The sequence below is a fragment of the Fistularia commersonii genome, chromosome 10 (genome assembly GCF_037954325.1).
Source record: "Fistularia commersonii isolate RoL2024-O1a breed Wild chromosome 10, RoL_Fcom_v1.0, whole genome shotgun sequence".
In the NCBI taxonomy this organism is placed as follows: domain Eukaryota; kingdom Metazoa; phylum Chordata; class Actinopteri; order Syngnathiformes; family Fistulariidae; genus Fistularia; species Fistularia commersonii.
The window spans coordinates 13,777,709-13,847,862 of NC_141293.1; the positions used below are offsets into that span (position 1 = coordinate 13,777,709).

The following is a 70,154-nucleotide window of genomic DNA, read 5'->3' on the forward strand; positions in this document are numbered from 1 at the left end:
CGGCGGCGGCCACAGATGGAGGAGGAAGAGCCATGTAATTATCGTGCGGCGGATGAGCTCATCGGAAAGAGAAAAAAGGGGAACAACGACACACTCGTCCATTGAGGGCAGCGCCGGGGGCAGCCATGTGACCCGCAGAGGCATGACTCCATGTTTGGCGTGGCGAAAGGATAATCGGTCATATGAACGATGCACAGCCGCTGAGCTTCAACCAGACAACAGCACTGATGGACAGCCGTGTGTGTGTATGTGTGTTCAGACACAAATGCGTGGTTGCCCTGGATCTTTCAGACAAACCACCGGCTGGTTAGCACAAACACCCACCAAACAAAAGGTCAGGTATGTATTGACCGTAACCCCCCCTCCCCCATTACACACACCTGATGAGTTTACAGACATAACGTCGGCGTGGCGACAGGCCCAGACCTGTTTGAACCCGGTGACAGCAGACGTCAATGGCCGCCGCCAAGGTAGCATTGTAGCAAAACACGCAGATGGAGGGGAATTGGGTCACCTACTTCTCGGATGTTGTATAACCCAGTTTTGGTTACCTAGCGATGGTAACGGCAAGGGGTCACCAGAGCGTGAACCCCGACCAGGTTCACTGGCTGCCTCCAAATTTTTCCAGCAAGACGTCCATCTTTTTTTTTCAAGACGCGCCTGACCAAAGCGGTGACACAGTGCCGTGCGCACACAAGAGAAGTGGGTTTTGTTGCTCAATCCGACAAGACGCCTTCACTAACTCGCGCCGATTGGTCAACATCGGCTGACCTGCTTCCTTCGGAAAACACCTGTTCAAGTCTCCATGCCGACAGCAGCGTTCACGCACGTCCGAGAGCCTTTAACACTCGGAGGAAGTGGGAGCGGGACAAGGCCGAGTTTCTGATGTCTGAAGGACACACACACACACACAGCGCTTCAGATTCATCTGTGACCAAGTAACTGGAAGTTTTCTCTGGGAACAGGGTGTCCCCTGACAAACACAAACAAACACACGCACGCACGCACGCACACACACACACACACACACGATGACCCAGTGTCCTGCCTTGGAGAACAGCATGTACTCCAGCTAAAATAAATGGCACGTATATCTACACAAATGCAAACAGACACACACAGCCAGACGAGTAGGTCACATAAAGAAAGTCACCTCCAATAGTGTCATCGATCTGGTTGAGTTGGCTAGTTAGCTTAGCACAGCAAAATGATTGACAGTGCCGTGGATAAGTGGTTGCCTTGCCCACCTGTCTCCTCCAGGTGGGAGTTAAGTGACGATGACCCCCCAAAGATGACCCCCGGCGTCCTGAAACCAATGACATCGTACTGTTTTCAGAGGTGTGAGCTTCAAGAGTCCCGACAGCTGAGGTTCAGAACGGACCGCCGCGGCGGTATTTATACCCTGCCGCCACCGCCACCATGAATAGAGCTTCAGAAACGAACGTGAGTGGCTAGCTTGCAGGGGGATTAGCACCCAAACATGCTGCAATGCTAACGGCCCATATGCCGACAGGCACTGCACTCAAAACACCTGGCGAGAGCGTCGACTTTGGCCTGGATTGGGCAAACATCAAACTTTGGGCAGACTTCATACAGGAAAGGGCAAAGGGGAGGCGGAGCCTAAGGTCGCCGTCGGGGGAGGTCATTGAAGATTGAGTTATTTAGTCTGGAGTCAGACATCGGATTGATTAAACATATCAAATTAAAATGTTAGTTCAAATCAGTTGACCTAACCTGCAGTTCCACATGTGGCCACTAGTCTGTCTGTTCACACACTTTGAACAACTGTTTTTTGATGAATAAATGATGATTTGATGATTGGAGTTATAAAACCTGATGTCTCTGACATTTACCATCCGGCTCGCAGTGGTTATGAAATTATGTGGTTATGAAAGTGGGACGTTTGGTTTTTCATTAAAGATGATATTTGAATATCCTTCACTGCATCTTTGAAGAAAGAAAAAATGAAAGCTGAAGTGGGAAATTCTGGGAAATTACAAGAGCAGCTTATCGCCTTGGAAATGCGCCAACACATGTTCATTTTCTGCTTTCACCATCTGATGTATGTGTGTGTGTGTGTGTGTGTGTGTGTGTGTGTGTGTGTGTAAGACATGTCCAGTAACTTCCCGTCAACCATGAAACCAATGCCAGTCAATTATTTTCTGTTACACGCCCCTAGGAAAAAGAAAACATATCTCACAACCACTCTCACCGCAATGATAAATAGTATCATTTGTCTGTAAATTTTTTGATGTACACCTCTGCATAACATAGTATCCTTATAACATTTAAGAAAAAAAACAAAGAAATATAGATCAACTTGCAACAAAGAATAACTTTATTAACATTTTTTAACACAGCAGTGCTCGCTGGTTTACTGAAGTAGCTTTCACAAACCAGGATGATCGTTGCAAAAAATTCAGCACGTTACCAATGAAAAAAAACCACAAGCAGCTTGTGAGCGTAATAGGGGTGTAATGTCTTTAGGTGTGGCCTTAATTGATTTGGCTTCATGCTGTCCGATGCCAGCATTTTTAGACACAGTAAACACACCGGTCTTTCCTCGTCTCCCAGCAAAGTCACAGCGAAGCCAAGCGCTACACACTCATCATCATATTTCCCCTTCTCAGCTTTCAGATGATTTCATGTGTTTCATTATCTCCATCTCTCACTGACTTTCTTATCATTGCTGTTAAATTTTTTTTCCATGGTGTCTCTTGAGGGTTTGTTCACGGCACTTCATATTTCTTGCTTGGTGCCGTTGGTGGACAAACTCGGTGAAAACAAAAACAAAAAAAACTCAAACCATAGGGCTTATACTACACCATAAGCCCCTCTGGCATCAAAGTGCACCCCCCTGGCCTGTGCTCTAAACACACACACACACACACCGAGAAGGAACACTGCACTCCAGTCTGCTTCCACAACATGACTGCTCTGTGTATTGTACTTAATGAAAGTACCTCAAGTATTTGCTTTTTAAACCACCAGTTTTACATAGCATTTTTTTACCATCCATTTGACACAGAATATAGTTTTCTGCACACCCCCCACCCCAGTCTTCTCCTGGGCCACTATCTCCTCGCATCAGACCCCGACTTCTAGGTACTGGCGTCCAAACTGCAGCAGCAGTCTCCGCTTTAGATAAAACGCCTACGTCAGACCCGCTTCCAAGAAACGGCGACCTTGTTTTTTTCCAAAAAGGCGGGGGCGCCGCTTCTGCTCAGGGGGGAAGTTCATCTCTCCACCAATGACTTGGGCTCTGCGAGGAGGCCGTTCCTTCACTCAGAGCTCAAGTTACTCAAAAGTGCAAATTAATAAAAGCTGTTCAGGGCCATTGTGTGTGTGTGTGTGTGTGTGTGCGCAGATAAGTTGCCAGAACAGGTTTAACCTAGGAGGGAATGGGGGGGAGGGGGAGCGTCTAAGAAACCGGAATGTCAGGAATGCACAGCTCACAATTGGCTGCACCTCCTTTTCTTCCTCCTTCCACCCTTGTCCTCTTCACCTGGGCCTGTGTGTCTGACAAAGTGAGGGCTTCTGAGCGTGCTCAGAACACACCATCTACCTTTAGTCTCCCCTTCCTCACCTCACGACCTCATTATAAGTTTCACTTTGACTCCGAGACACCACTTCAGCATACTGCAACCATGTGAACACACACGGCTTGAAATGTGGAGAAATCTCCAGTGGGTTCAGCCACCGTATGATGCAAAGCTTGGCAGCCTGTTGCGAAAGACGCCGATTCCCAGCAGTGCTTTTCACAATGAGCGTGGGCGGAGGGGGAGGGGTGACTGCGCTTGAGACAGCTCCCAGGAAGGTCTTCGGTGGATCGTTGCCATTGAGATGCCAGACAAGCGCTTCCTCCCAAGCCCTGGCGTTGTTTGTACCGTAACCCCGGACGACAAGCAGACTTGTAAACACCCCCCAACTCCCACGTAAAGGATTCAAACTGTCCTCTGCGAAAATGTCATGAAGCCACAGACACAGCTCAGGAAAGTAATCCAATTTCTGATGAAGTAATCACATTCAGAGGGGGGTGTGCAAAAGCTGCAGGGTTTATTTCCCCCCGGTTTTTGCAGATTACACCGCGGCTGCTGCATTGCTCTGCAGAGGTGTGTGTGTGTGCGTGTGGGGTTTCACAACATCTAACTTCTAGGAAATGGGTTCCTGTTATAGCACTTCGGGTTTCAGTGTGAAAGAAAGAAAAAAAGAAAAAAGGCAAGGGTGACAGCTCTCTCGTCCTCACAACCCATAGAAAAACATTACTTCTCATTAATATTTTGTTTTATTTAATGGTTTCACAGGAGCCCTGCAATTAAAGATTGTTCATACAATCAGTCAGTTTCTATCCAACTGGTTGGGAACTTTGGTGCCATGTATATGCTTGCATTTCTGGCCCTATTGCACCTATTACACCTCTTCCAAGCGTTCCTGCAGACTCAGACTTTCTGCAGAGCTCAAAGTTCCACATGAAGTTGTTTTCCTGTGCCGATGACCTCACCAACCGCTGGGACGTCCACACAAGTCAGCCCTAAGTGGGGGGGGGGGGGGATCTGTGGAGTCGGGCTTCATCTTCAGGCACACGTCTAACCCAAACAGTACTCCCTGCTCTAGCCATGGTCTTTGTGTCGATTTGGAAATTAACAGACTCGCATGTAAGAGCAAAACAAAAAAAAAAGAAACTTAAACTTCAGATCATCACCCACAGCCCGTTTTACATATTTTACTATAAAAATATAGCTTTCAAACTTAAATAAAAAGTGGAAATTGTTGCAGGGCGTGACAGTGCAGCTGGAGGCTGAAGGGGGATAGGTGTGGTCTTTGGAGCGTGTCTTAATTCCTGCCTTCCATCTGAAGTGGAACTTCAGATGTTCTCAGAAAAAGGCGTGTCCATGGATACACAACGCTCAGATACAAAAATAAAATGGGGACAAAAATCTGTGTGTCACACCAGTCACCTGATCAGCATGACAAGCGTTGCCCCGATGCTCGCAAATGCAGCGACAGTCACAAGAACGTTCCTCATTGTGGACTCCGGATCAGCTGTTGCAAAGAACTCAACGAATCCATCCTGCAAAAGTAATAAAAACACTTGGGCTCAGGAGGAGTGACGGGCCCTTTGACACGTAAGCCTTCTCGCAAAACTAGTGCAGTTATGCAATCTACCCCCTCCCCCTTTCCTGCCATTGAACGATTCCTCACCCAGGCGTTGTTCTTCACCAGCCAGTCTCTCTGGTCTGAAAGCAGATACGAGGAGATCTCCTGTGAAACCAGCTCCACACACTTCTCGCCGTCTGTCTTCATCAGCCGCCGGCACACCACAACCCCGAAGGAGACCAGGCTGGCTATGCGGCCCCAGTTGGCAACCCCGTCGGCAAAGAGGCTCTTGGCCACCTCCTTGACGAACGTCAGGTCGCGGCCATGTTCATGCAGAGACAGTTTGTTGATCATACCTGTGGAAGATGCATGGTCCGAGAAACAGTGGTCAGTGGTCATATCTGTTTGTGTTGGTTGTCAATGTCCAAAAAATGGACGCCGGCTGTCTTAAAACTTCCGGTTGTGACTGTTCAAACGTTTGAGTGTTAATAAACACCAATTAAAACAGTCAAGAGAAAATCGCAAACGAACAAGGTGTCTGATACATATCATGAAATAAACACGCCCTAAATACACGACAATTAAGAACATCTATTGAAGAAAACGGTCGCTAGCTTGACGGTTAATGGCTAGACAGGCAGGCAAGCACACTGCGCAGACGCAGACGGGGGCGCTTCGACCCACCATTGTAAACGTATTTGTGCTTCTCCAGCAGCTCGCCGACGACCCGCCGCATCGTCTCCACCGCCTTGCTGTCGTCGCATTTCGGACTGCCGATTCCCAGTGCGTGGGCGAGTGTGTTGTAGATTATTCGTAACGTCTCGGAGTGGAGACATTCCTCCCGGGTCGGGCAGTCGCGACGCTCCGCCGTCCGCCCGTCTCCCATGTTGCCGTCGACGTCGCTCCCGGCTCGATGCGGTTTAGACGCGTAGCCGTTAATGGCGTTTAGCCCCGCGGTGGTGGTCCGCTCCGAGCCCCCGGAGACCAAGTGAAATGTTCCGTCCACGACTCCATTTTGAGGAACACAGAAGTTCATTAGTCCCTGGCCGATGTTGAGCTTGGCGCTTTTCGACATGTTCCTTTTTACACGAAGAGACATTTATTTGAAGAGAGGAAGTATCCGAGTCGATTCTGTTTTCGGAGAAGGAAAAGGTGAAAAAAACGGCGCTAGCTAGTTTTTAAAACAAAGAGCTAGCGATGAGCCGGTCTTCCGCTGCTACCCATCGTGGTCGGAAGTGAACGACCGTATGTGCACCAGCGATAAAGTAACCATTCACGTTCTTACGTCACAGCATACGTCAAAAACGGGGCGGGCCCAAATTAAAGATTTAAAGAAAAACAAATTTATATTCACCAAAACAAAAATAACCGCATTATCTCAACATTTTTTTTTTTTTAAAAAGGGGGGGGGGGGCAAGATGACCGGAATAGATCGTTTTTTTTGGTGTGTGTTGATTCCCCCCCCCGAGTGAAAAATCATATTTAAAAAAAGAATTGTAAAATAAGACTCAACCATAAACCATTTACCTTAATTGAATTATATTTCATTGAGCCGGTCTTCCTCGGGACTTATAAAACTCATGAAACTCATTATGACTCCTCATTCACTATTCACTCCTTCACTGACTCTTTGCTATGTTCCAGTCCAAAGCGAAGGCTTAAGAGGATATGAATCACCTAAATGTCATGTTTGTCTCACAAAGGTAAACATTAAGCTGATAAGTAAATTAATGATTTCCTTAGTTGTGACTGTCACATAGCACCTATGCTTAGTTAGAATTTGGTGATTCAAATGTTGCACTGTAATTTCCTGTTTTTTGGTTTGGTGTATTTGCACAATTGCATTTAAATTTACTTTTTGGGGGGGAGTTAGAAAATAAGTATATGTAGCTGTAATTTACACAAATTCACCCTGCACATTGTTGTTTTATTGAAATGTTGCACCATGACTTCTTGGTTTATTTACTATTTTTGCAAAGTGGCATTTAAATTGACATTTAATTTTGGAAAGGAAAAAAAGGATGATTAGTTACAATTTGCACAACTACATCCTGTACATTGTTTTATTCAAGTGTTATAATGCAATTCGTTGCTTTGTTTGGCACATTTGCACAGTTACATTCTAATTGATATTTATATTGGAGGGGGAAAGAAAAGCTTTGTTAAAATTTGCAGAACTGCATCCTGCGTGTTGTTCTATTCAAATGTTGCACTATTACCTCTTGGAAAATTAGGTATTTTTGCACAGCTGCATTTAGGTTGGAGAGAAAAAGAATGCTCTCGGTGACTAGCTCAGTAACACAAATAGTGAGATGTAAAGAAAAAAAATGTAAAAATAAATTGACTTCCTCATCGCTCTCCTTCGGGGGCAGGGCGAGGGTGAAACGCGGTGCGTTGCTGCCCCCCAGTGGCCAGAGGGACGCGAATATCACAGATCCAATCACACCGGTCTTATTAATGTAAAAGTTTATTTCAAATACTGGCGAAAATCCTCTCACCTTCTCCCACTGAACTGAAACATTCCTTGTACTCCTGCACTTTCTGAAGACTTAAAATCATTCATGTGTTCTCAGTTACTTTTATCATGTAAACCCTTGTGTTTGATTTTTTTATTTTTTATTTTTTTTTTTTTGTGTTTTTTCCTTGGAAGCATGGGCGCCTCGAATTTCCCTGCAGTTATCTCAGGCCAGGATGAAATATATTCATTTTGCGATTGGAGAACACAAGAAGGAAGAAGAACAAAAAAGAAAGATCTACTTGCAAAAAAAAATTAAAAAAAAAATCAAAAGAACAGGTTAGGGTAAAAAGCAGCACAGAAGTACTTCAGAGTGCACAGCCTGGTTTCTCTATACATTCTGGCACGTGTTCCAACATAGCTGAGCGAGAGACACCCTGTGCACAACGGGTCTGCAAGCACGCCCCGCTATATTTTCCTCTCGTCCAACCGCTCCGTGCAAAAGCCCCACGCACACACGCACACACACACGTCAAGTCGCATTCAGAGAACCCCTGTCCGCCACTGTCTGACTCCCTTTTCTGCAGCTCGCTTGCCACAATCCAACAGCTGAATCTGCGTCGACAGGGAGACCGGGGATGAAGAGGGGACAGGCGTTCTTTACAGGGCCTTGCCTCTTGTAAGATTTGTCTTGGAAATCAGCAGCATTTACACATATTTTCATATGATACAGAAACACGCGGCTCGGGGCCGCCGACACAGGAGGGGGTAGTGTTACTGGGAGGGGGGGACCATTGACAGAAAAAAATAAATCCCTTCCTGTTGTAGTCTATGTACAATGGCTGGCTGGCACACGCGCACACACATACACATACATAGACACACACACACACACCTCTTCCACTCATTTTAAAGACAGATCGTGAGCGCAGCGGTGGTGGCATGCACGTTTCCTGAAGCAATTTCATGCGAGGACCAACGGCAACACACACACACATTGAGAGATTAGAGCAGGCGAGACACTCAGCCAGCCCCCATCGGAACAGGTGGTGCATTCTACCCCCCCAAAAGAGTCATCAAATCCCCCTCGGCCGAGCCAAGGACTGCAGTGAGGGCATCCTGCAGGCACGCTGAGACATGTGGCCATCTAAGGGTGGAAGGGGTAAACGCAACACCACCTTTGGTAACATAGAAGGACATAGGGGCAGGTAGAGGTGTGTGCGTGTGTGTGCCTGGACTGGACGCATTGATGTAAAACGCGCCTTTTGGGCATAAAGCCCTTAGAGAGCTGAGACCCAGGAAACCCAAGCGCTCCAGTTTAGAGATAATGTATTCAATTTCAGGTTTTGCCTGGCTGGCAGGCTCTCCTCGGTGTTTCTACGCCAGCTCGGCTCGCTCGCCAGTAAATGGTGACCGCGTGGACGCCGATTGTCACACCAGCGATACCAAAAGGAACAGGAAGGACTCCCATTATAGCTCATGTTCGCCCGCTGCTTCCAGTCACTGAGCGGACGCCCACCTCCCGCTATTTTTGTGTTTTTGTTTTCCTACAATCATGCAGCATATTCAGAGAGCACGGGAGGAGAGGCGAGAAAGAAGAGATGCAGGACGGAGAAGAAACGGAGAGAGAAGTCCGCTATCGTCCAACTCAACGTTCGCAAGATCTGCTAAATTGGTTAGCAAGATGGAGCAGAAGGAGAACACGCACGCACACGCACCCCATTTTGGTGTCATTCATGAAGCAAAGAGAGGAAGAGAGGAAAAAAACCCAAAACATACTATACAAGAATACAAAGTGCATTGACTCACCCCGTCGACCCCCCCGCCAAGACAACACAAACACACACACACACACACACACACACACACACACACACACACACACACACACACACACACACACACACACACACACACACACACACACACACACACACAGACCTATTTTGATGTATCTGGGAACACCAGAAAAACAAAAAAATAATAAAGACAGGAGGGAGGTGCTAGGCAGAGTGCACGGAGGAGTGCAGGGTAGGGAGAGGGGGGCGTCCCACCGTGCCCCGCCCACTTACAAGCAAATGGAGTCTTTGACTTATACAACTCTGCCCGATATGTTAAAGCCAGTGGGGGAGGGAGGGGGTGAGGGTGCTTCGGGGGGGCGGGGGGAGTGGGGCTAGCCGGCCAGCTTGCTGGTCACCAGGGAGGACTTCCTCTGAGGCAGGTCCTGCGGCGTGGGGATGTGGTCGCCTGTCACCAGGTTCTTGTCGGGTCCGGCCACCGGCAGCTGCTTGTTCTTCATTTTGGCTTTGGCCATGTTGTAGTCACCAGAGTCGAAGTACTTTTGCTGCAGGGGGGGGAGAAGATGGAGGAGGAGCAGGTCAGAACGCAGGACATCAGACTGACCAAGAGGAGACGAAACCACACTCGGAATAAGAGATTAGAGCTGAAGTCCTCCCACACAGACGTGCACCTTCTCATTTGATAACACAGTGAGATGTTTACATGGTTCTTCAGGATCTTCACTGGCTTTAAAAACACTTGCATTCACATTCTGCATTGTGTGTGTGAGTGTGTGTCTCCAGTGGAAATAATAAATGGCCTAACACAGCCGCAGGTTCACCTCCAGCCCAGATCTTCTTCCTCCTCAACATCATCAGTCATTCTGGGAATTATCCGGGACTGAAGCACCGCAATCCTTTCCTCCTCCTCCTGCAACACCTACTCCCCACCAGTGATTTCCCAGAATGCCTTTCAGGGGCTCTCCAGCGGCCCGTGTTCTCTGCGGTGCTCAGGGAGCTTGTAGGTGGAGAGCAACGTGTTCCCCAGCGGCGGAAGAGAAGGAGGGGGAGGTTGATTTGTGTTCTCCGAGCCGCTCCTCAAATTACAAGTGAGATGATTCCAACAAAGACGCTGCCGTATATTTCACGGTCAGCGGGGGATGTAAGGGTCATTTGAACGGGGGTGTTGGCGAACACCGCTTGCCAACACCCCCCAGGGACAGTTTCAGGCGGTACGGCGCCAAGGACCGGGAAAATTGTGTGGTAATTGGAAAAAATGGCACAGAGGAAGATAAATTCTAAGGAAAAAAGGTTGTATTTTAAAGATGCCATCACAACGGAGAAACCATTGACCTGGAAACACGTGTGTGTGTGTGTGTGTGTGTGTGTGTGTGAACCAGGTGTTGTGCAGGTGGCTCTCACCCCTTTCTGTAGCCTCTTCATGAGGAAGTCTGAGCCCCCGGGCCTCTGGCCCAGGCCAGGGTACTTGGCCTTCAGCTTGGCCTCCTCTGCCTTCACCGGGTTAGCGTTCTTCTCCTGAGAGTCCTGAGAAGACAGATGGACAGACGTCAACACTTTTCCCCAAAGCTGACCAGAAACACTTCTCAGCAACAGGTGGAGCGGGAGGGGAGCTGCAGAGAGGCATTGATGGCGTCAATGCCAGGGAATCCAGAGAAACTGATTATGAAATTATTAATTGTTCTGCTTTGTCTTTTGATGCCAGTCCTTCATTTAAGATCAGCGTGTATCTTTCCTCCTCTACCTGCTGACACAGTTGAAACCACACCACGTTGAGTGTTTACAGTAAATCTTGAATACCCCCAGCCATCTAGCAACGACAACAGCGAAGAGGCAGTTTGTTGCTTGAGATCACTTTCCTATTCTCCACCCGCAACAGGAAGGATTTTTGTGAAGTTGTGATGTTCGTCTGTGTTGCGAACCCAAAGGTTTCCTGTTGTCGGCAAAACGCACCCTGCGAGTTCCCATCAGGTGAATCGCCAGGTCTGTAATCTGGGCTAGTGGGACACGTTCTCACTGTGTACAAAGCGTGAACACTGAGGGTTCTCTCAGGTTCCTGTAGAGGACGGGCAAACTCCAAAGGCCGCTTGGGAGAGCAGCTTTGGTTAAGCGGAGCAGGTAGCAGGCCACTCAAGCTGCAGAGCTTGCTGGGGCAGGATAAGATGTGACTCAGACTTGGGACACAGAAGCTGATGAACCGATTCCCTGAAGGAGTATGTGTGTGTGTGTGTGTGTGTGTGTGTGTGTGTGTGTGTGTGTGTGTTAGTGCTCGTCCGACAAATTTACGGCACTGTGACATCCCGGACAGGCAGGACAGTTGTTTGTAAAGCGGTGCCGCCCTACGCCAAAGTGTCTCCAAAGTTTGGTTTGCCAGTGTCCTCACCCACACTGGTGCTGAATCCGCTCGCCTCAGATTAAATCAACACCCAGGGGACAGTGAACACATCATAGTGTCATACACTTTCAAAAACGACCAAGCAATCCTCAGGGTTTAGGCTTCACTTCCTGTTTGAGACGCAGCAATCAAGGTCACAGGACAGGCACTGCCATTGGTGAAACAGTTTCTAGGACAACACAGGATTTTCTAGGTATTTGGACATTTCTCTACTTCTAAGTCTGGAAAATTGGGTCAATTCTTTTCCACGTTTTCCCAAACCCCCAAATCAGACCAGCTGACGACTGAAGCAGCCCCCCAAATATAAGTGTAGGGCGCTGCATCACAACTATTCAGATAAACAAACATAACATAACCAGAGTGACTAGAGAATTAAATAATTACTGCATGTTTCTATTAACATTATCAAATGTGTAAGGGGATGAGGGGCGAGACCCGTGCCTCCAACAACTCAGGTAGTTATGTTGGTTTGATAATGTGATATTTACCTTTAAACAACTGTTTATAATTAACCCCCACCCCCAAAAAAAGAAAATATAGAACGTGAAGCTATCAGTGCATCATCCAGGTTTACCTGTTCGATTACAGGTGACCCTGTGCAGGGGTATCAGTGTTACCGTGTTACGCCTAAAAGTGCGCACAACAATTACTGTTGTTATGGCAGCGCGTGGAAAATGCGGAAGCAATGTCACACTGCAGTTGTTGTCAGGACAGGACCGGGAGAAGGGTTGGGGGGAGTCGAGCAATCTCATTTTCCAACTAGACTAGCGCATTTGTGGATTTATGACAATTTATACGGTCTTTATGTGGAGTGTAGCTGCGTCGTTAGCCGGCGGCTATCGACCCTCGGGGGACTCTTTGAGGCTAGGGGGGGGCAGACCAATGAGGCCTGGGCTGCTGGGGGTTCGTCACAGCCAGTGACACCAGCCACGGGAACAAAACATGGGACCGGTAGTTGCGATTACAGCGAATAATAGCCTGTTGAGTCGCCCTTAAGCGACAAGCTAACCCGCCTTGTTGCATCGCTGAGCTCGTTAGCAACACTTTACGCTAGCCGCCTCCTAGCTAGCTTGCGCGGCGGTTAAGTTAGCCAACATCGGGATAGCAGCCGCGGGAACAACCCACCTGTTTTTCGTCCTCGTACTCCACCTGGGTGTCCGAGTCCGGGTTTTCTGACGACATGGCGCGGTGGACGCGGAGAGACACGCACACGGGGTGGTGCGGTGGCCGGAAAACTCGCAAGCGATGGGGAGGGGGGTTACCGCGGGGCGTACCTGTGCGGCTTCTAATCCTCTCTTTCTCGACACCGACGGCTCCTCAACAAAAAAAATGGCGTGAAAAGATTTGACGTCAGCGTCGAGGAGGTCTCAACCCCCTGCCCGGGCGCGATTGACACATACAGTAGACAATGGCGGAGCGGCGAGGGATTGCATGTCAGCCAATAGACTGGCGGTCTCATGTGATTGACAGCGTGCTGTCCAATCAGATTACGAAGTGAGGCTCGGGGGCGATGCGGGGGCGTACTGCAATCGACGCAACTCACTCGATCAACACAAAACATATAAATCTATAATTTTACGGATACACGTTCAGAAACCTAAGTCAGTAATTATCAGTTTGTTCAAACAAGTAGGTTACGAGGTAGGTGTAGGATATATTACTATTTTTCCATCCGTGGGCAATTCTTAATGTCCTCTGTCTGATTGGCTGCTCGCAGGTGAGCGTGCGGGTCGTCCGTCAATCAGGAGGCAGCAGAAAGATTGCTAGCTTCCATAGCTACACTTTTCTAAACTTTGAGTTAACTGTAAGTTTTCTATTCTCTCTTTTTTCAAATACAGTTTTCGTCCAATGAATACATGGCACCACAATGTGTTGAATGGCCATCATCAACATTTATCAAAATTAACAATGTGGCAGAATCCTTTAAGAAAGTGGCTCTATGAATGCTTTTTAATTAGCCGCTAGTCGAACAACATGCTAGGCTAGGTGGTAGCTCTAGCTAAATATCCAGAAGTTTTCCATGTTGTACATAAACGTCTGTGTTATTTGCAGGCTTTTTGCACATTTTCTTCTCACAGGAGAGATGGCATGCAAGCAGCAAGTGAGAACCGCAAAGGTATATTCACTTTACGCTACATTTTATGCCAGCAAGCTAGTGTGGATTCTCACTGTGTGATGGAAGTTCAGCAGTAACATAAACATAAAAAGCATTTGTTTTTGTCTGTCAACAGAAATTGATTCAATCTTTAACATTTTATATATACTGGTCTCCGAGGTTTTCAGCCGACTGAACATCCGGTACTGTCTGATTTTGCTGGAATAGCGACAGTCACACAGAACAGTTCTGTCAAGCTCCAAGTTGGTTCGAGGAACTCGTCTCCTCCGGGGAGCGTTTTAGTTTAGCATTCCCACAGACAGTAAGAGGCCGTGGGAGAGATTGTGATGTGCACCTTAATATCTAGACCCAAAATGAACTACCGAGGTAAAATAAGAGGAAGATGACGCAGACAACATGGAGGTGGAAGCTGCCACCACATTCATGTTCCGAATGGCGCTAATAATAACCTTGGACTAACAGATGGCCTGAAGGGTTTTTATCTTCTCTCTGTGCTGCTTTACTGTGTAAAGAACCTCGTTAGCCGTCAGCTAACGCCGTACTTATTTTTGCCAAAAAATATGAATGTTCCTCTGTCATGAATCTCATTTCCCGTCCGTTTTTAGCAAGAAAACGCTCAGCATGTGAGTTTCTCTCTGTCTCTCACCCTCATCCAGGATTCTCTACAGCTTCCAAATCAGGTGCTCACAGAGCAGGAGTCCTTGGTGGTGGTCAAGAAGCTCCTGGCCATCGCTGTCTCGGGAATCACATACCTCAGGGGTCTTTTCCCAGAAAAAGCCTATGGGAGCAAACACGTGGAAGGTCAGTATGAAAGGACATTTTTACATGCTTGCAATGTGCTAGAGGAGATTCCTACGTCTGTGTTTGTTATCTCCAAAGATCAGAGAGTGATGATCCTGAGGGAGGAGAGAAGTTGTCCTGGCGCTAGTCAGATCGTCCAGTGGTAAGAAATGGAGAACAAATAAAGAGCAAATAAAATTTCAATAAAACAAATATTACAATGTGTTCACACGACCTGCATTGTGATGTCGAGGGATGAACTGGTTGTTTTGTTTTTCCTCCCGAAGGATGCAGGGGTGCTTTGAGGCCATCCAGAAGAAATACGTAAGTCCTTCAGTTGCACATTAGATCACAAGCTGCCCTCGAGGTCCGAAAGCACCACCAACATCCACCTGCATCTAATTCCCAGGGCTTGCTAGCTCCCCTCATGGGCCCCAGCAGAATTATACCGAGGCGCTTTCAATCAATCGATCAATCAATCAAAAGCATAATATCTTATTCTTGATCCACCCAGATAAGTTGATCACGTGTTTTGTTTTGTCCCCAGCTGCGGACGGTCATCATGTCGGTAAGCATGTCTCTTGTTTGGAATGAGTGCAAACCCTGAGAACAGAGGGGATTGTTAAACCGCTGTGGACTCTGATTGCAGATTTATACGGATCCAGAGATCCCTGAGGTAAGAAGCTTCCACCCCTGAGATCACACACAACGCTGGTATGTGTGATCAAGTGTGTGTGAAGGCTGCTCTGTCCTCCTCCTCCTCCTTCTCTTTTCTCAGAAAGTCACAGAGTTTTACCAGTTCCGGATTCAGTATACGTCCCATGGAGCGCAGATGGACTTCGAGAGGTAGGAGATAGAGATGTTTTTCTGAAGGTTTAGGATTGTCCGCTCATAGCTTAGCAGCAGCTTACCAGAATTTCAATCCGATTGTTTAACTGTTGCCTGCCGCTCTGGTTCCCCCCTCCTGCATTATCATCTTCATCTCCTTCCTCAGCAGCAGCAGCTGCAGCAGCAGGATGTCATCCATGTCCTGTGGTAACACCAAGAAGGCCTGCATCCTTCTGGTGAGGAAGCTCTATATGCTGATGCAGAACCTGGGCCCACTGCCCGAGAGCGTGTGCCTCAATATGAAGCTGGCCTACTATGAGGATGGTACGCCCTGTGGTTTGGACTCTTGGACGGTCTGTCATGGTCACAGAGAGTCTCACCATTTATGTGTGTGTGTGTCAGTCACCCCTCAAGACTACCAGCCGCCCGGCTTCAAGGCAGCGAGTGGCGACACCATGGAGTTCCAGCGGGAGCCGGTGAAGCTGGCAATGGGCCAGGTGCAGACGCCCTTCCATGGCGTGAAGATGGACATGGGAACGGAGAGGCAGCGGGTAGAGGAGGTGCAGAACTTGGCTCCACCCCTCTGTGCCATATTAGGACTTCTAATGCTGTGACGGGCAGCTTGCTGACCTCTGACATCTGACGCTCTGGCACCCTCAGGTGGAGGAGAGCCTGCACATCACAGAGAAGTGGGTTTTGAAGATGGGGGGCACCCTGTCGCAGGTTAGTGTGTGTGTGTGTGTGTGTGTGTGTGTGTATGAGTGTGTGTGTGTGTGCTGACACCAGACGTTCCGACCTTCAGTTCCAGGTGACCGGAGACCCGGAGAAGCCAGGCGACCAGAACGTGGAGAACTCAGGTAAAACTTAACACTCCAGCATATCATCACACTTCATTGCCACGGTAGTGCCTGAGAGGAGGAAATGGGGGGGCAAAGACAAGAAAAACTGTTGTGGCCCTGTGTGTGTGTGTGTGTGTGTGTGTGTGTGTGTGTGTGTGTGTGTGTGTGTGTGTGTGTGTGTGTTTTGAAGTAGCTCTTTTTTGAAACCAGCTGCAAATCAAGATGTCTCTATGAACATTCAGCATTTTTTCCCCTTCTGTGGGCTCCAGAGGTGGTGATGATGTGTGACGAGAAGATGGAGGAGGAGGCTGAGGAGGACAGGAAGGTCAGTGAGACCTCCAGATGCCCTGCAGGCCCATAAAGTCATGGAAAAGCCTTGAATTAGCAAACCATTATTTGAGCTGGACTTTACAAAAGGCTTCCTTTGAAATACAAGTGACACATCCACAGGTGGTTTGTACAAGCTAGGGTGGGGTGGTGGTGGTGGAGGGGTTGGAGGTCTGACAATCTGAGATTTTGCAGATAACTGTCCTTGAAGGCATGAAGGTTTGGCGTGGCTCAGTTTGAAGGCAAACCGACAGAAAGCGTGAGGCAGAAAAGGCAGGAAGTGAAATGTGACTTTCAAGGAAACGAAACAAAAGTCTGTTAGATTGAAATTGATCGAGGCCCCGCTTATAACCCCCCCCCCCCCCCAGAAAGCAGCTGTGACTGGGTGGCGGGGCAATCATCACTGACCTTCTGTCCCCATCAGATGGAGGCCGAGGAGGAGGAGGGGAGGAACCCCAACGAGGAGGCACCCCTGAAGAGGACCAGGAGCCGGAACACCTTCAGGTCCACCACGGTGCGTTTATCACACACACACATCAAGGTTTCCACAGGTCAATAAAAAACATCCAGTCATTAAATAGATTTTTTGAAAAATGAAGGCCTTCAATAGCATTAAAAAGCATTACATTCAATGCCTCGAGACATTAAACATTAAATACGTTTGATAGCAAAACACATTGCATTTTATTTTGATCAGGCAGTATAAACATTTTAATCATTTTGATCGGAATTTTGATCTGCATCAATTGACAAGCAGAAGCCTTTAATCGGCGATTGTTTACAGCTGGTGCTCTGACAGTTACAGCACCCGAGTTGGCACAAAAACAAAACATGCTATTATTATTATTTATACACAAAGTTAACTCCATGTGATGCTTTGGTTCAACTGTCACTCATAAGGTCATATGTATGAATCTGCTTCTGTGGGAAATCCATTCCTCGTGTAAATAATTGACATTATCATGAATAAAAATATCTACAGTTAATTTTTTTTAAAGTGGCATTAAAAAAAGCATTAAATTAGATTAGCTGATACCTGTGGAAATCCTGATACACACACACACACACTCTTCCTGGATGACACTCTGAGTCAGCACCTGCTAGTGGCAGGAACCTGTCAGACCCTCACAGGCGTGAGATCGCTGACCTGCTGCTGCCGCAGATCCCAACGCTAACTTGATGCTAAGTTTCGGTCATCGAAGGATGAACCTCTAACCACCCAGAAGACAACCAGCTCTGCGAGACACCTGACCTAACCCCCCCCCCCCCCCCCCCCCCCCCCCCGAAAAAGAAGTTCTGCTTTGTCTCTTTTCCACCAAAGTGCTGTTCATGATATAGTAATAACCCCAAATCATTACCTGTAAACCTTCTCTCACAGACAACTTTTTCAGTGTGTGAGGATGTTTACCTGAGCAGGCCATCTCCAGCATTGTGCTGATTATCAAGGGGTTCAAACATGTAGTCCCAGCAGGCAGTCATAATAATAACCCTCAGTGTCTGTAAATGTTTAAATGCCAATGTTTATACCAGTGATTCTCAATTATGTGTCACTTAATATGTCTAGTTTTGTTTGTGTGTGTGTGTGTGTGTGGCATGACAAACGTGACTGAATAACACAAAGGCAGCGGCGACGAAGGCCAGTGATGAGAAAGAGTTTTTTTGTCTTTAACAATAAATGCAACACTACAAGAGATCTCACACACACACACCTCCAGCCATGTGTGTGGTGCAGGGAAACAAAGCGTCACTGTTTAGAAGTGTGTAAGTCTGCCAAGACGGCGGTGTGACATTGCGGTGTGCTTCCCAGGTGTCGGTCTTTGAGATCCCCACCAGCCAGGAGACACCGCAGGTCCGTTTGCGGTTCAGTGAACCCAAGGACCAGTTCTGACCCCTCTCACCCTGCCATCGCCACGGCAACAAGCACAAAGCCGTTCTGGCTTTTCTATTTCGTTAAGTTCATGGAGCTGTTTTGTTACTAAGGTTGCCCTACATAGGCTTTCCAATGTGGACACAGATTTTCACAATAAAAGCTAAGGAGGTCACTTCCTTCTCTTGTCAGCTCCATTGGCAACATATTTCTGTTAAATACGCTCCGTGAATGTTCTGCCATTGCATGTGTTTCTGGCTGCCGCCACCAGAGGGAGCTGGCGAGCAGCCCTGAGAAGGAATGGCTCTCGTGTCCTCTGAAATGTCAAGTTTATGGAAATAAAAAAAAAAAAAAAATCATAGGGAAAATGAAGAAAGGTTTCTGGTTTTATTGTTTATGACACCCGCTCACAAATATCATTGTTTAGAGGAAATAGTCACATTTGACATATGTGTCGATTTCTGCTGAGCCCCAGATGTGAGAGATGATAATGAAACAATCAATAGATAATCAATATTGAACGAACCAATTAACCATCTACAATCAAGATCAATCACACACACCTACCCCTCCCGACCACCAGGAGGCGCTCCTCTATCCCGTAACTTGACTAGCCTGGGAGAATTAATCCCCGCCCACTGAAATGCTTCCATTTGCATGTGAGTAACGTGTAATGAAGCCGTTAAGTGAAAGTGGATTATATCTGACCTTTGACCTCTCCACCCCTGCAAGATAAGGGGCCAGTCACCCCCCCCCCTCCCTCCTCCATGTTTTTAATCTCTCCTTGGTTTTCCCAGAGGGGGGGGGGCTGTACTGATGGACTGCCTGCAACCACTGCTGATCAATACTGCGGGAAGCCTTTGTGATGCATATCCAGGCAGCCCCCCCCCCCCCCCCCCCCCAGAAGGGGGAGATGGAGGATAGAGGGAGTCTCCCTTCGCTTCTTCACCTCTGTCTGGCTGCAGCCTTCATTTCATCCCTTGTTTTATGGCGTTGGCAAGATTGCAAAACAGAGCCGGGACAAAGAGCAAAGGCAGCGAGGCAATTGATCAATTGCCCGATCGGCTTCTCGGTGATCAATAAAAAGCTTCAGAATGCGGTGAAAGACAAGGGAGGTATTCAACTTACTCTCATGTCAATCATGTCAATCATCGATCGGTTGTTCAATTGATCGATAAAAAGCCTCAGAACACGGTGAGAGACAAAGACGTCAACTTTCTGTCATGGGGATGTCAATCAATCAGACAACTGAATCTGATGATGAGCAATCAATAAGATGATCGCAGCAGCACAACAGCCATGTTTGTGTTGATTAGCCGTTTTTTTCAAAATTCAAATTTATGTTTTTGGTCACACAGGAACCATGGATTGTTATTGATCTATCTGTCGATTACTTTTTTCACCAACCCGATCAGCCGATAATTGTCTATAAAGAATATTTATCCAACCAGAAAACCAATCAATCCATTAGGCAGAGACTGATCAATTCAAACATTAATAATTGAAGGAAAGATTTCTCTTGTTTTGTACATTCAAATTAGGAATAGTTGAATTGTTCGTTGGAACGCAGGATGGGTCTCTCGAGCAATCAATCTATTGATTTTTTGACGATGAACAGAGTTGAAATTGGTTGATCGTCCATTCAAATGAAGATGATCAACTTCCTGTCTGTAAAGGAAGCGGTGTGGGTCAACCATTTTGGGGCTTTTCCCTACCACAGCGGGAAAGGTCATGCAAACAAGAGGGGCTTGTTTTGCTCAACAGAAGGGAATTTAAGCCCCCACCACACACACACACACACACACACACACACACACGCATTGCAACCCCCCCCCTCCAGCGGCACACATCATTTCTGCACATACTCGGATCCCAGAAATGATTTCAATTCAGGGACACACGTCCAGTGGCTAGAGTCAACAGATCAATCAGCTGGTCAAACAACGAGCGATTGTGGGTGGGGGAGGGGCATTTCCTGCGGGCACCTCCGTGGACCAATCAGAGCGCAGTGTCCGGCCGAGTCCGAAGCCGGCTGACAGACAGACGGCCGTGCTGCGTCCCCAGGCTGCACGTAGATTAAAGCTGTGCAAAGATTGTGCCTGCGGGGCCCGGAGGCCCCGAGGACCCTGAGGGTGTGTGTGTGTGTGTGTGTTGGGGGAGTCCGTGACCCCAGTGACCTTGCCAGAAGGGCAGCAAATGTTTGTGTGCTGATTAGCGGCTCTCCGGCCCTTGGAAAATAGGCAGGAGATGTCAGTCAGGGCCCCGTTCTGATGGTTCTAAAGGCCCTGGCAGATCACCGGGTTCCTCTGACATCCCAGATTAATAATCCACTCACAATCCAGATTCATGATGACATTACGACAAGAGAGAGAGAAGTCAACCACAGTCGGAGAGGAGCCCGAACTATGTGTACAAGTATTCTGTTACACTGAAGGTACAAATACTGATTTTGCATAGCGATACTGGACAATACTCCACCCTCATACAATTTTAATCCTCTTTATAAAGTGATATAAGAAGGATTTTTAAAATAAGTAATAGAGTATTGGCGCCAAGCTCAATGAAGTTTTCCAGTGGAAATGTAGTACTATTATAAATGCTAGAATACTGTTAAATGTCATGTTATGCATTTACCTGAATGTGTTGCAGATATGACCGCTTCCACTTCCTGTATTATTTCATCCTCACCAGGGTGATGGGGTGTTTGGTGGGGTGGCCACAAGGGGGCGACAGAGAGCCGTAGGAGGGTGGGCGACACCTCCCTCGATCGAGCCCCCCCCCACAAAAGAAGAGGAGGAGGAGGAGGAGGCTCTCCCGCGGAGCACAAAGCGTGTCCTCCTCTCAGGGCCACCGCGGAGCCACGGGTATCGATCCACTGAGGGGGGGTAGAATTGTGGGTGGGGGGAGCAGGTGGCGGCGGGGGCCAGCATCAGGGTCCGAGGCACGCGCGGATGGGGGGGTGGGGGGGCACTGGGGTGACCAGATGCTCGTGAGGACCTGACACATGCACACACACACACACACACACACACACACACACACACACACACACACACACACACACACACACACACACACACACACACGCACACACACCATTGTGATCAGAGTGGACAGCTGGATTGTTTACCACCAAAGGGGGCTCACAATGCCCCCCGCCTCCCTCACTGAGGATTTCTGTGAGGGGGGGCCAGGGTAGGGGGTTTATAGGGTAAGCTGCCCCCCCCCACCCCCATGCTCAGATGGACCGCATTTGCCCCCCCCTACTCCTCTTGTCCCTGACCGCAAAGCCCCCCCCCCCTCAAAGCTACAGGAGGGCAGGGGTTTAAATGTCACGCTTGGCCATTATAGCGCCCAGCCCCTGGCCCGTGTCTCCTGGGGGAAGGATGGGGGGGGTAACGGCGTGGGGAGGGGACGGGGCAAACGGCTGGGGGAGAAGGGGGGCAACAGAAGAGGGGGTGGGGGGGGGGGTTGCTGCACCCTTTGTCCATTACGACAGGCGTGAGCTGCTAACTGACTCTGAATCAAGTGTATCCTCTCGCCACGTGCCCCCGCGCCATGTCAAACACAAAGGCCGTCTCTCCAGCGTGCATGTGTGTGTGTGGGTGCGCACGTGTGTGTGTGTGTGTGGAGCGTGAACGGCGACACGGTGGGGCTTGACAAGGCACGCTTAGGAGGACGCACGCCGCTGATAAACACGGCTTGTTGCCCAGAAACATCAGCCGCATGTGTGTGTGTTTGTGTGTGCGTGTGTGACAAGGTGTCAAGCTGAAATACAAGTACAAAACCAAGTTTGCCTCGGCTTGAGGTCCGGCCCCCCCCAGGAGTGAGTGCTTTATGTATCTATTTGTTCTAAATAGTGGCACACTTGACCTTGAGCGTGCGGGAATCATCCCTCCTGTCAGGGAAGGTGGCGGCGGCGGCGGCGGTGGTGTTGGGGGGGGGGGTGGAAAAAGGGGGCGGGGGTGACCTTGAACCATGACGGCGCAGGCGCAGGCCGAGTGCACAAACTCATTTAGCCCCCCGGTTCGCTATCGACGTGCTGTAATCGTTAACGTTACGGATGATGAGTAACGAGTGGGCGCTGCATACCGCCGCTTCCACGCCGCCGCCGTCACTTAGCTGCCTTTCCACCAGCCGATCACGGCGGCGAGCCATCAGCGGGGCGCGCAGAGGTGCTAGCGGACATAGATCACCTGGGCACCGCGCCGTTAGCGAACGTAGCTACGGAACACTTAACCTCCGGCGTCCGCCACTGTGCCATTCCTCTTCTCTGACCCGCCATTGATCCCTTGTGTCCGCCGTTTTCCGTGTTTTTCGCGTGATGGCGAGGTGGGAAATGATGAAAGGGCTGATTTAAGCAACACCATCATGGGAGAAAAATATGCAGGGGATGGTGCCGACCCTCCCGGCCTCGCATTAGCAGGTGGCGCTCAGGCATTCGTTAACATGGTGTGCCAAAACAACAAAACTTTAAGGGAGCGGAGCTTAAAGTTCCTCACTGACACCATGCTGAGGGCAGCTACTCGCTACTCAGCCCATGCAGATCTGCCTTCAGCCTGCAAAACAGCAGCAGCTGGGCTCATCCGATAGGATTGTCTACACTTCCATTGGCCTCCTCCTTGTTTATAATAATAATTTTTCCTTTATTAATCCCTCTGCATTTAACTCATCATGGATGAACCATGAGCAGCGCCAGTGGAGCAGCTTGGGGTTCAGTATCTTGCTCAACAACACTTTGATACACAAGGATGAGCTGGGAATCAAACCAGGAATGTTCAATTCCAGGAAAGATCGCTCTGCCTCCCGTGTCACAGCGCCCCCACCGCACATTTGCTGTTCCGACACACCGTTGTGTTGGTCATCCCGGCAATGTAGGACCGGCAGGTGCCGCCATCGGCCACCCCAAGGCTAGCCTTGTCAGAGCTAGCGGCGCGCGAGCTAAAGCACCGTACCTTGGGGTGTTCGGCGTCTCGCTGAGATTAGCCCGGATCATTGTGGATCGGTCAGGGTGCGTTTGTCAACACAGGGAAAAAAATCCCCTGAAACTGACTTGTGATGGCGCAGGAGGGTGGAGTCTGCCAGCCCGTTACCGGGGCAACAGATGGCAGGCAACAAGACAGCGTGGGACTCCGGAAGCGAGCAAACATCTGATTGGACATTTCATTATTTTTCAGCTAAGACTATTTATTTCACACCTGCTACTTGTTACTGGAACAACCGCACATAGTTGACATGGTCACACTGTTTACATCAAAACACAAAAATGAAGCTAACGTAGCATTTAAGGGCTTTTAGCTTGAGAGATTATTGTTTTGAGGTACTTACCAGAATCTCAAATCATCACGTGTGTGTGTGTGTGTGTGGGTGTGTGAGACACATGTACATGTAGAGGGGGCGGAGCTTAGGGTGAACCCTGGAGCCAGTTAAGGATGTCTACCGCCAACTGACAAGCAAGTTTGGCCGCTTTTCAGCAATGGATTGCGGGTTCAGCATTGAAGCCTCTGAATATATAGATGTGTGTGTGTGTGTGTGTGTGTGTGTGTGTGTGTGTGTGTGTGTGTGTGTTACATACATTAAGTCTGTTTCCATGCCGGGTCCTGGTCTGACCGCTCGCAAAGGAGGCCGGCGGCGAAGCATCGGAAAGAAGTTCTCTCTCTTTCTCCGATAGCTGGGGGGATTTTGACTTCTTGCCCCTGCCCGTGGTTCTCCAGCCTCCGCGGGGCTAATTCTGGTGGAGCTGCGGTGCGAGGGCAACAACCACCCCTCCCCTAAAGCCCCTCCTCCCCCAAACGCCCCCCACCTACCCGAAACCCAAAGTGCAAAACGAACACGCGGTTACCACTTCTGTGGCCGTGGCGCTCTGGATTAGCGGCTCCAGCAACCCCAAGGCTAGCTTGAGAAACAAGGGTACACACACACAAAAACACACACACTCAGCTGTGACGGTGGGTTGTATGTGTGTGTGTGTGTGTGTGTGTGTGCATGCCTCCCCTCCAGCAACTAGGATTCTGGTTTGGGCCTCTGCAAGAAGCTAACGGGATGCTAACATGCAACATGATTCCAAGAACTAGAATTTTGACAAATGATAATTATGAATTAATGATATTATCAGAAAATACAATTGATAAAAGACATTGAATAAACGGATTCATGTTTTAAAGGTTGTTATTAGTTAGCTCTGCCCTGCCCCTTCGATTTCTTTCTTTAGTAATGACGGACGTTCATCGGGAAACATGGCTCCTGCGGCCGTCAGGACACAATAAAATTAGATACAAAGTCAGTGTTTTTTTTGGTGGCAAATATAAATATAATGAAAAAAATAATACACTTAAATATGTAAAGAAAAGTTTCTAGATATTTAAGACAGCAGAGAGAAGCCAGGGGGCACTGCTGCTTTCAAATAGGGGGGAAAAGCATCGATCTGCTGAGGGAGGGGGATGGACGGATGAAGTACCTGAGCGCCACCTGCTGCTCGCCACCCCGAGACGTCCCCCTTTTCTTCTCTCTGGCGACGGATAATCCAGCCACTGCTCGGTCGACCGTTTCAGCCTCCGCGGGGTAAATAGCGATTTTACCCAGAGAGACAGTTTCTAAGAAGAGACAAGCAGAAAGGGTTTTTTTTCTCTGTGTTGGAAACCAAACATGGCCGCCAGAACAGCGGTAAAAGAAAGTGGGCGGGCCTTTGGTTTCCCGCCCGCCAAAACCGCAGCGCTGGACCGCGGGGTCGCCAGACGAGGCGGTTGGATTGGGCCCCCGGCGGCGGCCCACGTTACCACTGACCCGTAACACGTGGCACAACTACAACTAAATTGTGGCTGAATTATTGATACAGAGGCACCCGCCACTTTGTGAGGGGAGGGGGAGACGGGGGGGTCAGTAGCGAGTCTGGGCGGCACGACAGGAAGCCAACATGGGAATGGCCTGCTAATTTTATATGGGAGCCTCAGGGCACATTCCTCCCCGTGACGACCAAACATATTGACATCTGTGTGTGTGTGTGTGTGTGTGAAATGGACAATGTGACTCCGTGCATCAGACCAAAAAGGGAAAAAAAAAAAAAAAAAGGTAAGAGTGCTTTTATGGTATATGTACCATAAACACACAGTTTTTCGACTTGTTTTTTTTTAGCCACAGGAACCAGGTGATGCCGCGAGTTGCCAAAGAGCTGAATTCATCGTCAAACTTGAGGGTGACGGTAAATGGCGTTTAAACCATTGATGAGAGATTAAAAATGAAAAAGATTCTTTGCAAGAAGAACTACATGAAGGACGGGAAGATCAGAAGTGCAGGAACTACAGGAAATGAAAAAACTGCAGCAAGTATAGGAAGTACATGAAGTACAAGACCTAGAGGAAATACACAAGACATGGAAGTACAGGAACTACAGGAAGTACACATAATCCTGGAAGTACAAGTAGTAGAAGAACTACCAGAGGTACAGGAAGTACAAGAACGACAGGAAGCGCAAAAACCATGGGAAGTACAGGAAGTACAAGAACTAGAGGAAATAAGAACAACAGAAAGTAGCAGGTATTACCAGAAATTTAAAAACTACAGGAAGTACAAGAACTAAATGATTGTACAGGAACTACAGGAGGTACACAAACTACAAGAAGTAGATGAAGGGGGCCGGCAGGGAGACGCAGAGATGTAAAGACAGGAAACGGGGCGTCCTAAAATGAGATCAAATTTAAAAAAAAAAAAAAAAATCCAAAAATAAAAATTTTATACAAAAATACATGAATTCAACAGGGAGAGAGACAAAGTCTCTTGTTGAAGGCTCTCTGTTGTGCTGTAATCTGGAGTGTCCTCTCAGGAAAGTGTGGATTACAGATTATTCAGACTGCTGTCTAAATCGCCCATCAAAGTTTGTTTGGCTTTTTTTTTTTTTTTAAACAGAAGCAGCCAGATGGATTGTGATGTATGAGATCAAGCCGTTTAGGTGGGGGCACTGGAAGGGGGGTGGGGCCTAAGCCAAGGTTGTTGACCATCCGTCAGCCGGCGGGCTAATTTCTCCAGATGTGTCCAGGAGCCTTTGTGTCGGCGGTGCACTTTCATTTCCACCTCTGGTGGAAGCGTGACGGCCGTTGCCGCGGGCGACAGAGACACCTGGAGGAAAAGCCCACCTTTAAATCCGCTGCTCGACGGCTCCGACCGTGACCCCTCGCTGGAGGGATCCCCGAGGCCAGATTTAAACGAGCTCCCCCAGGTCCGCCGCCGCTCCTCTCACCCTCACCTGTTTTTTTTTTTTTTTTTGTTGTTTTTTTTTTTTATCCCCCATCCCCTTTCCCCCCCTCCCTCTGTTGTGCAACATATGTGAATAACATAAACGTGGATTTAAAGCGGTGAAAAAAAAATGGCGACATCCAGGGTGTGAATGCGCCGTGACGGACTTGTAAACAAGCATGGCGGGGCGGCGAGAGAGGGGGATTTATCCTTCTCCTTTCTCGACGCATAATGCAAAACGGGGATTTACATGTTGCCGCCGCTCTGCAGGCATTTCCTGTTTCCCCCGTCACCAAAAGCTTTGCTTTCTGCGTTAAATACTGTTGCTGTCAACCCCACCCCGCCCCCACCCTCCACCCCCCACTCCACCTTCCTCCTCCCCCCTTTAGCCCCCCCTCCTCCTCCCCCTTTTGCTATTATGGAGGACGAATGGCGAGAAAAGCATACAATATACAGGTTATTGATCCACGCCCATCACTGCAGGAAAAAAAAAACTCGGTTCAGGGGAAAACGGGGGGTGGCGGAGGGGGCGGGGGGGGACTGGACACGGCCGATCGATACCCTACTCTATCAGCCGTTTCCATGGAAACCGGCCCAGGCAAGGACAGAGGGGTTGCCATGCCTTTTTTTTTTTTTGCACCTGTCCGATTTCACGCACGTATTGTGGAAAGGGTAGGGAGAGGAGGAAGAAGCTGAGGAGGAGGAGGAGGAGGAGAAAGTTGTAGGATTTAGAGAAATTACATGAAGGTTAATGGCTGAGTGTGGAGGGGGGGGGTGGAAAAATGGGAGGAGGAGGAATGGGGGCGTCAGTGACCTCCTGTGGGGGTTGAAGGACGCCGGGAGGCAAAAAGGAAACCGGGCCGCCGAGTGTCGGGCGCAAAGCCCGCCGTCCCCGAGTTCGGGGTCGGTCATGGGGGCGGGGCTTCGGCGGAAATGAAAACCAGAAGAACGGCGAAGGTTAGAACCCAAACCCGTCCGCCCCAAAATGGCTGCCGCACAACCTGTTAACCCTTTCTGAGCTGAACCGTACGAAGAGGGAACGTCCACACGCCGGACTTTGGTCCCATCTCTCTCTCCCGGATCGGCTCACCGACAAACACGAATTTAACCGCCCTGCCCTGCAGCCCCGCCCCCCCGCTGGACCGTGTCCTGCCAGCTGTGACATTGGGGCCATTGACAGGCGCGTGCGCCGCCGGCCACTCCGACGACCTTTGACACCTCATCCTTGCACAGCCCTTCATTGTTAGCGGAGGGAGAGGAGAGATAGATGACCCCTGGGCCCTGGGGTCGGGTCGAACCCCCCCCCCCTTCAACACCCCCCCCCGCGCTCCACCTTCTGCCGATCAATGACAGTTTCATGTGGCTTCTCCGGGCCTGCAGTGACGTGTGTCCTATTGATTTATCGACGTTACTCCAGGAGAGCAGACCCCCCCCTTCTCTCGGCAGGCGGCCCGGCTCCAACCCGGCAGAGGCGACCCCCCCCCCTCCACCCCGACGCGGGGACTCGGTGCCAACTCCGGCACATTAGCAACACACACACACACCGCTTTTCCCGTGGATGCATGTCTGGGTCCCGCCCCCCCCGTCCCCCCCGTCCCCCCTGGCCGCTTCGTGGGTCGTGTAATGGGGACAATCAGCCAGGCGCCCCGGCTTTGGCAGACACATTCCCCGTCAGCTCCCATTTCCAGAGGCGACTGTTCCACTTTTACGCTTAAAGGGGTCTTTTCTTCGCAGCGTGTCCGTGTCGCACCTCTGCCGCCGCTCCTCTTCCTCGCTTTTATGAGGGGAGGGGAGGAAGGAGGGGGCGAACCAGCCAAGCTTTTTACACTCTGCCCCCACCCCCTCGGGCTCTCCTGTGTCCAGTGAATCGAGGGAGGGGCAGCTGGACACTCCCTGTGGCCAGGCCAGCGACAAAAGTGGGGGTCGTGGTGTGTGTGTGTGAGGGAAGGGGTGGCAGCGTGGGTGGGTGGGGGGTCCATTAGGATAGTACTGCTGGCAGCTGGCCCCTAAAAAGGAGAAGTACTGGGGGGGGCTCAGGGATCAGTGACCTGGCCTCAGTGTCCAGCTGGGCGCTGATCTCCGGCCACGCGGACAGAGCACCATCTGGGGGGAGACGTCGGTCGAGGTGGAGGCATCTTCTCCGTCGCCATGGCAGGAGGTGACAAAAAGTCAAGAGATCTGTGTGTGTGTGTGTGTGTGTGTGTGTGTGGAGACAGGGGGGGGGGCTGCAGCTGGCGGTTGTTGTTTGGCACCAAGTGTGGAGCAGCTGCCGTTCAAAGCGGCGCATCGAGACCTCCCCGGCTAAGACCCTGCAAAGGCACGGATGAACGAGTGAACAAGTGAACGAGTGAGTGGATGAATGAGAGTGAGCACCTCCTCCAGATTTCACGTCCGTGGTCTGGAGTCCGTTTCCTTGCTGATGTTTCGGCGAAGGTTGCAGGTCCACCGGCAGCCATGTGGGGCAGAGTGCATTCAACTAGCAGAAGGGACAGAGAAGAAGACTGAGAAATAATGCAGTCGGCGTAACCAGGGAGAAGAATCTTTATATAGAGATATATAGACATATATGATATATATCAAAAAGCCATATCAAGAGTATAACTAGAATAATTTCTATGTACGTATGCGCATACACACAAATATTAAACACATTTTTCCACATTAAAGTTATGAAGTCCATTTATGATGGGGCCCTATTGATACATGTCCTGTAAAAGACTGTGAACTTTGGTTTGCTGCTAGTCCATATTCTTTTATGAATGTATAATTTTCCCAAAAGCAAAACAAGTTGTAAGAAAAAAATTCTTTTCATTCACGCGATCTTTATTGGACAGAAAAATGCAACAAGAATCCAGTTCGTCTCTCGATGAAGGCTTGTACATTTAACTAAAATATTTGTGAGTACAAGCAATCATAAAATAAATGTAAATTAGATTCTTCATTTATTCTACAAAAATCACAAGAGTCATCAATAACAATTTTAATTCTTTCTAATGCTTTTTTGGCTGGATATATTTTGTATGTAATTTAGTAAGATACTTCTTTGATCTTACTGTTTAGACACAATTTACTACTGATCAGCCATATTTTATTCCAATCTAAATCAATATAGCGAGAAAACCATAAAAAATTTTAGCCGTAGGAGTAGTTATACCTACAAGATTTTTAATTGAACATTTGTAACATCAACACTTCCCAAAAAATATTGTTCGGCATACGAAGCTAAGCTATGTTGATGAGCCAATAAGTAGTTGTAAAACAATCCTTGGGAAAGCATTAAAAATTATGTCATATTCTTTTGGTGTAACTGCAATACCAAATTTGGCAATAAATTCTTCATATAATAACAATTGACCATCAGTCTTCATGAGCTGTGAAACTATAATGATACCGTTATCGACCCGGCTTTTATTATTTAATGATTTATTTTTATACTGACCGCTCCTGTTATTCCAAATGCAATCATTTGTAGGTGAAAAATTGTTTGTACAACATCTGGCATCCATTTCACAAGTAATTTATCGGGATTGTAATCATATTTTAATTAGAATTTGAGTTCTCTTAATGAATTAAAAATGAATTTAGGGAAAGAATTACAAATATTATCTTCATTAAGTACTTTTGTCAACTATTTCATCTCAAAGTTATTATCTAATGTTTTAAAACTTTGAGTCTCCAGACCCCCATTTTGTCTCGTTCGACATTTATTATTAATTTTTTATCCAAAATTATTTATTTTTATTATCCAGTTTTTTTTATATGATATTCGACATTCCAAAAGTCAAGGACACAAAAAAAGAAAGCATGCGATATTCCTTCTGCTTTGGATGGTAAACTCCACCATTCAAAGAGAGATCCCTCATTAACCACATATTATCTTTTTTTGTAATTATATTTATAGGATCAATCATCAGATCAGAATTTAATTTGTTACAGGGTTTTTCATTTTTATTTATGTTGTTACCTAGATATGTGACCATATTCTTAACAGGCATCCCATTTATCTCCAATAGATTGCATTCTGTAAGTGGGAATAATACTGACTTTTATAATTCATTTTTAGTCCAGATACTTTTGTCTCTATGAATGTTTCCATGCATTTGACAGCTCTGTCAATTTCATGTTTTATGTTTATTAGCCGGTCACATGCAGTCAGGGGAGGCAGAAGAGGCCGTACCTCACTTGCCAGTCTTGGAAAGAAAAAAATGTAGAATGAAAAAAAAAAAATCATAAAAATATTATATTTATCAGTGATTTGCAATTTAAAGGTATGAGTCATTTAACTTCACCAGTTTTTGATTATTTTTTATTCTAAATCACCGGATTTTCACATTTACTGATCAATACTGAAAAGAGATGTGGGGAGAGGCCGCGGACTGTTGAGCCTCAATGCAGATTGTACAATGACAGCTGACTGCTGGCGTGCTCTGCACGAAGACGGTATTGCTGTCGCTCTGTATGTCGCTATTAAATTGTTTAAACACAATTGCTATAGGAGCTGCATTTCTAATGTGCAGTGTTTTTTATGGCAACAACTGTATGTGTGTTATTACTTTCTTGTGCTGAGCGATCATTAAACTGCTGCGAAGACCCACTAAGTGAGGCACACAGTTCTGCTGCCTCATGGTCTTCCTTGTGCTGCCTTCCTTGTTCCAAAAAAGTCTGTTTCCAAACCAAAACTGTCTATAGTTTTGAACATAAACTGATGATGTATTGAATTGAGCGCCTTATAAAAATCTACAAATAAAACAAAACTATTGTCTAATACATATTCGTTATAATCAATCAGAATCCCAAACCAAACAAATGTTATTACATACATTTCTGCCAGGCATAAAACCTGATTATTCTTCATCAATAATGCCTTTGAATTCCAGCTTCAATCTTTTGGCAAAGCTCATAGCAAATATTTTGGCATCATTTAATTTAATTGGTCTCCAATTCTCAATATTTAATTTATCTTTTTTCGGTTTAGGAATCGGTTAAATAAGGCTTTGTCGAAGCGGTGGTGATAAAAAATGGCGGCCAAAAATGGGGCTAAATTCTTCATAAAAGTTTCAGAAAATTAATTTATCAGACAACAACAGATCATTACCAGACGTCTTTTCAACCTCTTCTAAATCAATCTTCACAGAATAATTTAAAGTCTTCATCAATACTTAAAATATCTTTTTCAATCCTCTTCAGAAATGAATCAATATTATCCCCATAATCACTATCATTAGAGTATAATTTACGATAAAAGTCAGCCACATGCTGGGAAACAAGTATCTGGTCAATAATTTTTAAGTTTAGAGAGGGAGGTTAATTCATAATTCCTTTTTTCTAAATTAAAAAAAAATATTTTGAGCATTTTCACTCTTGTTCTAACCATTTCCTTCTTGACCTTATGTAACCGGCGCAAAACATCCGTGTTGGGGTGCGAATTTGTCTCACTCCGGACGAACAGAAGCCAAAAGGTAAATACCTCAAGATGTACTCTTAACACACACCAGATGTAGCTCACTTTGTAAAGCAATATACCGATTATTTATTTAGTCCCCTTTTTTTGTAAAAGTAAATGAAAGCAACAAAAATGATGTTTCAATATTCAGCATCTATCACTACAACTTCAATATTTCACTCCAAAGTTGGGGTAAACAGAAAATGCCAGTCCCTTCAGCAGAAAACAAACAAAACAACATCACTCTATTTCAACAGAGAATACAATAATATCACCGTCAGTGACTCTTTAAATAACAAATCAAGAGTATCCCAGCCCTTTCAAAATAAAATGAAACAAATATGGTACCGTCACTCCTCGCATAGCACCTCAATCAGGACCTGACGATGAAGAAGCCACGGGTTGGCAGGGAAAGGCGCCGTCGTCAGGAGGGCCGCAAGTCGATGACGCACGCCAGTCCCTCTGCACCGTGCTGTCTTACCGCCCACATGCACAGTCCTATCCTTGCCGTCCCCACCCTCACACACACACCGCTCCCCTCTGCCGCCGCGGTCTCGACCGGCGAAGCAGCTGGACACGGACACGGGTGTAGCTTAGCTTGACCACGCCGCCACTCGACGCAGTTCGCGCTTTCCCCCGTGTTGACAGGCGAGGAATCTGAACTCTCCCTCGGGTTGATTCCTCCCTCAATAAGGCTCTGTCTCCGCACTCCCACGACACGGGCTCAACCCGCGGAGCTAACGTTAGCACGGCGTTGCGGCGGCGGCGGCGGTCCTTCTCGCTCGAAACGGAGCCGGTTCTACCTCGAGCCTCAACTAACAGTCTGTCACAAAAAGACAACGGCCGTTCTCTTGGACGTGATCTCCGCTGTGTTTTCAGCTGCTTGTTTGAAAAATACAGCATGTTTCTTCTGATTTTCCACCTCTTCCGGCCTCCATTCCTTTTTTTTTCTTTTTGTTTGTTTCTCTCCATCCACTCTCCGGGCGTGGCTCCCTTCGGCGCCGCCCTTCGACAGTACCACAACAGGCCTCCACCCAGTGTTTGCTGCGCGGAAAATCCTCCCAGCAGGAAAACACCACACCTGAATGCCCATTTCTCTCTCCGTCACATTTATAAAGGCCCCTCTGGCTTCATCTTCATATGTTTTGTCTAATTTGAGTTGTAAAGCTGCCAAATTTCCCACCTCTAAGTCAGAAGGATGTAAATCTTCTGATTTTAGCTAAATTCCTTATCCCAAATTTCATTAATTTCCAAAATTCTTTATTGTATTAGTTTGTCTCCAATATTTATCCATGATACTTTAGGTTTCTTTTTTAAATTGTGTATTTTGTAATCTTGTTTTATTTAATTTCCAATAATCTCTATTGGAGATGCATTTGAACGAAGCCATGTTGATGCTCATCATAACAGCTGGTCTGTAACCACCGCAGGCTCTATTAAGACTAATTCCACTGTATTTTCAGTTTCTGAGAAGATTAACCAGAAGTCTAACAGAGATTGCTGAGATGTTTCCTTGTTTGACAAGGTAGATATTTTTTGGTTTGAGATTTTATGTCTCCAGACATCAATGAGGTCCATTCTACTACAGATAGTATTTAATTGATTCACTACTTTGTTTTTTTGGGGGGCCATCTGTCCATGGACTCATCCAACACTGTATTAAAATCACCTCCCCAGAATACCTTGGATATGTCAGTAATGGTTGATTCATTGCACCTTCAATTGTTGAAAATAGTCTTGTTTTGTTTATATATAGTTAGATGCATATATATCATAAATGACAAACTGAGAATGATCACTTTCCACAAAGAGAGTTAACCATCTACCATTCTTGTCTGAGACACGTTTAATGATCTTACCTTTAATATTTCCTTGCAATATAGCTTCTCCCGCTGATCACTTTTTGAACACCACAATTTGTCCCCGATTGACTCCTCCAAAATGAGACATCTTCTTCTGAGGCATGGGGTTTCCTGAATAAAATAAAAGTTTGCACATTTGTTTTGACAACACAAAAATAAACACTTCCTCTTTAACACGTTTCTGATCCCCCTGGCATTAAGTGAAAGAATAGAAACTGACATCTAGAACACAAACAACCCAAAAAATATAAACTTTGAACAGTCTTAATTTCCCTGCTTGACAGTTAAGTTAAATTGCAGGAATTACTACACTAATAAATTGCCATATCTATTGCACGTTGCATAAATCTACAAAATTACTTTGGGATGAACCTGATGAATACTGGACGCGGTGGCTGGTTTTGTCCTCCTTCCCTTGGTTCCCTATTCTGTGAGCAATATCCACCGCCGCTACCTGTTCGGCATCCGCGACTTGAGGTATTTTTAAGTCGACAACCTCTTAATGACAGAAGTCCAGTGACTGTTTTAAACTGTCAATTGAACAGCTTTGTCCATTTTGTCAGCTCTTTCATTTATCTTTTCTATTACAGCTGAAATTGCGTTTTATAGCTTGTATAGTCTTGGTTGCTCTTGCAGTTCATTCCAGATCCATTGGTGTATTCATAGAAAAGGTACATTCCTCCCCGCCGTCAGCCTGGCAGGTGTAAGAATGCTCTTAAAGAATGCTCCATTAAATGGCCGCCTCTTCCAAAGAATGATCATTATAACCAGGTCCTCTGTCGCCGCCATCTTTGCATTTTTTTCCTGTTACAGACCTTTGCACTGCCCTCTAGTGGACGTGATGCGCAAAGACCACGATTCCATCGCCATCCTCGTCCCAGGAGGTCCAAGATCCTCCAAACCGCCATGGCCTTGTCATGTGACGGCTAGCCAATGCTAGCAGATAGCATTGCAGTGAACCTCAAAGGGATGGAGGAAAACGGAGAACCAGCTGTGAGACCAAACATAGGAACCACTGCTAATGTTAGCACATTAGCTGTTTTAACAACAGGGACAATGTGTGTGGTGGGGTCGGGGAAAGAGGGGGGCTATTTTACCAATTTTTTTGTTTTTTGATTTTTTTAGTAGCTGGAGCACAAAGTCCGCGACAGCGAGCCCGAGGATGTGACGGTGAGGAATCTCTGAAAGGTTAAAGGTGTCTGTAAGTGGGAGGATAAGTTGGGGGGAGGGATTGTTTGGGGGGTCAGTCGGCAGCCCAGATGGACCGCCAGATTCTCTATTAGCCTTTTAGCCGCGGCGCTTGGTTTGATGGCTCTGATCGCGGGGGCAGATTAGCGCTGGTTTGCTGGAAGCGGCTAACCTCCCCGCCCCTCATCTCCACCCCTCCTCCACCCACTCCTTTCATCATGTTCTCCTTCTCCCCCGGCCCTTCTGTCTTAAACGGTTTAAAGGTGATCGAATTGCCCCCCCTCCCTCCCCCCGGCGTGGTCGGAGGGGTTCAGAGGTGGGCGACCTCGTCCTGGATGAGAGGATGGCATTAGCAAACGAATCCTGCTAAACAGATCGACTCGGCAAATGCGCGCTTTTATTTTGGAGGGCTGCCGTTAATCCTGTTAGCACCCAAAGCTAGCTCTGCCTGCGCTCGGGGTTCTGATTTGATTGACAGGGACCCGAGCTGGAGATCGTTCTGTCCATGCGGAGAAGATTTTTTTTTTTACACTCTGAGAGGAATTCCCAGACGCGACGCCGGCGATTGCTGGTCAGCACTTCATCCTCATGGCGGCGGGGAGGGAAGGACCTCGGCTGAAATTTGATGAATCGCCGTCTCTCCGCCTCTTCATCCGAACAGTGGCGGAGACGGAGGCCTGGCGGCGGCGGCGGCGGCAGATCCTGTTTCCTATCCTGAAACAGGATACGTGCACGCCGCATGGCACACATGGCGGAACGGGGAGAACCGCATTGTCTCCACTCGGCTATAACAAGGGAAAGGAGGAGGAGGAGGAAGAAGAGGGGCAGCCAGCCAGGCAGGCAGCTCGCGAGGTTGGGCCGAGGCGTATCGATTGATTTCCCAATAGCCTCTGGTCCATGAGCGGCGAACCCTGGCCCTGGTTGCTAGGTGACCACACCGTCCAAGATGGAGAGCGGGGTGATGGAGGGTGACAGCAGCTCTTGGGGGTCAGCGGGGCCACCGGTCATTCTGCCACCCCTCTGGGATGCACCGGACATGCAGATAATGTAATGGAGGTGGACCTGAGCTCATGGCGAGCAGAAAAAGGGGGGGCTTTTTTTTTTTTTCTTCCCTCAATCGCCGCCGGTGGCGAATGGGCTCGCTCGCCGTTTATGACTTAACATCGCCACAAAATAAAACCAGTGAGGAGCTGCTAGATCAGTTTTATGGAGATCCAGAGCCTCGACCTCCCCAACAAGCGCACGCACGCACACACACACACACACACACATCCGGTGAAGAGTATCTACGACACCCCCCCCCCGCCGCCGGTGATTCCATGGGGGCTGTTGACCATATATGAAAATATCGATCTGGGAAAAACAAAGAGCCATTCGAATAGTCATCATCTATGGGGCGTTGCCACGGTGACCAAAATCGCAGGAAAACGCGCCGCCAATAAACCTTTAATGCAGATTTAAGACTGAGCGCCGCCGCCGTCTGTCATTTTTTATAGGTGGGTGGGGGGGGGGGCGTACGTGCGTGGCTCCACCTGCTCGTGCACATCGATAAAGCGACAGCTGACGGAAACGGCGTCGACATGCCACCGGTAGTGTTAGCGCTTCTGTTAGCGGCTCAGTTAAACTTTGCGAGAAGTGGGGCTTAACATGGACTGTCAATCAACCTGTCAATCATCTGACCGTTCATCCTCACATTTGCAGTCTGCAGCGAACCTTAGGACTTTAGCTTAGGACTGGAGACAGAGAACCTGGAGAGAACCCAGGAGGGAGAAGATGGGCAGGAAGGATGAACATGGAGAGGAGAATCAGGGAACCAATGACTGGTTTTAGATCACAGAGACAACATGGGGAGGAAAATCAGAGAAACCTGACTAGAGAGCCTAGAAAGAACCCAGGCAGGAGAACATGAAAAGAACATGGGGAGGAGAATCAGAGCCTAGACAGGAGAACCTGAGAAGAACCTGGAGATAGCCAACGGAGAAGAACTTAGACAAACCAGGAGGGAAAACCTGGAGAATCTGGTTCACCGTCGTACAAGAGCCCTCTTCCAGGCCGCCTTTGAGCAGAACAAATACAGTGAGATGTTCCATCCGTCCATCTGTGTGTGTGTGTTCACTTCAAACAGATGGAAAACGGCATCTCCAAATCACACACACACACACACACACACACACACACACACACACACAGATCGGGTCTAAAAGCGGAGCAGGCGAATACTCTCCATCTGCGCATCTGAGAGACGAAGAGGAAGAGGAGGAGAAGAAGAAGAAGATGAGGAAGATGAACCCGCCATAATCTATATCACGTATCCCGCCGTGATACATGAGACCGCCGCGCTCTTCTACATATCGATCGGCGCGCCGCTGAAAGATGATCCGGGAGGAGAAGAAGAAGAAGCAGCAGCAGCAGCAGCAAGAGGAGGAGGAGGAGGAGGAGGAGGAGGAAGAGGGGGAGGAGGAGGAGGGTGGATATAAACCATGAGACAAATGTAAAAGGATCTACATCACACTGAAAGCTCTCAGAGAAGATACCAGAAGGCAAAGGAAGAAAGACCGCCGAGCAGATGCGTGCGTGTGTGTGTGTGTGGGGTTGGGGAAGGGGGTGAGGAGGAGGAGGAGGAGGAGGAGGAGGAACCCTGAATGGCCACCTTGCGCTGCTTGTGTTCTCCCATCCCTGCATGAAGGATTTCCCTTCATCTTCTGCCACGACGTTTCACGTCTGCTGGAGCTTCATATCCTGAGGATGGGTGTTTGTGTGTGTGTGTGTGTGTGTGTGTGTGTGTGTGTGTGTGTGTGTGTGTCTCCACCCTCTGTGCTATTAATAAACCTGAAAGGGGGTGGGGGGTGGAAGAGGATGCTTCTCTTTGGTGTGAGGCGAGATGTTCTCCTCAGCTCCTAAACACCAGGCTCCCTGGTGGCCTCCACAGCGCCTCTGTGCCCGGGGGGCCCCGGACCCCCCCCAGCAGAACCCCTGCGTGCCTCCATCTGGAGAAAAGTTTCGCTAAATGGGAGGATTTAAGGATTGTGTGTGTGTGTGTGTGTGTGTGTGTGTGTGTGTGTGTGTGTGTGGACTTGCTGGATGGACCAACGTTTTTCATACGTTCATGATCTATGGCTCTTGTTCCGCACGCAGGGTCACATGGGTGGGGTGTCAGCCAATCAGAGGGACACTGGGAGGAGAGGCGGGGCTTAACCCGGACAGGTCAGCTGTCAATCATTCATCCTCTCATTCACACCTACAGACAGTTTGGTCTTCAGTGAACCTGCTGACTGTTTGCGGGCTGTGCGAGGAAGATGGAGACGCTGGAGAACCCAGGAAGAGGAACCTCGGGAGAACATGGAAAACAGACAGACAGAGAGAACCTAGGAAAGAGAACATGTAGAACCCACACTGAGAGAACTCAGGCTGGAGAACATGGAGTGAACTGGGGTAGGAGATGGAGAACCTAGGCAGTTATGATGAACAATGCAGGAAGGAGAACCTGAGGAGAACCAAGGCAGTAAAACCTGGTGAGAAACCAGGCAGGAGAACACAGAGAACCCAGGCAGTTAAGATGATGAATGCAGGAAGAGAACCCAGTCAGGAGAACATGGAGAATCCAATGCAAGACAACATGGAGACAGTGGCCAGGACATCATGGTGACACCTGTGGGAGAGAAACCTAGAAGACATGAAGAAAGCCCACATAGAGAAACCCCATGTAAGAAAAACTGGAGAGAAACCTTCCAAGAGAACCGGGAGAACCCAACTAGGGATAACCAAGGCAGGAGAACATGAAGAACCCCCACAAAGGAAACTCAGGCAGGAGAACATGGAGAATCCAAGATGGAGAAAGTGGTGAGAACCCAGGCAGTTAAGATAAACAATGAAGGAAGGAGAACCTGGCAAGGAACCAGACAGGAGAACAGGAAGAATCCAGGTAGGAGAACATGAAGAAAACAAGAAGATAAAAAAAGGGGAAGAACCTGGAGGCTCTGCTGTTCCATGTTGCCTCGCCCAACATCAATCAAGTCAAAATGTCGTGAACAAACACTCAGGATTCACGAGTAGTTGTGTACTCAGAGTACTCAGAGTGCTCCAAGTACAACAACCAGTACATCATTTCCCAGGATAAACACCTTTCACTTTTGTAGTACTTCTCCTCGGAGGCTGGTTTCCTGTTTCTCCCAGGAAGTGATGTCCTCACTGACCACCTCCTCTTCATCACCTCTCTATCCTGGTCTCCATCAGCTGTAGAAGACAAAAAAAAAAACCACCATGCAGATACTCGTGGACGGGAAGTGAGGCAAAACCGCCACAATAAAAGCCCTGGTAGAATCCGGAAACACCAGAGGACAGGAGTGGGTGGGACACGGGAAGCAGGAATGCCTTCAAGATAAAATGCCTCCAAAATCACTGAATGTTCCTGGATGCTTTGTAGTTCAAAAACAGAGCATTTGCTTAAAGAACTACATTTCCCAGACTCCCCAGTATTAAGCTAGTAGCAATGCTAACATTGATAGTATGTAAAATGTGATGTGATTTGCAGAATGGTAAGCTCCCCTTCCTCCTCTCTGTTGGTTTTGGGGGAAAAAAAAATCTTTCTCCCTCCTCCTTCCCCTCCTCCTCCTCTACCACAGAGATCAATGTCTTTTCTCTCATCGACGCTAGAAACAACCGACGCTGCACTTTTCTCCCGTCTCTTTGCGGAGGGAAAAGCAAGTTTGCACAAAAAAATAAAATAAATTATAAAATCTCACCACCAGCTCCTCGGTAGCTGGCGGCGCATCCCCCCACCACATCTGCACGCCATCGCCGCCATGACATTTCACCCCTGTCACTTTTCCTGCCTCTTTTTGATCCACCTCTCAAACTAAAGTGGCTTTAGACACAGAGGGGCCCTGTGTGTGTGTGTGTGTGTGTGTGTGTGTGTGTGTGTGTATGTGTGTGTGTGTGTGTGTGTAGTGGCAGGGAGGGGGTGGGTGATGGTATCAATTGCTGAGGCCATGGCCATTGAACGTATTGATTAGTTACCTTTCTTATTAACATGCTGATTAAAGAGAGGAAGGAGAGAGAGAGGGAGCGAGGGAGCGGGCGAGGCGGAGAAAAGGAGGTGCTGGATGAGGCTGCAGGCGGACATAGACACACACTTACAAACACACACACACTTACAAACACACACATACACTCCCTTCGCCACCGACGGACGGATGGAGGGGAAGCAGCCGCTACCGCCAGCTGAGACGGGACGGGGTGGATTTAATGCAAGGATGCAGGAAGGAAGGAAGGAAAGAAGGTAGGACAACCGGGGAGTGAATGGGAAGGGGGGGGGGGGGGTTGATGGAGGTGAAGAGGAGGGCGGCCAGGAAAGTGGTGGATGCGGGAAAAGAGGAGGAGTGATGGAAACCAAGTGGATGCGGGAGGAGACGACGAAGAAGAGGAGGAGGAGGAGGAGGGTGTGAAGGTGGTGGAGGTGGGGGCTGACTGGAGAACCAAGGAAGGGAGAGACCCTTTGATCCCCCCCACACCCTCCTCTTCCTGTCTGGAGACACACGCTCTTGTGAGACACACACACACACACACACACACACACACACACACACACACACACACACAGTACAGTATGTTTTTAAGCTGTTGACTCTGCATACGCTTTCACTGAAACACCATCCGGTTTGGAGTGTGTGTGTGTGTGTGTGTGTGTGTGTGTGTGTGTGTGTGTGTGTGTGTGCGTGTGTGGAGGGTGTCAGAATCGATCTCTCGATCAAATCAATCTCTGTTTGCCGTCAATTGATCGATCGGTTAAAGTTCGGTTTCTTGACCTGCTTGTCACGGCGGTGAGAGGCCGTCGTCATCGTGGAAGTCGTAATGGAGATGCTGTCCATTCCCCGGGTCCGGCCTGACGGAGCTAACTTCAGACGGCCATCTTTAGATCAGGCAGTCACCTGGGCGTAGAAGACGCAGACAGAGTGACCTCCCGTCCCAGTTTCTATTGGCCAGGTGTGGCAGGTGCGGGCCAGGGGGCGGGGCGTGTGATCAGGGAGGAGCTACGGCAAGCAGATCGAGCCGTCCGTCCAAAAGTTCGCCTTCCAAGTCAAAAAGAAGGGCACGCTTCCCCCATTGCGTCACCAGGCTGTGACATCAAAAGTAATCAGGTCCCGATCAATACACTCACGGTACTAATGGCGTATTGATTATTGATGTGTTATTTGTAGATATCGAACAACTACTGCAGATTCCTTTCGGTGAGTTTCAAGCTTAAACCACATTAAAATTATGAAAGCCCATTTAAACTATATAACTGTTGACATACCGTTACTATGGCAACCATATTGGATATAATTAATTTAGATAAGATATACTTTTATCGATCCCCATCGGGGAAATTCTTAAGTCACAGCAGCGCAACAATAACAGTATCAATAAATATGAGAATAAATATAAATAGAGACCATCCAAAGATAGCAAAAGACACCCTTTTGCTAGAGTGAAGCAAGGAGAATAACAATAGAAAACAGAATGAGGAAAAAAGCAAAGGTGAGAAAAGACAACAAAATGACAACAAGGATAAGGACAGAAACCGAGTGACAATAACAAAAATAAGCCTGATACGAGTGGAGTGACACCAAGAAGGAAATAAAATAGAAAACGGAGTTAAGGCATGACACGTGCAATCATGGATATAATTATGGAATTATTTGTGAAATATCAGATTTTAATGAATACAATCAATCTGCATTTTAATTTATGTATTAAATAAATTTCCCAATTGCAATCAAGACATTGACGCGGACGGAGGAGATTTCCCTTCGCATCGCTGTAGCTGATTATTGATCATGTGATCCCCCTATCATTCGAGTCGGATCAATACCCCCCCCCCCCCCCACTACTGGTTTAAATTTATCAGGCCAAACAATTAATGTATACATAAAAAATGTCATATGTCGGGTTAAATTAGCCACGGTGGAAAAACTTCCGGTCGCTGAAACGAAACTCGAATTTCTAAAATAAATAAATAAAACACATTTTAAATATAAGTTAGAATCAAATCCATTTGTTTAGGAAAGTTATTTGGCAAAACTGTGTGTGGTTTCTGTCACTTATTTTTCGCTATAAAAGCCGCGGTTTCCGTGCCCTGACAAATGAGAGGCGGTTTTAATTTGAAAACATAATCACAGCTTCCGCCTCGGAGCGACAGAAAAAGAGAGAGAATAAACAAATAGGAGATAAAACTCCAGGAGAAAAAGTTGCTGCCGATCGACCTCCCGAACCTGCTCCCCTCTTCCTCACCATCCTCCTCCAAGTCGGATGATTTTTTTTTTCAATTTGCATTAAAAACAACGACTGGAATTTACATGTTTTATGAAAGAGCGCGGTTGCAGGGCAGGAAAGGGGGAAAGAACATGGAGGCTGCTTAAGATGCGCGGATCGATAACCCTGCTGGCGTGCGCGCGTCCGTGCGCGTACACCCCCCCCCACCCCGCCGCGTTCATCTGCAGAAACAGATTCAATAGAAATTCCAGTATTACTTATTTTGATTATTAAAAACGAATATAGCTCTTAAATCGTTTTTTTTTATTTTTCCCAAAAAGGGAGGGTGGTTTTATTTTGTAATCATTCGATTACGTTTTTATGTTCGATTTTATATCTTTGATTTTGTTTTCAGCCGTCACGTCCTCCTTCTCACGAAAATGCAAAATCAATTAAAATAAATTAAGATATGTAACAAATTAAAAAATAAACACCGGAAATGCGTTTGACACCGCTCACCCACATCTCAAACATAACCGGAAGTTAATTTCTGGTAGTAGGATTTTTTTTAAAACTCATGATTAAAACTTTTACATAAAAGTATTTAAATTTTAAATAGAATTTAACCGTCTCTGTGTTAACACAACACGCAGTTTAACTAAATGAATATTGCCTTTCTTTTAGTATATCAACCTTGATTTCTTTATCAGTTATTTAACTCTTGTGAATTTTTTTCTCTAATTTTCAAAACATTACAACCGAAAGAGACACGATTTTAATCCGGTTTTTAAGCTTTCACTTTCAGGCGTGGAAGTCACGTGACTCGAACCGACATCCTGTTCGAAATTTTGGATCGATCAATTTGATCGTTTTTAATTGACTGAATGAACCGGAAGTTTATGTCAACTAATGAGGAAGTTCGGGTTATCCAGGTGTGTGTGTGCGTGTGTTTGTATATGTAAGTGTGCGCGCGCACGTGCACGGAAGGCCGGAAAGGCCCCGCCGCGCGCACCTGCAGGTTCTAACTGTTTAAATACAGATTTAACATAATAATAATAATAATAACAAACATCATGATAATAATAATAATAACAATAATAATAATAATAATAGTTTTAATAATAATAAGATAAGTAATAAATATCAATAATAATCATCATCATAATGGCGGAAGTGGTCAACTCCAGTCGTGTTAATGATCAGCTCTATGCTCCTTTAACCTCCGGATGATCAATATTTACACTTTTCACATCGATGCTAATTCCTCTTTTATTACCACCACTATTATCTGACACCCCCTCCACACACACACACCTCCTAGATCTGATTAATTCCCGTATCGATTATTCACGCGCTAGATCCGCGTCCCTTGGTGATTATTGATGACATCGATTGGGCTCGTTTCAGTTAGAAGTGAATAACAATAATAGAAGAAAAGGAGGGAAATGGGAAATTATTATTATTATTTTTATTGATAATGTTATTAATTTTATTTTATTACACTTGTGGAGAAGCTGCAGGAGCTTCATCCGGATGAGATGCGTTTTATTTCGCTCAAACGTTTGTTGAATGTGTAAAAATCTATTTAAAGCTATAAATATGATTTTTACAAATTATAATCTAATTATATTTTCATGTAACACGTTTTAAATAAACGTTTATGAGTAAAACGTGACAGATTTAATTTAATGTTTGGTTTTATTTCTGTAGGATTTCACACCAGAACAAATCTTCCCTCCGCTCATCCGATACAACGTCGCTCTGCGGCTGTTTCCGATCGATCGATTGTATCTGATCGATCATCAGGAGATAAACTCGAAACTCCTTGTGATTTTTTTAAACTACAAATTCAATTATAGAAGGGTTTAAATAGAAATATAATTGGTATTAATCTGTGTGTGTGTTTGTGTTGTATTTCATTCACTCAGCTTGAAATAGCGGAAATGATCCGTGTGCGTATTCTGTAATTTCTATTCAGTTGATTTTATTTTGTATTGTTTCCAAAACATTTTTTAAATTTAAATGTCTATTTTTTTCTAACGTTTCAATAAAAGATGTCAAAGCAAACTTGTGTTTTGTATGTGTGTGCGCGCGTGCTGAACACATGACACACATACACAGACACAGACATTACAGAAATCGACATTTGCCATCTTAATTTGAATAAAGTGTATAATGCACACACACACACACACATACACAGACACACACAGACACACACACACACACACACACACACACAGAAGCAGAGTACGGAGATGCATTTCTCCAGCAGCTCTTCGTGCGTGTGCTCATTACTGTAGTCTTGTCACGCATTAACACACACTGCAGAATGTGCAGCGTGTTAACCTGTGTAAAAGACACACACACGCAAACTGCAGACGTTGATTTCTGCAGTGTGTATCTGTGTGTGTTGAGTACTGTACTCTATACATACTAGCGCGCGCGCACACACACACACATACACACACACACACACAGTTGGCACGGCGTGATGTCTCGTGGAGCAGTCGTGGCGGAATGCGTGGAGGCGCGACAGTGCACGTGTGTGAATGATAATGTGTGTAAACAGACTACAGTAATGGGCTGCACACACACACAAGACGGCTGCCGCGTGAGTGTATGTGTGTGTGTGTGTGTGTGTGTGATTTGTTGTGAACACGAACCCCTCCTTCTTCGCGGAACCGGAACTCCATCCGTCACGTTGGCCGCCGGTACCCGGATGTGGGGATCTAGCGGAAACGGCTCGAGCTCACGTTTATTTGTAGTTTTTCATGAATTATCTTTTTCGGAATATTGACTCCAACTCGCCCCTTCCGCCGCGGCCGTCTGCTTCCGCACATTCCGAGGTCACGGACGTGAACTATGACCTTTGACCCCGCCCACCCTCCTGCGTGCGCTCCTGAGGCGGGATTTGAAATGTAATCCCATATAGGTTTGGGATTAAAAGCCTGTTTGAAATGTGGACAGAGGTCCTTGGAAAAATAGATAGATAGATAGATAGATAGATAGATAGATAGATAGATAGATAGATAGATAGATAGATAGATAGATAGATCATTGAATTAATACTACAATCATGGATGATTGAAAGTAAATAAGTAAATGGATACATTTCTAATGATTGAATTAACAATACGGTAAATAAATGAAAAAAGAAAAATAAATAAATATTAATATGTAAATGATAAATTGATGAAAAATAAAAAAGATACATTGATAAAATAAATGGACAATAGCAGAAAAATAAAATGAGTAAATAAATAACCAAAAGAAAATAGAGAAGTACACAGTCAGATAGGTATGTAAAAATAACTGAACCTGTGAAAATACATCTTAAAATTAATAAATAAATAACAGATAAATAAAGAAATGCATTGATTTAAAGAAATGAACAAACATATAAATAACCAAGTGCATTTAGTTTATCAGTGTTTGTTCTTCCCATTGATTTTTTTCTCCTCTGCCGTTTCCCTCCCGTTCGCGGCTCTCTGGAGGAAAACACTGCATATGTTTACTGCAGGTCAAATCAAGGCAAATAAAGATAATTTTTTCATAAACGTGTGTTTTTTCAGCTCAAGCGTCAATGAATTCCAATTAATTAATATTTATGTTTTAGTGTGCTGTGTGTTTGAGGAGCTGGATGGTGTAGATTCCCTCTGCACTTCTGTGTCTTTAAAATCAACAAACATACAAAAACACACACCCAAAAAAATCCTATATATTTACAAAATAAAATATTTCCCATTGTCAAATCCGAGCTGCTGAGCCTCCTGCACGTTCATGACCTTTAACTTCTCAAATCCACTCCGAGATCCTGCTCCGTTTGTGAGGTCAAAAGTCCGTCGCGAAGCCCCGCCCCCTTCGGATCTGATCGATATCAATGATCCGTGAATTTTAAAAATATGGATAAAATTAAAGCCTTGACGTGTGAAACCTCGATCCTGATCAGTTAATTATCGATTATCTCGTCTGATTAGTATACTGCACAGTTGTACCCAACAACACACACACACACACTCAAGCTAAGAAGCTGACAATCGGCGACAGATTCGTTTATTGATGAATTAATTGAGTCCCGTCCGTGTATTCTCTCTCTAATGGTGCGTTCAGTGTCACACTACGGCCAAGGAAACGGCACCTCTGATGAATCAAAACACTCACACCAATAACAAAAAAAATCAATCAGTATCAATTAATTGATGAGCGGGATTAGGGATTTTGATAACCCCTCTATAATCCGAGTTAATTCCACATGTTTGTTCAAACCGCGGGTTCTCTTGGGTGAACCGTGTTTACGCCTTTGTGCTCATTTCGGTTCGGACCCTAAACGCACCACTGGCGGGGTAAAGGGGTGGTGTGTGTGTGCGTGGGGGGGGGGGGGGGGGGGTCGGTCCGTGAACGTTGACCCCCTTTCGTGCTCCTGGAGGACCTTTGGATTTTGCGCCCTGCAGCCGCTGACCATCTTGCTGTTTTACCCGCAGCTACGCACACACACACACACACACACACACACACACACACACACACACACACACACACACACACACTGCTCCTCCACGCTGGAAGATGAGGATCGATACGGAGCAGCATCTGCTCCCGCGCTCCCGCTGCGCACCTCTTCCTCCCTCCTCCCTCCATCCCTCCCTCCTCTTCTTCATCCCTCCCTCCTCCTCCTCCCTCACAGCCTGCTCGCCTCCAACAATTCAAGTGAAGGTAAAAAAAAAAAGAAAATATTAACCTCAGCTCACCACAATATGATATTAAAAAAAAACACACCATGTTGATGATGATGAGTGATAACTCGCAATTACGCGTTTGCGAACATGCAAACAGAGCGTGCATACGAACAGGAACGACATATTATTTTTCGTAAAAGCATTTAAAAATCAATATTGATAAGCTCCGCGGTGTGGCGTCACATCATGTTTGCTATTTGAGCCCTATTTTTACATCTGGCATGCTAAAAACACTTTTTCTTATTTTCGCAGGTTGTGGCGGTTGACTTACCCGTCCAATCGTTGTCCGGAACGCCGGTGACGTCACTAGAAGCTCCGCCCCTCGGACCAGAGCCACACCCGTGGGCGGGGGCTGGGTCGATCCTAATCAATTATTGACTGATCAAAATTTTCTGATCGTGTCATGAAATTTGCTCCAAAACTGGAATTCAAGTGATTAATGTTATTCTTATATTATTCTTATGTTATATTATATTATTCTTATGTTATTCTTCAATGCTATTAGCATTAGCATTGTTATAAGTATTATTTTGACTCACCTCACAAGATGGCGGATTAGAGTAACAAACACAACCGCTGGAGGTTTTATTTGCATTTATACATTTTTCAGACTTCAATCCAGCGTGAAGGAAGCAATGTACGATGCCCGAAAATCAAAAATAAAACCAAAGATGAAATTTAAAACCTCGCAAAATGTGAACCGTCATTTATTTGTCAAAATTCACCCGTTCATCCGTGGACGCGGAAGGGGGCGGAGTGACGAGTTGGGTTATTTTCCCTTTTTTTCCATGAACAAAGGGAAATAAATGTATGCTTTCACTTCGGGGTGGGTCCATTGTAAATATTTAAGTTTAAATTACTTTAATTGAATGACTTTGAAGCACACATACGTTTTTTTTTTATTTTACCCTGGAGGTGGGACGGGGGCGTAAGGGGGATGTAAAGGGGGTCTGACGTCCTCAAGCGGAAATTGGGGGGTAAAAAAGGCATCACAATTGACAGAAAATGACAAAATCGATGGCGCTTTAATTTCAAAACATTTCAAGGACTTTCAAGGACCGCGGGTCACCGAGTGTGTGTGTGTGTGGAGGGGGGCATTTACATAGTTACACACAAACGAGAGGGTGCTGTGTGTGTGTGTTGGGGGAGGCAGACCTGAAAAGGGCCAATAATTCATGTTTTCCTGGAAAAGCGCGTCAGGATATCGATCCATTTGGCCGTTTTCTGGGCATACACACACACACACACACACACACACACGCACGCACACACACACGCACACAATAACAACAACAACAACAACAACAACAACAAGAAAGCGATTGTGACGTCACATGGTGGCAACTGCGGCTCAAAGCACTTTTTTCCATTTTTTTTCTGCGTAAAATGTTAAAGAATATATACAAATACGCTCCATCGGCTGCAGGAGACGGTGTGTGTGAGTGCGGGAGAGAGCGAGAGACAGTGTGTATGTGTGTGTGTGTGTGTGTGTGTGTGTGTGTGTCTTCCTCCTCCCCCCGCGGAGAGAAAGGGGTTAATTGGAGCAGGAATTTCAACGCACATCTGTCAGATTTTTAGGGCCGTGACGCATCGAGGGGGGAGGAGGAAGAGGAGGAGGAGAAGGGAGGGAGCAGAAGAAGAAGAAGAGTTGCTGGCGAGATCGATGAAGTGGCAGGCAGAGGCAGGAGGAGGGAGAAAATCTCACGAGATAATGAAAGGAGGAAGAGGAGGAAGAGGAGGAGGAGGAGGAGGAGGAGAGCGGAGCCACTGAGAAGCAGAGGGAGGAAGAGGAGGCTGCGTCCCGCGCTCCTCTCATCCGTATTCTTAGTTTTCTTCTTCTCTGAACCAGAGAATTAGTGGTGCGGGGATTGGTGTGTGTGCGTGTGCACGACGGCGGATGTGCGCGTGCACACGTGCGTGTACGTGCACCCCCGGGGCGCCGCGGCGGGCCGATTGTGTGGATCTGCAGGGCGGCGCGGCGACACAGTCCGGGAGATGCTCCGGACGGAGAGCAGCGGCTGAGGAGGAGGAAGAGGAGGAGGAGGAAGAGGAGGTAGGAAAGCGTTTCTTTTATTTATCCCCCCGAAAAAGAGAGCCGTTGTCTCAACGTTTCCATACGTGCGACGACAAAACAATAAAAAAAAAAAAAAGAAAGAATTTAGAAGAATAAATCGATTAACATGCGGGACTCCGAAAGTGCGATCGCGCGGTGATTTCGTCCCGCAGCGGCTCAAATCGCGTCCACGCATCTCCGGGAGCTTTTAGATCCGGGTCCTTTATCTCCTCTTTTTTTTTTTTCCGAAGCGGAAGTTTACACTTTCCAGACCGCCCGTCAATCACACGTCCACCTGTCTGTGTGTGTGTGTGTGTGTGTGTGTGTGTGTGTGTGTGTGTGTGTGTGTGTGTTCTCACCCAGGACCGACCCTGCAGAGAACAAGAAGAAGAAGAAGGTGGAGGAGGAGGAGGACAGTACTTACCCTGATCAGATAATTAATTTGTCGCCCCGCCTGGGAATCAATTAATTCCCCCGATCAATAAATCTACCCCCAACCCCGCCCCCTGCAGCGGCGAGATGGACGGCGGCCTCGGCGAGATGCACCTCCACGGCCACGGCGAGCTGGTGGCGGCGTCTCCGGACGGCCGGGCGCTGCTGCACCCCACGGCCGCCTTCCCGCGGCCCCCCTTGGGCACGGGGCCGCCGGAGCCTGAGCCGCGGCAAACCGGGTTCGAGCACTCGCTGTCGGCGCTGGGCTACAGCGGCGACCCGCCGTCGGGCGCCGGCAGCACGTACACCACGCTGACACCGCTGCAGCCGTTTGACGACAAGTTCCACCACCACCACCACCCCTGCCTGCCCGTCAGCAACGTCATCGGCAGCTTCACGCTGATGCGCGAGGACCGCGGCCTCGGCGCCAACTTCTACAACCCCTACGGGAAGGAGCTCGCCGCGTCGCAGAGCCTGTCGCCGCCGTCCGGATCCGCCATGAACGGCTACGGTAACGGCAGCGGCGGGCAGATGCTCCACGGCGGCTACGACGTGCACGGCGGGAGCCTGTTCTGCAGGGCGTCGGACTTCGGGAGGGAGATGTCGCTGCCTAGTATCGGCGGCGGGGGCGGCGGCGGCGGCGGCAGCGGCGACATCGCCGGACACCAGCTGAACAAAATGGAGGCGCACCAGCATCACCCGCACCTCTACGCCCAGCACTACCAGCCGCACCACCCTCCCAGCCAGCAGGCCGCCAAGATGGCCGAGCACCTCCACCCGGGGGACGGCGTGCAGGGCGGCGGCGAGGAGATCAACACCCGGGACGTGGCGCAGCGCATCATCACGGAGCTGAAGCGCTACAGCATCCCCCAGGCCATCTTCGCCGAGCGGGTTCTGTGCCGCTCGCAGGGGACGCTCTCCGACCTGCTGCGGAACCCCAAGCCCTGGGGGAAGCTCAAGTCCGGACGCGAGACCTTCAAGAGGATGTCCCGCTGGCTGCAGGAGCCCGAGTTCCAGAGGATGGCGTCGCTGCGGTTGGAGGGTAAGGCGCTCCGTCTGCACGCCGCCGCCACCGCCGTCGCCTCACCATCAGCATGCGGCTCCGCTTCCCCGCGCATCTTCGCCTATTGTCTCCGCGGCAACCGGCGCACGGCCTGGTCAGGGGCGGAGGTAGACCAGCCGTTTTTTTTTTTTTTTTATCCCTTTGTTTACTTTGCGCCGCCTATTGATCCACGCGGTCCGCTGCCGTCGCCATGGTTACCCCCTACTCCCCCTCTGTCCTTCCACCTGGACCAGCGTTAAATTTGAAAAAAAAAAAAAGGAAGAAAGTGACAGATTGTCAGCCATCTTTGTTTTCCTTTACTGAAAACTGAGGGATGAAACGAACAGATTAGAACCCCTCCCCCCGAATATTTATCACCTTCCCCCCAGGGAGGAGGAGGAGGGTCACCTCCATCACTCGGCGGGTCAATAATCTCCCTCTGAGGTCGTAAGAAGCGGAGTTTAGAGGCGGAGTTGTGACATCACGGATAAGAAGGCCAGTCGGGAGTCTGACAGATTATAATACCAGATTAGGGTTTATTTGTGGATAGATTTTTAGACACCAGATACGCATCAGTTTCAGATTTGATCAATATTGTCATGATCTTGGTGGACTGGTTTGTGGGTCGTTCTGAATTTTGGGATTAAATAACTTTCCGATACGGATGAATTTTGAATTCGGTTTTAATCTAGGTGCGCCGTGGGTGAATTATGGGGTCGATGGGCCCGAACTATTGGCGCCGATCAATATAGTTTCGGAACTTTCAGGTTTGGGATGGTCCAGGTGTGTGACGGCGTTAATCCCGAGTTGGGCAATATCCTTAACCCCCCCCTGGATTAGACTGAGATTCTCCAGACTGTAATATGGAGGTTAATCCAGCTCAGTGATTCCTGACAGCAAAGCAGCCATTTACATTTATAGGATCCAAACTTCGGGGGTCAGTTTGAAAAACGAAACCCGGGATTATTTCCGACTCGGCTCGAGTCCAGCGGCCGTCAATCCTAATCCACCCCTAATCCCAGACGGGCCTCTGGTGTGTGTTATCCATTCATTTTCCCTCAACAAGCTGTTTCTAATGGGCTGCTTGACACTTCCTGTACTTCCTATGCATCATGGCTCAATGCTGGATAGCGCTGGGTTACACCGACAGCCCCCCTCGCCACCAAACGGGGGGCGTCTGATACATAGAAAAGGATCCAGGTCAGCGACGCACCACTGTATGTGTGTGTGTCGCTTGAAAGAAAGAAGGAATCAGAGTGAGAAAACAGACACATACACACACACACAGAGGGGGCAATGGACTCATCTGATGCGCGGCAAAAGATCCAGGCTAACATGTTAGCACACTGTGGGGGTCTATACATGCGTGTGTATCTGTGTGTGTTTGTGTATTGGTCAGCATCCTTGCTGATGAAGGCCCGACACACACACACACACACACGCACACACACACACACACACACACACACACACATACACAATGGGCTCGCCAGCCTAATGATCGCCAGCTCTTGCAATCCCTTCACAATTATTGATCTTCGATTGTTCGGCTCCGGGAGCACATGTGTACCCCCTTCACTCCGCTGGCCAATCACCACGCTTGTGTGTGCGTCAGTGTGTGTGTGACAGAAAGTGTTTGATTAACGTAATCAGTGGACGTGTGAAGTGCCTGATCTGGACGAAGAGCAGCCCTTTGTCTCCGCCGCCCCTCGTCAATCATCCTTTCTTTATATATAAATTCTTAAACAGGAAGCACTGATCAATCGACTCCATTCAACATTTACTTCACACACGCACACACACACACACACACTGACACACACACACATACGCATCCTACATAATTCAACTGTTCGCATCCATATGTTCAGCAGAGTAAAACAATCAAAATAAAATCCAACAAAAAAAATTTGGGAATAATTTAGATTTGAAATAAATAAATAATCTGGGAAAATAATTGAAACACATAAAATATAACAAATAAAGGAATTCAATAAATAAATGCATCAAAGATCAAGTAATGAAAATTAAAAAAAAAATGATAAAAATCAGCAAGATAATCTTATGGAAATTAACATCAGGCTCTGCTGGGGTCTGTAATAATCTGATAATCTAATCTGATTGACCGAGATGACCTTGTGGGGGGGTCGAAGACACGCACGTGCACACACACATTGCAGGGTAAATACTAGAGACCTGAATGAACGTATACAACACTGAAAGAATTATCCAATCACAAATTCCGAAATTAGGAGGCAAACACTAAATGCCAGATTAGATTTCAATTCCTGAAAATAATCTGAGGGAAATGTTGAGAAAAGCGAAGGAAGGGGAGGAAGGAGGGCTGAGAGCTACCTGCAGGTGATGGCGTTCAAATCCCCCCCTCACACACACACACACACACACACACATTCAAACATCGTGGCACCGCAAGTGCCCTACTCTTCCTCCTCGCCACGCTTTAGACAGATCGGCACTTTACTGCATAACCTACTTTCCCAGGAAGGGGGGGTTGTTGTGTGTGTGTATGTGTGTGTTTGTGCGTGCGTGTGTGTGTGTGTGTGTGTCTGGCTCAGCCCCCTTTGTTTAATTACAAGCCTGTATTGATTTCCATGGGAAAGAGCGGCGCGCTCTGCCCACACACACCTCGGCTGCAACGGACAAATCCAGACTGGAATTAAAATTCCGGGTCGCCCTCTGCTCTTCCTCTCCCTCCTCTTCTTTCTCTTCCTCCATCAACTTGTAAGATGCTACCCTTCGATGCTGCACTTTAGCTTAAATGCTACGCGGGGGCCATCACTCTGGGCCTCATGCCCATTAGGAGATGGGGGGGGGCAACACACACACACACACACACGCACAGCGGGAAATCATGAAAGTGCGGCGACCGATTGATTGACAGGTGAGACGTCGACCGGTGATGTCATCCTAAACGGCATTAAAACAAAAGGGTTGTAAAAGACCTGACGTTGCACGTGTGTGTGTGTGTGTGCAGCGGTACAACCCAAGTTGAGATTTAGAAAAAAAAAAAAATAAATAAAAATTGAATATTGCAAAAAAAACAAAAAACAAATTTTTTTTTTGTTGTTTTTTTTTTCACATACCGTGTTTTGTGATGTTTGATGACGACCCCCTCCACCACACACACACACACACACACACACACACACACCATAAAGACACTCAGAAAAAGAACGGAGGAGATCCCCAGGATTTGTGAGGCGGCGTTCGGTCATCGTCATGGATTAAAACGGTGCGTCTGCGGCCCAGGCCGGAGCGGGAGGCGGAGGAGGAGGAGGAGGAGGAGGAGGATGAAGGACCACGCTGCTCTGACACTTAAAGTCAAGGAGGAGGATGAAGAGCGAGGGGGGGGGGGATCAGAAGCGATAACTTTTAAGATGAAGGCCGAAGCCCTTGACTAAAAGGTCTGGATGGATGAAAAGGTCAATGCGGCTCTTGGTCTCCTCCTTCTTCATCTCCTCCTCCTCCACCCGCTGTGATGAAAGCGTCGCCGCGCCGAAGGTCGATGCCATTTGCATGCGCGTGTGTGTGAGTATGTGTGTAGGTTTGTAAACAGCGTTATTCCCTGACCCCGGCGCCGAAGGGGTTAACCAGCCTCCGCGGGTGGAGCAGTCTGAGCCGCGTAGATTTAATCAATAATTTCTATCAGCCCCCAGCCCAGGGAACCAGCAGGGGCTGGAGGCAGGAAGGCAGGAGGGGGGGCAGAAAGATGGGAGGGGGGCAGATCACGTTTCAGCAGCACGAGACAGGGGCATACATCATGATTAGGGGGCCGTTCCCACGATCATAAGAAGCCTATAGGGGAATATTTATGTCTCCAGGAGTGTAACTACCCCTCCCGCCCACTCGGATACCCCCCCTCGCCAGTTCTTGGGATTTATAGCATGGTAATTGTGAGCCTTTTACACACGATTACAGCAGAAGGAAGCATTTACTTAATGGTCAGGCGTTGGCGACGGCGGGACACCCACCCTCCTCAACGCCATAAATCCAACACACACACGCAGCTAGACGGCGCTTTCGTGTCATTGCTTTCATTACGGCACAAGCCGATAGCGACGACAACACACACCCCACCAATGGCGACGGAACGGGTGTGGAAAAACACACCGATTGTAAAGTGTGTGTGATATTGGCGCGGCATTGACGTGTCGGGCGAGACCCGGGTTTTAATGAGACGGGTCGATAGAGCTCAGAAATGCAAAGGGAGGAGGCGGGACACTGCTCGTCTCCTCTAACCTAATTTTAAAAACCAGGGATGTACGGGAGGGGGATATCGAAATGGCCGGTTTCCTAGTCCGGCTGAACGCGGGGACGCTGCCATCGCTGAGGAGGTGCCAGGGTTGCATTTGTTTTTGGTACCTTGAGAGAAAAATACACCTGCATGGGCAGTAAGGAGGAGGAGCCGGACAGTAAGCATCAGCATCCGCTGTGTGTGTGTGTGTGTGTGTGAGATGCCTCCCAACGGGGTGAAAATATGAGCCAATCAATCGACGGCGTCGCAGCAAAAGGCCGGCGCTGCTTTATAGAATGTGTGTGTGTGTGTGTGTGTGTGTTCTCAAGGTTGCACACCGCTGATGTCTCCATCCAGTCACGTCATCTTTGTCGATAACGGCGGCGCCGCTAACCTTTGTTTTTGTTTTCCACTGGAGACAAGCGCTGTGATTGGCCGCCTTCGCCAAGCGTTTGATAAATGATTTCAGACTAAAACAATGATTAGTATCATTATTATTACTATTACTATTATTACATCAATTAAATGATATTATTATTATTGTCATTATTATTATCATTATTAGCCTTATATTGTTATAATATTATATTATCTTTATTACTCTTACTCTTGTTAATCTTGTTATTACAAGCCTACATCTATTGTCATTAATTTTTATTATGATTATCATTGTAATTGGTGTACCAAGCATTATTTCTAATATTTTTAGTATTATCATAATTACTGATATTATTACTATTATTTAATTGTATATTTAATAAATCATGCATCATTATCATCATCATAATTACTATTATTATTTTATCACCGTCATAATTATTAGCATTATCATCATTATTGCAATTACTATCATTATTATTGTTGCTATCGTTGTGATCATTATTGTTATTGTTACAATGGCTGCTATTATTATCATTGCTATTTCATCATCGTCATCATATTTGTTTTTATTTTATTCTTATCATCATTATTGTTATTCCATTGTTGCTACAATTGTTATTATTATTATTATTATTATTATCGCAATTGTTGCAATGATTATTTGGGGGTAACGATCTTCGAACCACCCGTGTTTGTGTATTTGCACGACTGGCCGCGGTGCGTTTGAGTCCGACCAGGATCTCCGGACGCCTTGAACAGTAAAAACAGATCAGGTGATTGTAACTGAGCGTTGCTGTGGAAACGACTTTTATGAGGATGTAATTATGTTAAAATGTCCAATCGGGGAAGGGCGAGTGACAGCATTTCCTCGAAACAAAGCGTTAAGGGTCAAAGGTCAAGCACTTACAAGGGAGCCGATGCAAGGCCCGCCCACAACCACGGACAATCAAAGAGCCTTTGCTGAATACATGAACAAATCCACGATCTCCCACAGCAACAATTTACCCAATCACTCCCAAGGAGGCCGCTACCACCGTACACGACATGTTAATAACTGTGTCATAGTGTAATAACCGTGTCATAACAATGTCTAAGCCCACGTGATTAAAAATACTGCAGGTTTTAAATATATCCCCCAGCAAGAGACCACTACTCGTGTTCTTTTTCCCAATGACCACTTAGCCCCCGGTTGCGGGAGCCGCTCAGATGGGTAATGAAATCAGAAAGTTGCTGGGGTTGCAGATGGCGGTGGAGGGAGGGGGGGGTCGGAGACCGCAAGAGCTCGGGATGGGTTCAAGGGAGAGGGGCGGTCTTGATTGTTTTACCGCACCACGAACCCGTTGCTGATTCATCAAAACCGCAGCCAATCAGGTTCCGACAAAGTGGAAAATCCACTTTGTCGGCCAAATACGGTTGTCCTAGTTAGCGGCTAGCTAACCCGCCTAACCGGCATCTCCTCCACCCTACAGCCTGCAAGCGGAAGGAGCAGGAGCAGAGCAAGCTGGAGCGCAACCAGGGCCCGAAGCGGACGCGGCTGGTGTTCACGGACCTGCAGCGCCGCACACTGATGGCTATTTTCAGGGAGAACCACCGACCCACCAAGGAGCTGCAGATGACCATCTCGCAGCAGCTGGGCTTGGAGCTCTCCACTGTAAGCAACTTCTTCATGAACGCCCGCCGACGCAACCTCAATAAGTGGGCGGACGAGGGGCGCCCGTCCTCCACCGGCTCCTCGGGGTCCAGCGTCTCGTCGTCGGCGGTGTCCTGCAGCACGGCGTGATGATGGAGGAGGAAGAGGAGTTGGAGGGGGCATGAGACCCGGTCTGGGTAGAGACCAGGTGACAACGGCGCCCCCCATTGGCCGACAGCCATCACCCGTAATTAAAAAAAAAAACAAAACAAAAAAAAGAAAATCAAGCGCTCTCTCGGGATGGAAAGGGGGCGGTAACCGAGAGCGGTAACCACGGTGAACACGGGGAAGAGGGGGGAGCGCGGACCCTCGTCTTCGTTGTCCAGACTGTAGTTTAAGAACGGCGCGCCTTCGGGAAACCGGCGTCCCTCCGGGTGGAGAGGGATCAGGGGGCGCCGCCGCCGTCAATCAAACGCCCGCCGTCCCCATCCAGAAGCTCCGCCCCCGAATCACAAAGAGGACGGCATCTTTTTTCTGTTGTTTCCCGTCGCGTACGAACGCCTATTTTTTTTTCTCTCCCTCTTACGCATGTGTTTCCATGGTGATGGTTCCTGGGGACAAAAATGGGGGGCGCAGCTGTCAATCATCCACCAGTAGGAGGAGCTGCTCCCTTTTCGCAGCCTTGAGTGAATCAAGAGTTTTCAAGGCGTGGTTACGGAGGGGGCGGGGCTTGGCTGGAGGGGGCGGAGCCACAGAATCAAGGTCAGCCCCCCCCACTCCTCCACAAACAAACCCCTCCCACCACTCTTCTTCCCAGGAATGTTTTTTTTTGTACAGAAGTCAAGAAGCACACCACCGCCGCGGAAACACTCCCCTTCCTTTTTGTTCCTGCCGTCGGTTGTTCCTTGGCGGACGAGCGAGCTGCTCCCTGGCGCCTTCTTGAGGCCGCAGGAAGAAACTGATCGATCGACGATCCTATTTATTACTGTATTTATTTCCTGCCTATTTATGAGTTTATTTATTGGTGCGGTCTATTTCCTGTAAGTCCTGTGTGTCTGTGTGAAGCTCCAGACTCTCTGATGGGCTTTTAGCTGTAGAATCCCATCCTGATACCAAAGATTGACATTGCCTCCCTGAATGTACGGCCTGAGACCCCCCCCCCCCCCTCCCCCGCCCCCCCCCCGCCCTGTGATGTCACGTACAGTACCTCCCTCTTCCTTTAGCTCCACCCGATGCCGAAGCCCACTTGAATGTTGTCAGAGTACAAGTAGAACTACTGCAAAGTGCTAGTAATTATGATCCCCCCCTCCGGTCTTTGTCCAGCTCCATGCTACGCCAACATGGCTCCATCCTGGAGAGGAGGTCTTGGAGGCTGCTCTCCACCCGAAATACTGGGATGAGGGTTTACTGGGATGAGGCGCAGATGAAGAAGGCCAGTTTTGTTCTGGAGACAGAAACCCAGCATTTCCAGTTCCGGGAAGTTTCCGGGACTGGTTCCAGAGGCTTTATCGACCAAAGAGAACCGAATTGAAATCAGTGTGGAGCCAGCGTGCAGGACGCACCCGCCGGTGCCCAGGGGTCACGGGGTCAGGGGTCATGGGACTTGTAGTTTTTTTTACGCCCCGAAGTCAAGGCCTCACCTGAGGAGGGAGGTTCCTCACGCCTCCTCCGGGGCTCCTCTGGCTACTTGGATGGGCTGTGAATCGCTTGCCCCCGTGTAAATACAGGCAAACAGCGGCTTGCCCCCTCCCTGAGCCCCCCCCGGCCTGCACTTGAAAGACTGCCATCGACTTTTCTTCCCTCCGACTTCAAAGAGGTGTTTTTTTTTCTTCTTCTTCTTCATCCCGTCTCCTGCGCTCTGGGCCAGACCTGTGGGCATTTGGGGGCCGGGGTGGGGGGGTTTAGAAGTGGGAGGGGTCGCTGGGGTTGAGAGGATTAAACTTTAATGTGTAACAATTGTAAGCGTGGGGGGGGGGCAGTTGCGTCTGGAAGGGGGGGGGGTAATTGGGAGTGGAGGGGGGCAAGTGTGCTCACCACTGTCATGCTATCAGATCCGAGGGTTACGCCCCCCCACCCCCCACCCCTTTGTCTCCATGACGACCAGCCCAAAATGGAGACCGGCAGGCAATCTGCACTGTTACCTCAGCTCCCCCTAGTGGCCGGCCTGGAGACCAGGCTGCAGCTGCTGCCGCTGTTAGTTTGAGGGGAGGCAGAGAGCGATAATCTGGGATTAGGAGAACGGAGGAGTGATAATCTGGGGACTAGCATGGCTTCACGGAGTTACGCTGTCGATTTAAAGAGAATAATCTAAAAAAGAAGTCATCTGGACATGAAGGGATCGAGATCTGAAGAATATTCTGGACCGATCTGAGAAATAATCCCGTCATGAATGGATTGAGATACAAAAGAGAGTCTGGATTTAAGACTGAAAATTAGCAGATTTTCTCCCAATATTCCAAATCCGATTTCTTTCGTTTTCCTCCAAAACGACCCCCTCCATCTTCCTTGGATTATAATCACACTTTACTACCAGATTATCCTCCTTGCACCCCCCCCCCCCCAGAACGCTCATAGTTTTTATTTATAAAAAAGAAAAAAGACCAAAAATAAAGGACAACCAAAGAGCGGCGGGCGACTCCAGCGGCTTCCTGTCCCAATAACAACTCAAGAGCTTTTCAAAATAAAAGCACCGGCATTTTACAAAACGCACCCCCACGGTGGAAAAACAGGGGGGGGCTGCGTCTCCGGGTGGAGGTCTTCAGACTCTGTGACCCCTGACCCCCACCTCCACCACCCCCACCCCTTTTGTGTACATGAAGACTTTACCCATCTACCTCAACTGTGTGAGATGTCGCGTGGCGAAAATGTTCCTTAACCAAAGAGCCCGTCCTGTCAGGGTGTCTCTCTCTTTCTCTCTATCTTTCTCTCAATCGTATGTCCATCCGTCTCTTTTTCATGCCTTTAAGAAAAATAAAAAAAATAAATTAAAAAGAAAACATCTCCAAAGCAAACGCGCTGGAATCAATCCTCCACAGCCAAAGCCTGGGAGGAGGCGGTGGTCCCGCCCACTTCCTGTACATCCTAACCAATCGCTTTCAAGACCAAAAAAAAAAAAAAGATTGAGGTGACAATCCAGGCGAGGAGGATCTTGCCGTAATCAGCGTCACCTCTTCTTTTTTCCTCTCTCTCTCTCACTTTCTCTCTTTCTCTTTCTCCCAAAAACTGTCCAATCAGGTGACAGGGCGGGTGGGGTTCGTGACCAGAGGAGACCCGAGCTATTTTTCCACATTTGTAACCCCTTCCTACCTTCTCCTGCCCTCCCTCGTCCCTCTCTCCACCTGTTTTCTCCAGATGTTTAGTGTAGTGCAAATACTGTTGGCTCCCACTGTTGTAAGTAGGACTTTCAAAACACCATCCATGGCGGCGAGGAGCCGGCGCCGCCCCGTGCCATTCTCGTCCCTGCGCGTCCAGACGTACCGATGAATGTGGCTAACTGACCAAAGGCTTTGAGAAAAATAAATAAAATTAAAAAAAAAAAAAAAACAAACCAAAAAAAAAAGATGACGCGACGCGGTGGGACATTTTGTATGGAGAGAATCCCTTTGAATACCTCATGTGAACATTGTTTGTTGTGATGTTGCACTAAAAAAAGAAATAAAATACATTTAAAAAAAAAAAAACAAAAGGGAGAGGAGGACTGTGTTTGTGCACATTGGGTGATTACAGAGTAATTGATTTACTAAGCTGTCAGCTCAATGAAGTCACGTTAAATTAGCTTTTTACGATGGGATTATTCCGTCAATGAATAATCCTCACGCTCTCCCGATGTGTGATTCTGTCAACACCTCCGAAGTCCATTTTGCTACTCATTTTTATCCTCTTACTTTTTTCTCCTTCACACCCTCAAAGCGCTGATGAAGAGGGCTGCTGATCAGCCAGGTGTGATCAGCAGGGGGTGCCAGAGGTTCTATGAGATTGAGTGGAAAACATTTCCCTGATTTATTGAGCTGTGTGCACATAGATGTCGATGCAATCACACAAACACCCATACACAGACAATTGGGTTAATGGGCTCCAGATGAGTTCAATCAGGAGCCTGATGGATCGATCGGAGACCAATCAGGTCCTGCTGTGTCTGATTCAAAGACCAACGTCTATCTGAGTTTCGGACGCGCTCCTCACGGCAGAGAGAGGAAGAGGAAAGTCTCGCGGTTGCTCTTATCGCTTTTTATTAGCTTTAGCAATTGTTTTAGTGTTAGCTGAGGACACATGACAAGCGGCATTTTAGCATTGAACCAACAGCAACAAAGAAACCCTGACGTGCGGGAGGCGTTTAAGGCCGTAGCTTTCCGTCGGACATTCAAGTGCCGGATCCAAACCACCAGCCTAGAGAACAGCTACCTTACATGTGGCGATGCCAATGAGGAAGATGAAAAACAGACATGGCAAATTGATTTTGCAATCCGGTATAACATGTTGAAGCTAAATGGACCATAAATAATTCCGGGCTTAAACCATTATTTCTTTCTTCAACCGGGACAAACCAACTTCAGATAGACAAACAGACTCCCCAGGGACACTACTAACTGGTAGCATAGCCTTCTGAAACACTTTCTGAACCCTTCGGAACCACTTTACACGGAACTCAGAGCTTCTCAAGCTAGTTTGCCGTCATGCTAAAACTCAGTTAGCACCGGATGAGCGAGCGTATCAGAACCGCTTTTCAAGAAAGACGTAACCCAAAGCTAATCTGAATGTGAGAACGCTTCAAAGTGCAGGTAACCGTTATGTATTTAACAGAAGCTAACGTAGCTTCCAGCGAGGAGTTCCACCATTTTTTCCAAACGAGATCCTCTGGCTTGGACACTATCCTTATGGAGGATGAAAATAATGCTAATAACAGTGAAATCAAATTAGAGCTACACCTTAGCTCAAGAACAGACCCCTCTGCTTAATTTAAAGTGTTTAATGTAAAAGATATATTTTTCAATTCCCAAGAAATTAGTATTTTGTGAATCACAAACAATAATCAGACATTAAAAATAAAAAAAGGTTCACGTCCCCAGATGGGCATATCCCTCCGCTGCGACCCGCTACCCACTCAGGGAAAAATTTAAATCGGAATTTTTAAAAAGAAGCAGCGGAGCTGAACCTGTAGAAAAGTAGCCGGGGTCAGTGGAACACAGCCTCTCCCTAGACAGAACCGGCCCAGCAGGAGGCGGGTCCCGCTACATGATGGGATAACATGGGTACAGTGCGATGCCGCACTGGTTGCGTTGGTTACGTGCCATCCGGATGTAGCCGCGGTCGCCAAAATTGAGGCCCCAGCTGTGGGGGAAAGAGCGAGATTTGAGTGGGTGGGAGCGCTCGGGTGGGTGAGGTTACCATCTCCACCACCTCCAGCAACCCCGAGGCCTCACCTGTTCTTCACCAGCCAGTAGTCCTGTCCGCTGAGGGTGCCGTAGCCGACTAGCAGGACGCCGTGGTTGACGGTCAGGGTGCAGCTGGGGTCGTTGTAGACACCTGTAACCACGGCGATGAGGAGGAGGAAGAGTCAGCGGCATGACGTGTTGGTAGCACGTACGGTGATGACTAAATATGTCTAAACAGTCAAATCCGACAGTTGTATGTCTCTATATGAAAAATGGCTGCCTGAGCCTTTGTTTGGATTCTCTGACAGACTAGGGGTTAAAGGTCAAACTCGGCCTCCTACCGCTCCTGTAGAAAGCAAATCTGGGGTGCCGGGCGTCGATAGCGACGGAAATGGGTCCGATGGCGGCGACCCCCGTCTTCAGCGCCTCCTCGTCACCCTGCGGCAGGAATTTGTAGCTCGAGCAGTTGGCGGCGCGATACGCCGGGGAGTAGTGGCAGGCCTGTTGCTATGGAGACGAAGAAAAAAAAAGTGGTTAAAAACAGGAGCAACAGTCACCTCGCCTCACGCTGTTCATTTGCAGCTGCTCCGAGGAGACGGCGGCGAGCTGAGATCGATCGCTGCCGCCGTCTCCGCCCACGTCGTGCTCTGGAAACCTGACGCTCGCGCAGGAAACAGCCTGGTGTGACCACACACACACATACACACACACACACACACACACACCTGCAGGCGTAAACAACAAAAAGTCAGGTGAGAAGCATTAACCACACATCCAACATCAAACTGACCTCAGTCTCATGTTCATCCAACACTAAACTGATGATTCTGTCTAAGGTTAATCGGGCACTTAACTGATGTCCATCTAATATTGATTCGACAATCTCAGGATATTAATCTGACATCAAACACCAACTTTAATCTGATGTCTCCGGGCCTTTAACATGGCATCAAACACCAAACTCACATCTTTCTGATAGCTCTCCGCTGTTAATCTGACATCTCCGGGATGTTAATCTGACATCTTCAAGCCAATAACCTGACATCAAACACTAAGCCACACCTTTCTTACTAACATCTCTCCAATTTCAATGTCACGTCTCCAGGACATTAATCTGATGTCCAACACCAAATGAACATTTCTCCAATGCTAGTCTCACATCTTCAGGGTAATAATCTCTCCAACACTGACCCCAGCAGCGGCGCCCCCCGCAGGCCGTTCCGGTCCTCACCCGTCCCACGTAGGGGTAGGCGGCCTCCGAGTCGATGCCCTGGTTCTCGATGACGTACTGGAAGGCCTGGTGCATGAAGCCGCCGTCGCAGCCTTTGTTGCCGAACTTGGAGGAGCAGTCCACCAGGTTCTGCGGGCTCAGGTCCACCAGCCGGCCCGTGGTCTTGGCCAGCTGACCTTCCAGGGCGCCGGCGGCGCTGAAGGCCCAGCAGGAACCGCAGGAACCCTGGGAGGAGGACGGGATGGAGGACGATGGAAAGACAGAAGAGAGTGAGGAGGAGAGATGAGACGGAGGGGAAGAGGGCATGAGAGAAAGCGGTAGAAAAAGAGGAGAGAGAGAGAGATATGGATGAGAGAAAATGGACAGAGAAGAAAAGAGGGAGAGCGGGAAGAAATAGAAAAGAGGAAGAGGAGGGAAGGAGAAGAGGCAGTCAGGGAGAGGGAGGTAGAGCCATTGAGAGGGGGATGACAGAAGTAAAGAACGGAGTCACAAACAGCAGGAAGAAAGAAAATCACAGGGGAAAACCTGCAGCCAATCAGGTCAAAGCAGGAAATGAAAGGAGGAACGGAGAAGGTCTGCGTGTTCCTCACCTGCATCTTCACCCCGGTGACCAGACCCTGGTCCCTCCAGTCCAGGCTGTCTGGGGCCAAATACCCCGCGGGGGGGCTGAAAGAGGACGGAGCCCCCTGCAGGCCGGAGGGGGGAGTGAGCGAGGCAAAAGACTGCAGGATCTCCTCCGGGGTCTGGAACAAGGTCAAAGGTCATTCACGGATAACCCCTCCACACACACACACACACACACACACACACACACACACACACACACACACACACACACACACACACACACACACACACACTCGCTTGATTTGTTGTTTACCCTGCACCCAAGAGCCAATCAGTGAGGTTCGGCGAGGCAGCTGCCAATCATATAGTCATGAAATCATTCACCCTCTCATCCACACCTCATTCAGTCAGACTGCTGGGAGGAGGACGGAGAACCTGGAGAACCCAGGCAGGAGAACATGAGGAGAAGCTTGGATAGAACTTGGAGAGAACCCAGAGGAGATAATCTGGACAGAATCCACACTGAGAGAACCTAGGCAGGAGAACATGGAGAGAACGCAAGAAGAACTTGGAGGCTCCACGCAAGAAGAACCCAGGATGGATTTTTTTTCCCTTCCATGACGTCTCACCAGATCCCCCAGGAAGTTCATGCTCAGGTCGTAGGTGTGGATCCCCAGCGCCGCCTCTAGGTTGTGCATGGAGATGAGGTGGAGGTTCTCCTCCCACAATCTCCGGCGGTACGAGTCCTCCTCCTGGGGGGAGGAAGAGGGATCAGAGGAGGTTGTGATGTCATCGGCGCCAGACAGAAAGTGGAGTGTTTCACCCAATCAGATGCAGGCTCACCTCGCTCACATACACCTTCCCATGTGTTTTCTTCCACAGCCCCCACAGGTTGTCCAGCCGGCTGTCAAATGTGGCCGCCGCCGTAACGACGGTGACGCACAGGGCGGCGAGCAGCAGCAGATCTGCGGTAAAGAAATTTAAAAATCTTAGCGTGAGAAGGGCGAAGACGTTTTCGTCGCACCTCCGGACCTTTCAGAGTTCAGGACTGGTCCTGAGGTTGTCAAAAAGCTGGGGCTGCTAGGCCTTAATCAAAATATAAAAAAATAAATGAATTTATTTTTAAAAATTTGATTAATAATTCCTCGAAATTCCTTTCTATTCTTTGAAATGAAACAAAAATATATTTTTTAAAAAACCGAAAAGAGACTCTTGCTGAAAAAAAGACCATATAAATATGAAAGTAAAAGAAATTATTTAAAAAAAAAACAGATGGAAAGCCCCTGAAAATTAACTTAAATATTACGTAAATGAAGAGGGTATTTTGATAGAAAGTGGTCTATCTTCTTCTTTCTTCTTGTCTCCACAGCCAATCCACCTTCCCCATCTACCCCTATTCTCTGTATCCTCCTCTCTCACACCAACTACCTTCATATCTTCTCTCATTATGTCCATAAATCTTCTTTTTGGTCTTCCTTGAGATCTCCTGCCTGGCAGTACCAATTCCAGCATCCGTCTACTAATATATTCTCTATCCCTCCGCTGTACATGACCCAACCATCTCAGTCTGGCTTCTCCAACCTTCTCTCCAAGACATCTAACATGTGCTGTTCCTCTAATGGACTCATTCCTGATCCTATCCATCCTGATCACGCTCAAAGAAAACCTAAGCATCTTCATATCTGCGACCTCCAGCTCTGCTTTTTTCCAACTGTTCCAACCTGCTCGAACACATTTCTCTGCATCTTCTCCTCCTTCTCCATTGCTCTGGACTGTTGACCCTAAGTATTTATATCTTCTTCATCTCTACTCACTGTTACCTGACTGCTCCTCTTGGGTTCCTCTCATTCACACATGTATTCAGTCTTGCTTCTGCTAACCTTCATTCCTCTCCTGAGCATACCTCCACCTCTGTAGATGTTCCTCCACCTGCTCTCACTAAATATCACAATGTCATCTGCAAACGTCATATTCCATGGAGATTCCTGTCAGCCGGTCTATCACCACTGCAAACAAAGAGCTGACCCCTGATGCAGTCCCTGGTCACTCCCAAAGAGAACCTTGGCATCTTCATGTCTGCGACCTCTAGCTCTGCCTCCTGTCTTTTTGTCATTGATACTGTTTGTAGTCCAAAAAGCATTGCTGTTCTCACCACTGTCTTGTACTCCTTTCCTTTCATTCTAACCGATACTTTTGTATCACATAGTACCCCTGACACTTTTCTCCACCCATTCCAACCTGCTTGAACCCGTCTCTTCACCTCTTTTCCACGCTCTCTTCTGTTCTGGACTGTTGAATCCTCCAACTTCTTGATCTCCACTCCCTGTAGCCTCACTGTTCCACCCGGGTTCCTCTCATTCACACACATATATTCTGTCTTGCCGCGACTAAGCTTCGTTCCTCTCCCTTCCAGAGCACACCTCCACCCCTCTAGATTTTCCTCAACCTGTTCTCTGCTCTCACAACAAATCACAATGTCATCTGCAAACGTCATGGCCCATGGAGATTCCTGTCTAACCTCATCTGTCAGCCTGTCCATCACCACTGCAAACAAGAAGGGGCTCAGAGCTGATCCCTGATGGAGTCCCACCTCCACCTTGAACTTCTCTGTACTTCTTTATTAGCATTCTCAAAGCAAATAGTTCATCTGTAGTACTCTTTCTAGCCATACTGCTTCACCTCTGCTCTCTGTCTTGTTTCCACTCCTCTTTCCCATAACTTTATTGTATGGCTCATCAACTTTATCCCTCTCTAGTTGCTGCAATTTTGCACATCCCCTTTATTCTTAAAAAAGGGCATCATCATGCTTCGTCTCCATTCATCAGGCATTTGCTCACTCTCTTAAGATCCTGTTGAATAATCTAGTCAGAAACTCTGCCGCTGCCTCTCCTAGACACTTCCACACCTCCACAGGTATATCATCAGTACCAACAGCCATTCCACCCTTCATCCTCTTCAATGCTTTCCTCACTTCACTTATACTAATCTCGGCTACTTTGTTGTCTACAATAGTCATCTCCTCTTCCATTGCTACTAATTACCACATACTTTATTTGTGCATGTCAATATATCAATAAATAAACACATATCTAAAAATGAACTTTGATCTGATCAGGTGATACTTATCGGCAGGGAAAAGGTTTAGGGAAGTGAGAAAAAAAAGTAGAAGAGGAAGAAGGAGGACGAAAAGCTATGGTTAAATGTGATGACACACTTTCCTGGTATTTCGTTGAAAGTGCACACATAACAAAAATACACCTCATTTCCTTTACACTTCAGAATACACACTATCTGTAAATATACTTTATTTACTGTAAACTGCTTATGTGTACTGAGAGATACACAGTCATTGTCATATTTTCTATCGCAAATACGAACTATTTTGCAAAAACTACAGCAACTGTGTTCCTCAATTGTAATGTTAAGTAAATAGTAAACTAAACACACACACACACACACACACACACACACACACGAACACACACACAGAAGTAAAACATGAACAGTAACAAAAAAAAGTCACATAAAGTCTAACAAAACAATACGTAAGTAGTAAAAACACTACATGTATGTTTACCACCTTGTTATGACACTTCCTGTCAAACTAATTATAATTGTATAAAAAATGTATCCGTACATCGGGCGCGCACTGGAGGGAGCGAAACGAAAGTAAGTACTAGTGCAAGCGCGCGCGCATATGTGTGTGTGTGAGAGTGTGTGTGTGTGTTTGCGTTTAAATTTAAAAACGAATGAAAAAAAAAAAACTTAAGTATTTTAAGAAAAACACCGTGTAGAAGTTCACGCCACTTGCCTCCGTGGACGCGTCCCATGGCCGCCGGCGTGTCTCTGGCGGCCCGCGGTCACTTCCTGCTCGTCTCTGCTGGGAGCGCGCGAGGTCACGTGGTCGCTACGCACGCCCTCCTGCTCCTCCTGCGGCTCTTCTTCCCCATCCTCGCACGCGCGCGACTCACCTGCGCGAGACTGGAAATCACTGGCAGACAAAAAGATAGATAGATAGATAGATAGATAGATAGATAGATAGATAGATAGATAGATAGATAGATAGATAGATAGATAGATAGATAGATAGATAGATAGATAGATAAATAGATAGATAGATAGATAGATAGAAGTAGTGGCAGTCATTCGCGCTATTCTGCGATGTTTACAATGTTCATCCCTGTGTTCTCTTGTTTTAACACTTGTTTATGTGCTTTTTCCAGTTAGCTAGCCGTCATTATGGCTCCATAATGGTGACATTGGTGTTATGAAGAAGTTAAGAATTGCAGTCCATCTAAAGAAGGAAATAATAGCTTAATGTGTGAGCGGTGTTGGTGTTACAGATCTCGCCAAGCACTATGACATGTTTGAGTCGACCACCTGGCCAATTCTGAAAGACAAAGATACGCTAAAGGTGACTGATGTGGCTAAAGGGCCAACTACGTGAATGTAGCAAAGTTCTGAAGTCTTTAAAGAAGTAGAAAAGTTCATGTTAGCTTGGATGAACAATACCCAGCTAGTTGGAGATAGCGCTAGCATTAGCGAGGTTCTCACATGCGTGAGGGCTTTACTTTTGTGTGAAAGAAACGCCGAGTACAAGTGCCGCCAAGAAGAGAAAGAACAGCAATAATTTAGGTTATCTCTAATTCCTTTCTATATTTTTGACACAAGTAAACCCAGAAAAAAGGTTCAAAGAGTGCAGTTTGTTTTTTGGGGCTGTAGAACGGATCAAAGGGGTTTATATTGATTTCAACGGGAAAAATTGATTTGGTCCATGAACGGAGTCAATGAATGAATTGAATTTTTTAGCTGAGGTTCTGCTGTAGATAGAGAGATATATAGAAGGATAGGTGTATAGATGCATGGATGGATGGAGAGAGAGAGACAGACTCTCAGAGATTTCAAGTTTTTTTAATTTGAGACAAATTGACAGATAGATAGATAGATAGATAGATAGATAGATAGATAGATAGATAGATAGATAGATAGATAGATAGATAGATAGATAGATAGATAGATAGATAGATAGATAGATAGATAGATAGATAGATAGATAGATAGATAGATAGATAGATAGATAGATAGATAGATAGATAGATAGATAGATAGATAGATAGATAGATAGATAGATAGATAGATAGATAGATAAGAGAGCCCTGTTGGATTCTGTGAGCTGTAGTGGTCTCTAGAGGCAGATGGATGCATTACACATCTACAAATAATAAATAAAAATTAATAATAAATAAAAATTATAAAAATAATTAGAATAATAACAATAGTAATATTGGTGATGAATGAGCTGCAGGGGAGAGAAGCAGGGTATTGAGTGAAAGGACAGAGGACACTGTACCTACATTTACTCATACTCATCAATCCAGTCACATGCTGTTCGTGTGTGTGTCTATATGAGTATATATATATATATATATGAGTGTAAACTTTTTACTTCACGATATTTTGTATTAATTTCTTAAGTAGAACTTTTTCTTCTCTCTCCTGCACTCAGATTATGGCTCGTCAATCCAGATTTGTTACTTATTTTAATACTTTGCCGATAAACACATCCGGTTTTATCATCAAGTACAAAGTAAAGATGAAAGTACCTTCATCAGCGTCACCTGACTGGAATCGGAGGCACCAGGTGGCCTGACATTGATTTTCACTTCCTTTTACTGGCAATCGTGCCGACAAAGGAGGAACAGGCGGAAAAGAAAAAGCAGATGTGAAATTCCAGGCGTCATTAAAATATGCAATAATGATAGACCTGTTACTCGATATGTTACTCGGGCTTTCCCTAGCGGCCTGCAGAGGAACCACCATTCTACATTTAAATAACCGCAGTTTAACTTTTAACTACAACATCTTGTCATGTAATTTACAATGTTTAAAACAATCTTTAACATTTACAATGTTTAAAGTGGCTGAAAATCAAAACTATAAGAAGTGGGAATAAAACTTCTGTCTGGTTATTGAAATCTGTATGCTGAATACTACTGG

General features: G+C 47.3%; 5 protein-coding genes across 6 annotated transcripts; 2 read left to right on the plus strand and 3 right to left on the minus strand.

Annotated features, from left to right (window-relative positions):
- Positions 1-2,315: 2,315 nt before the first annotated feature.
- On the minus strand, positions 2,316-6,349 carry mcl1b (MCL1 apoptosis regulator, BCL2 family member b). The gene is made up of 3 exons (XM_086153853.1): positions 5,782-6,349; positions 5,203-5,453; positions 2,316-5,071 (listed from the first exon to the last, which is right to left on the minus strand). Exons 1-3 carry the CDS (start codon positions 6,194-6,196, stop codon positions 4,955-4,957), a joined length of 783 nt encoding a protein of 260 aa, XP_086009979.1. The 5' UTR covers positions 6,197-6,349; the 3' UTR covers positions 2,316-4,954.
- Positions 6,350-7,546: 1,197 nt separating this feature from the next.
- On the minus strand, positions 7,547-13,085 carry ensab (endosulfine alpha b). The gene is made up of 3 exons (XM_086153854.1): positions 12,869-13,085; positions 10,753-10,875; positions 7,547-9,896 (listed from the first exon to the last, which is right to left on the minus strand). Exons 1-3 carry the CDS (start codon positions 12,923-12,925, stop codon positions 9,726-9,728), a joined length of 351 nt encoding a protein of 116 aa, XP_086009980.1. The 5' UTR covers positions 12,926-13,085; the 3' UTR covers positions 7,547-9,725.
- Positions 13,086-13,399: 314 nt separating this feature from the next.
- hormad1 (HORMA domain containing 1) lies at positions 13,400-18,868 on the plus strand. Its single transcript, XM_086153855.1, has 15 exons — positions 13,400-13,547; positions 13,796-13,859; positions 14,516-14,660; positions 14,739-14,802; positions 14,927-14,963; positions 15,187-15,207; positions 15,289-15,315; positions 15,418-15,485; positions 15,640-15,791; positions 15,870-16,027; positions 16,128-16,190; positions 16,270-16,324; positions 16,576-16,631; positions 17,058-17,147; positions 18,441-18,868. The coding sequence occupies exons 2-15, from the start codon at positions 13,827-13,829 to the stop codon at positions 18,519-18,521; spliced, it is 1,050 nt and encodes a 349-aa protein (XP_086009981.1). The 5' UTR covers positions 13,400-13,547; positions 13,796-13,826; the 3' UTR covers positions 18,522-18,868.
- A 30,329-nt stretch (positions 18,869-49,197) lies between these two features.
- On the plus strand, positions 49,198-58,131 carry onecutl (one cut domain, family member, like). The gene is made up of 3 exons (XM_086154419.1): positions 49,198-49,247; positions 49,611-50,721; positions 56,827-58,131. Exons 2-3 carry the CDS (start codon positions 49,767-49,769, stop codon positions 57,135-57,137), a joined length of 1,266 nt encoding a protein of 421 aa, XP_086010545.1. The 5' UTR covers positions 49,198-49,247; positions 49,611-49,766; the 3' UTR covers positions 57,138-58,131.
- A 3,807-nt stretch (positions 58,132-61,938) lies between these two features.
- Positions 61,939-68,064, minus strand: ctss2.1 (cathepsin S, ortholog2, tandem duplicate 1). 2 transcript variants are annotated; one of them, XM_086153842.1, is made up of 8 exons: positions 67,969-68,064; positions 65,001-65,122; positions 64,787-64,909; positions 64,181-64,333; positions 63,591-63,815; positions 62,701-62,866; positions 62,408-62,510; positions 61,939-62,315 (listed from the first exon to the last, which is right to left on the minus strand). In XM_086153842.1, exons 1-8 carry the CDS (start codon positions 67,985-67,987, stop codon positions 62,216-62,218), a joined length of 1,011 nt encoding a protein of 336 aa, XP_086009968.1. In that variant the 5' UTR covers positions 67,988-68,064; the 3' UTR covers positions 61,939-62,215. The 2 variants fall into 2 exon arrangements, with proteins under 2 accessions (XP_086009968.1, XP_086009967.1); XM_086153841.1 differs by having other exon boundaries at positions 67,945-68,027.
- Positions 68,065-70,154: the final 2,090 nt, after the last annotated feature.

What these genes read in the sequence shown, in the direction of transcription:
- onecutl (XM_086154419.1), top strand. Translation starts at nt 49,767, where the DNA reads ATGGACGGCGGCCTCGGCGAGATGCACCTCCACGGCCACGGCGAGCTG. An exon ending in GGCGTCGCTGCGGTTGGAGG is followed by an intron (nt 50,722 to 56,826) that starts GTAAGGCGCTCC and finishes TCCACCCTACAG; the next exon opens with CCTGCAAGCGGAAGGAGCAG.
- ensab (XM_086153854.1), bottom strand. Translation starts at nt 12,925, where the DNA reads ATGTCGTCAGAAAACCCGGACTCGGACACCCAGGTGGAGTACGAGGAC. An exon ending in AGTACGAGGACGAAAAACAG is followed by an intron (nt 10,876 to 12,868) that starts GTGGGTTGTTCC and finishes CTGTCTTCTCAG; the next exon opens with GACTCTCAGGAGAAGAACGC. An exon ending in TGAAGAGGCTACAGAAAGGG is followed by an intron (nt 9,897 to 10,752) that starts GTGAGAGCCACC and finishes CCCCCCCTGCAG; the next exon opens with CAAAAGTACTTCGACTCTGG.
- hormad1 (XM_086153855.1), top strand. Translation starts at nt 13,827, where the DNA reads ATGGCATGCAAGCAGCAAGTGAGAACCGCAAAG. An exon ending in GCTGGCCTACTATGAGGATG is followed by an intron (nt 15,792 to 15,869) that starts GTACGCCCTGTG and finishes TGTGTGTGTCAG; the next exon opens with TCACCCCTCAAGACTACCAG. An exon ending in TGGGGGGCACCCTGTCGCAG is followed by an intron (nt 16,191 to 16,269) that starts GTTAGTGTGTGT and finishes TCCGACCTTCAG; the next exon opens with TTCCAGGTGACCGGAGACCC.
- ctss2.1 (XM_086153841.1), bottom strand. Translation starts at nt 67,987, where the DNA reads ATGGGACGCGTCCACGGAGGCAAGTGGCGTGAACTTCTACACG. An exon ending in TGAACTTCCTGGGGGATCTG is followed by an intron (nt 64,334 to 64,786) that starts GTGAGACGTCAT and finishes ACCTTGTTCCAG; the next exon opens with ACCCCGGAGGAGATCCTGCA. An exon ending in TACTGGCTGGTGAAGAACAG is followed by an intron (nt 62,316 to 62,407) that starts GTGAGGCCTCGG and finishes TTTCCCCCACAG; the next exon opens with CTGGGGCCTCAATTTTGGCG.
- mcl1b (XM_086153853.1), bottom strand. Translation starts at nt 6,196, where the DNA reads ATGTCTCTTCGTGTAAAAAGGAACATGTCGAAAAGCGCCAAGCTCAAC. An exon ending in GCACAAATACGTTTACAATG is followed by an intron (nt 5,454 to 5,781) that starts GTGGGTCGAAGC and finishes CATCTTCCACAG; the next exon opens with GTATGATCAACAAACTGTCT. An exon ending in TGGTGAAGAACAACGCCTGG is followed by an intron (nt 5,072 to 5,202) that starts GTGAGGAATCGT and finishes TTACTTTTGCAG; the next exon opens with GATGGATTCGTTGAGTTCTT.